The sequence below is a fragment of the Musca domestica genome, unplaced genomic scaffold (genome assembly GCF_030504385.1).
Source record: "Musca domestica strain aabys unplaced genomic scaffold, Musca_domestica.polishedcontigs.V.1.1 9, whole genome shotgun sequence".
In the NCBI taxonomy this organism is placed as follows: Eukaryota; Metazoa; Arthropoda; class Insecta; order Diptera; family Muscidae; genus Musca; species Musca domestica.
In genome coordinates, this window is record NW_026712435.1 from 16,515,831 (window position 1) to 16,587,919 (window position 72,089).

At 35.6% G+C, this 72,089-nt stretch overlaps 4 protein-coding genes across 4 annotated transcripts; 2 read left to right on the forward strand and 2 right to left on the reverse strand.

Annotated features, from left to right (window-relative positions):
- The first annotated feature begins 15,531 nt into the window (after nucleotides 1-15,531).
- Nucleotides 15,532-20,943, forward strand: LOC101888647 (glycoprotein-N-acetylgalactosamine 3-beta-galactosyltransferase 1). The gene is made up of 4 exons (XM_005182332.4): nucleotides 15,532-16,169; nucleotides 20,045-20,141; nucleotides 20,215-20,487; nucleotides 20,573-20,943. Exons 1-4 carry the CDS (start codon nucleotides 15,625-15,627, stop codon nucleotides 20,735-20,737), a joined length of 1,080 nt encoding a protein of 359 aa, XP_005182389.1. The 5' UTR covers nucleotides 15,532-15,624; the 3' UTR covers nucleotides 20,738-20,943.
- Nucleotides 20,944-29,622: 8,679 nt separating this feature from the next.
- On the reverse strand, nucleotides 29,623-33,730 carry LOC101887737 (glycoprotein-N-acetylgalactosamine 3-beta-galactosyltransferase 1). The gene is made up of 4 exons (XM_005182327.3): nucleotides 33,133-33,730; nucleotides 30,243-30,339; nucleotides 29,910-30,182; nucleotides 29,623-29,843 (listed from the first exon to the last, which is right to left on the reverse strand). The coding sequence occupies exons 1-4, from the start codon at nucleotides 33,576-33,578 to the stop codon at nucleotides 29,703-29,705; spliced, it is 957 nt and encodes a 318-aa protein (XP_005182384.1). The 5' UTR covers nucleotides 33,579-33,730; the 3' UTR covers nucleotides 29,623-29,702.
- Nucleotides 33,731-37,218: 3,488 nt separating this feature from the next.
- Nucleotides 37,219-43,709, reverse strand: LOC131806846 (uncharacterized). The gene is made up of 3 exons (XM_059131637.1): nucleotides 38,273-43,709; nucleotides 37,309-38,044; nucleotides 37,219-37,246 (listed from the first exon to the last, which is right to left on the reverse strand). The coding sequence occupies exons 1-3, from the start codon at nucleotides 43,707-43,709 to the stop codon at nucleotides 37,219-37,221; spliced, it is 6,201 nt and encodes a 2,066-aa protein (XP_058987620.1).
- Nucleotides 43,710-49,555: 5,846 nt separating this feature from the next.
- Nucleotides 49,556-57,127, forward strand: LOC101888477 (glycoprotein-N-acetylgalactosamine 3-beta-galactosyltransferase 1-like). The gene is made up of 4 exons (XM_005182331.4): nucleotides 49,556-50,252; nucleotides 56,348-56,444; nucleotides 56,504-56,776; nucleotides 56,840-57,127. Exons 1-4 carry the CDS (start codon nucleotides 49,735-49,737, stop codon nucleotides 57,059-57,061), a joined length of 1,110 nt encoding a protein of 369 aa, XP_005182388.1. The 5' UTR covers nucleotides 49,556-49,734; the 3' UTR covers nucleotides 57,062-57,127.
- The last annotated feature ends 14,962 nt before the right edge of the window (nucleotides 57,128-72,089 follow it).

The following is a 72,089-nucleotide window of genomic DNA, read 5'->3' on the forward strand; positions in this document are numbered from 1 at the left end:
CTTAAATCGTCAAAATACCGAATATATGAAGGTACTGATATATGGGGCCTATACGAAGACCTGAACCTCCATAGACAATTTTCTGTCACAGGCTGTAGTTCCCATTATGAACTCTAAATGCGTAATTTGAATCTACTCCGGTGAATAATGACGATAAAAGCGTCAAAATACCGAATATAGGGAGGTACCGTTATATGGGGGCTATACGAAGACCAGGACCTGCATAGACAATTTTCTGTCTTAGACTGTAGTATCCATTACGAACTTCAAATACCAAAGTTGAAACAATTCCAGAGAATAATGTCGCTAAAATCATCAAAATACCGAATATCGAGAGGTACCGTCGTATGGAGGCTATATGAAAACGTAGACCTACATGGCTCATTTACGAACTTAACTTGCCTACTGGAAAAATAAACATGTGTGTAAAATATTAGCCTTCTATCTCAAATTGTTTGAAAGATTGCGTGATTACAACAGACAGACAGACAGACAGACAGACAGACAGACGGACATCGCTGAATCGACTTAGAATTTTACGCTGATCAAGAATAAATATACATGAGTATTTCGAGGAGTCACAAACGGAATGACAAAGTTAATATATCCTCCATACTATGGAGTCGATGTCTTATCAACGACAGATTCTTATTCTCATTGCGAGTTCGTGTTGGTTTTTTTATACTTTTTTGTTCGAGGCTGCCCATAGCTGCTCCATAGTACGGCTGAGGGTATAAAAACTAGAAATTTGGTATAAGAATCAAGGTTGGAAATTAAGTTTGATATATGTACTAAATAGTACTGAATTTGGAACAGTGTTGTTTAGGTTGACGGATAAAGCTGAATTTTAGTATTGGAGTCTGAGATAAAGAAGTGGTTTTGGAAATGTGTGCTAAAAGTGAACGAAAATTGCTAAATAATACCACATTTGGTACAATTTGATATTGACTGTACATATAATGCTAGAAATCTGAAATTTGGTATTGGGTGAAAGAAGAGAGCTTAAATTTGATATAGATGTCACTGTTGGTGTCTGGCAATATTATATGGAGGTGGTTTTGGAAATGTGTACTATAATTATACTAAATGTATTAAATAGTACCATAATTGGTATTGGTTGAAGGGATGGAGTGTAATTCTGAAATTTGATATTGAAGTTATAGATATGTGGTTTTGAAAATGTATACTATAATTGTTCGAAAAGTACTAAATGCTACTAAATTTGGTATTGGGTAAAGGAATAAAGCTGGAATTCGATATAGATGTCACTGTTGGTGTCTGTGGTTTTTAGAAATATGTTCCAAGGGGTGAATTTTGTATTGAGTGAAGGGATAAAGATGAAATCCCGAAACTTGATATTGGGGCCTCTGTCGGTATCTGGGATTAAGATATGGAGGTGGTTTTGGAAATGTATACTGTAATTGTTCGAAAAGTACTAAACTTGGTATTGGGTGAAGGGATAGTTCCAAAACCGAGTAAAATGTATATTATATGTTATAACTAATGGTGTCTAGGATTGAGATTTGCAAATGAGTACTTTATTTATACGAAAATTACTAAATGTTACTAAGTATGGCATTGAGTGAATGTATAGAGGTGAAATTCCGAACTTTGATATTGGGGTCTCTGTTGGTATTTGGTGTTAAGATCTGTTGGTGGTTTTGCAACTGCGTGCTATAATTGTCCGAAAAGTACTAAGTGACACTAATTTGGGATCTATGCGTACTAAATATTACTAAAATTGCTATTGGCTGAAGGGATGCAGCTGAAATTCTGAGGTATGAAATTGACGTAACTTTTGGATTCTAGGGTTTACATATGGAGACGTTGAAATAGTTCTATACACAAATATTGGATGTGGGTCCTTTGTGCAATGATTTTACTAACGTCCGCCTCGGTAAACTTCAAAATGAAAGATTTTGAAGACTTGTTGATGTAAAAGGTTTATTGTGTCCAAATGGATTGAATTGTCGCACTTCCAACCGGATTCAGCTTAGAAGCAAGTACGTCAAATTTGGTGAAAATCGGTTCAGATATAGCTATGGCTCTCATATATATGTTTCATCCGATTTGATGTCAAATCCTTCACCTTCGTAATATGCAATCTACAACAATAATATTTGGTACCAGATATCTCACAGAGCTCGGAAATACCTCTTTTATCGAGATCGGTTTAAGTTTGGATATAGCTTCCATATATATCTCAATCCGATTTCACGGTTATTGTTCACTATGTGTGGAATATCAGCCCACATTGGATAGATTTTCTCACATCCAATCGAATTTTTCCACTTGATGAGACTCGACTCCGATATATATTTTCATACCCTCTACCATACATAGTATGGAGGGTATATTAAGTTCGTCATTCTGTTTGTAACTTATCGAAATAATAATTTTATACCCTACGCCACATTCTTGTTCGGCGTAAAATTCTATTCGTCTGTCCTTTTTTTGTAAACGAATAAAGATAGGAAGCCAAAATTTTGCATCGATCTGGCAGGTCAAGTTCGAAGATGGGCTATATCGGTCCACGATAACGTTTTAGCCACATCTAATTCTACACAAGGAATTCTTCGAGACTACTTTATCCCCTGAAAAAGAAGTGTTGTTATGGGTCCACGATATCGTTTATCTCCCATATAACGGTACCTTCCCATATTCGATATTTTAATGATTTTAGCCACATTTTTCAATGGGGTTGTCAAAAAATCCACACAAGGAGTTCTTTCTGAGAACTTTACCCCCTGAAAGAGAATTGTCTAAATAGTTCCTACCGTATATCCCCCCCTCCTTATATTCGGTATTTTGATGATTTTAGCGACAATTGCGGAATTTCGTATTTAAAGTTTAAAGCTTGTATGTCGTAAAATTGTCTATTCAGGTCCACGTCTTCGTATAACCCACGTATAACGGTACCTTCCCTTAATCCGCATTTTGGAGATATTAGCAACATTATTCAACAAAACTCTTTCAAATTTCTTATTTGAAGTTCGAAATTGGTACTACAGGCTATGATCAACGTAATAGTGTAAGCCTCCATTTAACGGTTTTCATTTAAGTAATATTTTTCGACGGATTTTTTGAAATTTTCCAAGATCCTTCAAAATAGTGGAGGGTATTAAAAGTTCTGCCGACCGAACTTAGCTGCTTTTTTACTTTATTACTTTATAATTTTAGGCCTAATTTTAAGTCGTATCGGTTGTAATTTAATGTTGTTCATATAAATCGGCATCCTTAATACATATCAACGTCTCATAAAATACCAAATGTACCCCACCACATTCAATAAATCCTACGGAAATAAAAAGTAACAAAACAAAAACAAAACTAGAGCAAATACAAAAAAAAACTCCATTTGAATGAAAGACCATAAAAATTGGGATAAAACAATTTACAACCACAAAAACAAACAAGAAGGGAGTGTAAAAACTAAATCCAGCTGACATTACAGCTTTGGCAATGTGCCCAGATGTAGTTTTCCCGTTTCTGTTCATAAAAAGGTGGAATGTAGGAAATGCCATAGCCATAAAGACTCGGCACGGCACTGATAATCCCTTTAGTAACCATGGCGCATGATCCTGCAGATAAAGCAGCCAGCCCCCTTAGTAGGTAATTAAACAAGGAACGAAGCGATAACAAACAATGACACCAAAGGAAATGGGGAGGAAGTTGTCACGAGCCGTGGAACGTGTCAAACGGGTCTTGTTTTTTTGTTTTCCGAAAATTTTCCTTTTATCGCAATCCGCATTCTTATCACTGAGCATGCGTAGCCTGACACTTGGTATGCCGGGTACAATAACCTACCCAAGAGCAAGCTGTTCTAGGGGTAGTTAAAACGTGGCTTAATAAAGTGTCTACTAATGTCGTGAACCTGATTTACATAATTTTCATTTGGAAAACGGTGCTGTTTTGAATAAAAATAAATGAATTGAAAATGCATGACAATGTGAAAAAGAAATTCTAATTTGAATTTGAAATTTTGTATGAAAATATTTTAAAGTTTTTGTTTCCTTTAGAAAGGGGTGTTTTGGAACTTGAACAACCAAAAGATATTTCACGCACGTGTGCCAACGCTGTAGTGACACGAAAGGCACGCTTAAAACATTTTAGGTAGCTTTTCATTCCGGCATACGACCAAAGAGAGTCTATTTAACATAATGCTAAGCCGTAAAAATATCTCTACATCAATCAGTAGTGGGGTTTAATTAGTCACCCCATTATTAATTACAGTTTTTTTTTTCTTTTGCATACTTTTTGGTAAAAAAAATTACGTATTCGAAATATTCCAGATTTTCTAGATTTTTTTTTTATAAGAAATTTTCTATACCTTTTTTCAAATAAGTCACGGAAAGAATAACTTCAAACTGGACTGTAGGCTTAATACTAAAAAAATGGCAATTTTACCAGAGCCTAAGACAGTGAAGACTACAGTTTCAAGTTTTAAGATAAGTTATTCTAAAATAACTCAATTTCACAAAAGGTGATACACAAGGTGAGATGAAAAAACTGCAATCAACTGCAACAGACTGCTGTCATTTCTAAGCCACTCGTCCGACAGCTGCTAAAATTATTCCAGTGACAGCTCATTATGTTGTTTACAAGCGTACAAAAGCATTTTTTCCAGAAAAAAAAGTTATTAGCGATGAAATTCAAGCGTGATAGTGTGATTTCTTTATATTTGGCTGGAAAATCACAAGTGGCTATCGTTAGAGCACTCCAGCAATTAAATGTGAATAAATCTTTTGTGTCTCGTACCATCGTTTGTTACCGTGATACCGGTAGCGTAGCCCGACGTCAAGGAAGTGGACGGAAGAAAACAGCAACATCAGCAGAAATGGCTCGAAAAGTAAAGAAGCGACTTGATCGAAACCCGCGTCGCAGTGGCCGAAAAATGGCTCGTGAGCTGAACGTATCGCAATACTCCATTCGGCAAATATTGAAAAATGAGAAATTCCAAAAAGTGTAAGAACTTACACCGCAACGGAAAGAAAATAAACTCTAAAGAGTTGCTTCGCTTGGCCAAAAGTAGTGAACTCCGATGAGAAAACATTCGTTGTTCAGCACTTTGTAAAAAAGAGGTCAGCTGAAAATGTACACCTTCAGTTGGCGACCAAAACTCAAGCGCCGGCCATGGTCATGGTGTGGGCCGCCATAACAGTCGATGGCCGCTCTCCGCTCGTATTAATCGACCGTGGCATCAGAATAAATGCCGAACATTTTGGATATAGTTCCCACATATATTTTCGGTCGATTTCATGTATTTGATGCATCAAACACGCTGTGTATATGAAATATCAATGAAACTCAGAATGTGTGATTGAATTTGTTCTAACGATTTATTTATCAAATTATATTTAAATCGGTTCAGATTTGGATCCCATATATATTTTTTGACCGATTTCGTTTATTTAATGCCTCAAACACAATGGTTATGTTCGATTCCAATGAAATTTGGAATGTGTGACGGGATTTGATCCGAAAATAAATTTGTCAAATTATATTGAAATCGGTTCAGATTGGAATATTTTCGGTGTGATGGAATTTGGTGTAAAAGAATTTTTTTGTTTTCAAATTATATTGAAATCGGAGCAGATTGGGAAATTTTATTCCGAAGCATTGAACCACAACGGCTTTGCAATGGTATTAGGCTAACAAAAAAAAAAATACACAACAATTTAATTTAGGATACGTTTATTAAGGGGGGGGGGGGAATATGTTGCTACCACGAATTCTTTAATTGCAACAGAAGTGCCACGCAGTTTCAAAAGATTGCAGTTTTCTGCACGATTGGCATTTGCTATAAAATTATTAAATCCGAAGGACAAACCCTGCTTTTCTCATGGTCAGCTGTTCCTGGCATGATCACGCGTTTGTAGACCGAGATATTTGTTTTTTTAAGCATTAAAGTATTACAATAATAACGTTTTTTATACCCTCCACAATAGTATGGAGGGTATATTAAGTTTGTCATTCCGTTTGTAACACCTCGAAATATACATTTTAGACCCCACAAACCGGAATTGTTTCACCGGAATTGTTTCAACTTTTACTATTTGAAGTTCGTAATGGATACCACAGCCTATGACAGAAAATTCTCTGTGCAGGTCCACGTCTTCGTATAGCCCCCATATAACGGTACCCCCCGATATTCGGTATTTTGATGATTTTAGCGACATTATTCACCGGAATTGTTTCAAATTTGGAATTTAATGTTCGTAATGGATACTACAGCCTACGACAGAAAATTGTCTGTGCAGGTCCAACTCTTCGTAAAGCCCCCATATAACGGTACCTCCCGATATTCGGTATTTTAATGATTTCATGGACATTTTTCACCAGAATTGTTTCAAATTTGCTATTTGAAGTTCATAATGGATACAACAGCCTACGACAGAAAATTGTCTGTGCAGGTCCACGTCTTCGTAAAGCCCCCATGTAACGGTACCTCCCGATATTCGGTATTTTGATTTTATCGACATTATAACCGATTTTTTTACGTTTCGCATTTGAATATTTTAATGGCTTATGACAAATGTTACCTACACAGGTTCATGTCGTCGTATAGACCCTAATATAATAGCTACATACGGTATTTTTAAGATTTTAATAGAATTTTTAACGGATTTTATTTTTGTTGAGATTTGCCAAATTCGTTCCAAATGGCATTCAAAGTTCGGCCCGGCCGAACTTACAGCTTTTTTACTTGTTAAATTTTTGAATAGGTTTTGTTTTTATTCCTTAAACAAACAAATATTCATACATAAAATTATGAATGAATATAAAAGCGAAAGGAGTAGCGAAGCGCGCCGGGTTCAGCAAATTAAATATATTTATAATATCCGTTTGTCTAATGTTCAAACTAATTAAAACGCATGCTAAATATATTTTCACATGTCTGTACAAGTTTACGTCTTTATGGCACTTAAAGTATTTACTCCATCAACTTTTTGTTGTTGGAATACATGTTAGGAAAACACTTCTCCAATTAACTTATTAAACCTGAACTTAAATGAACATTCCACACAATTATATAACTCTAATAAGACGTTACGGTTCATTTTCTTTGGAGGATTTAAGAAAAAAAAAAACAAAAACAACAACAGCGAAAAGACATATCAATAGCAACCGAATAATATTCTTTTATTCAGGTAATAAAAATCCTTGGAGTTTTTACAGAGTGTGACTCATTACAAGTTTGTGTCGTTGTTGTTGTGTTTTCTTGTTCGCATATTTTTGGGGGAAGGGGATAACAAAACTAACACGAACCCATAAAATCGGCAAGGGATGTTTTTCGTGACTCAGCCAAGGCATTTGGAATGCAATAACAATAAAGTCAAGAAGACGTGGCAGGAGGCAATCTACTCCGATTGCAATTAACCAACCAACAGGCCAAATATCCAACCTGTAGCGTTATTTTTACAGTCTTGGTGGCAGCAATTTAATGCCAATATATAATTATAAGGAGACATTGTGCGTGTGTGTGAATGTAATATCTACACTGGTGTATAATTTCCCTTGCATGTATTCGAAATTGAGAAATTTTGCGGTTAAGACAATTGTCACATTCGATACTGTTTCTTTGCAGGGTGTTAAGAAAGGAAAACAAGAATAAGAGACATGCAGATAATAAACAAATGCTATTATTATAAAGAAAACAGGAGAGAAATTTTATAGAAACAATAAATTTCGGTGAAAAGAAAGCAGCAGAACATGTTTAGAAAGGAAACCATTTTAGTCACGTGAGAAGATTTTCCGTCAATGAAATGTATCTCCTCAGTGGATTATTTACACTAGTTAATAAAGAATAATGACATGATAATTTCGCAAGTAAATGCTGGTGGGTAGGGGTGAGATAATCCTGGGTTATTGGAAATTCGGACTAGAAATGTACTATAAGTACTAAAAAGCACTCAATTTCGTACTTTTAGGTATTTTTTGAACGGATAACGCTGATATCTCGACATTTGGTATAAAAATGTCAATGGTAGTAAATTCGGTTCAATTTGGCTTTGCTTAAACGGATTGATCTGGAACGTTTGGCAAAACGCACTGAATGGTACTAAATTTGATATTTAGGTAAGGTATAGAGTTGGAAGTCTAAAAATTGGCATTAACACCACCTTTTGTACGGGTTGTTTGATACATGGCGGCGAATTTGAAAATACGTACTAAATAGTACTACTATTTCGTACTATTTAGTACGTATTTTCAACTTTCATATTTATGGAAGGAAAGGAGTTGGAAATCTGAAATTTGAGGTGAAAGTCTTTGATGTTGTGTAGGATAGACATACTGCAGAGTTAAACCAGTAAAGAAAGTCATAAAGTCGGGCGGGGCCGACTATAATTATAATTTAAAGTTCAAAGGACTAAATATACCGAAGCATTTGTATCTTTTAAATTCGGACTTGTATTGCCCATTTGGTGCGAAATTAATTTGAAATCGGATAAATATATATATATGAGAGCTATATCCAAATCGGAACTGATCCCGATAAAATTTGGCAAATATATTTCTGAGTTGTATTTGATATATTTCCCCAAATATTGTTGTTACGGAGTGCATATTACGGCTGTGGGTAACAAATATAACAAATCGGGTGAACAATATATATGGGAGCTATAGCTATATCTGAACCGATCTTCACCAAATTTGACATACTAGCTTCTAGACTCAATTCGGTCGTAAGTGCCAAATTCCATCCCATTTGGACAAATATTAGATGTTTGGTGCACAATAAATGGTAAATCGGACGAAGTTATATATGGGAGCTATATCTAAATCTGAACCGATCTCGATAAAAATTAGCAAATGTATTTCTGAGCTGTATTTGATATATTTCCCCAAATATTGTTGTTACAGAGTGCATACTACGGCTGCGAAGGACAAAAATAACAAATCGGATGAACAATATATATGGGAGCTATAGCTATATCTAAACCGATTTCGATCAAATTTGACATACTTCGGACTGATATTACACGTTTGGTGCATAATAAAAAGGCAAATCGGACGAAGATATATATGGGAGCTATATCTAAATTTTGACCGATTATCTCCAATTTCAATAGGGTTCGTCCTTGGGCCAAACAAATGATTTGTGCAAAATTTCATCTGGATAGGACAATAAATGCGAACTTTACTTTGTTTACAAAAATACATGGAAAGAAAGACGGACGGAAAGACGACTCAGAATGTGATTCTATGCAGACCATCAAAAGGAACTATGGGTCTATCTCGTTTCCTTTTGCCTGTTACAAACAAATGCACAAAGACATAATAGCCTGACCACCTTGTGGTGTAGGGTATAACAACAAAACAGACACAGAGAATCTAGCAGATTGATTATAAAAATAAACAAAATACAATAAGAAGAGAATGCTGCAGTGACAAAACAGATGACACAAGGTCGGCGTCGGAGCTTGGCGAGATTTTGTAAATTTTGTTATATGTTTAAACAGTATTGTTCCTGATGATGTCTTCCGTTGGAGGACGAAATATAGAAAATAATAAATGATTAAACAACAACAAAGACCTCGAGCTCGTTTTTTATTAAATTTACATTTATAACAGTATTTTCCATATGTATTGAAATTAGTCGTTCAATTTATAATTTATAAGAATTAAAATCAATAAATTTGGGTTAAAAAAATTACTCATACATTCACTTACTATATATTCTTTTTTCCGCATACGAAGCAGCGGCCATTTGCTAGTTATCAATACAGGCCCACGTTTTGGCCCTGATTGGCCACATTTTTCAATTGATTGGTCATCTTGACCCAGCATCTTAGAAAGCCTCCAAACTTTGTCTAATAAAGAAAAACCCAATAGTGATGATATTGCCACTTTGTTTGTAAGAAGTATTCAAATAATTTTATTTGGAAAAATTGAAAGTTGAAGCGGTTGTCAATCTATTTCTTTAAGATTTTGGACATTTTTAATCTATGATCAAGTATTTATGACAATACTCATATTATGAAGCGCTTAACAATCAAGTAAACTAAAATTGGAACAACTTAACCTATTTTTCTCCCTTGGATATGTTCATGAGTCTAACCTTGGTATTTCCGCTTTTTTTGAGAATACCCTAGTCGGTACTCACCGTTGATAGTTTTATATTTACCGAAGTTATTGTCTGTATTATTATTTATTTATTTTTATACCCTCAGTCATATGACTAGAGATCATTTGATTTTAGGCTCTAGTCCATTTGATTTTAGGCCAGTCGATTTACCTCCCTTACAAAGAGTCAAAATTTTGTATAATTAAAATGCACATGAAATGCGAAATAAGCATCCGATTATTTTCAAACTTCACAGATCCCCATATTTCTAACAAAACAAGATCTGATGTGAAGATAGGATATATCGAACCACTCCTTGGAATATCTTCCCCAGAAAGGTTCAAAATTTGGAGTATCTAAAATGGTCTCAAAATGCGAAATATCCATCAGATTTTCTTTAAATTTCGCATATACCAATATTTTAACCATTACAAGATAGGGTGTGAAAATGGGATATACCGGCTCACGCCTTCCGGTAGCTCCTCCACAAAGGTCAAAATTTTAAATAACATTAACTATTATAAATTGTGAAATAAAAGACCTATTGTCTTCAAATTCCGCACATCCCAATATTTCTACCAACACAAGAACAGGTATGAAGAACGGATAGAATGAACTTTTCCTTCTGATACCTCCCCCACAACGGATCAATATTTTGAACAAATGTAAATAAATTGGATAATCCGATTTGATCCAAACTTGGTACATCGTAATATTATTGTCAAACGTAGAACGAGTTCGGAGGTGGGCAATATCGATGCACTCCTTCTGGTACCTCCACCACAAAATATCGAAATTTTCAAAAAATATATTTTCTGCACAGAAAGAGAAAGGATTATCCGATTTTGAATTTCCTATTATTTGCGTCAGTGCTAGGTCAGGTGCGAAAATGGACAATATCGGCCCACTCCATCAAGTACCTTACCCAAAAACGATCAAAATTTTGAATAATTACAACTCTTATAAAATGGAGCAAACATGGATAATATCGGTCCACTCCATCAAGTACCTTCCCCACAAAGGGTCAACGTTTTGAATAATTATAATTTTAACGAAATGTGATATAAGAGTCCGATTGTCGTCAAATTACACACATCCTAATATTTTTATGAACCCAAGATCTTGTATTAAGACGGAATATATCGGTCCTCTCCTTCTGGTACCTCCCCCACAAAGGCTCAAAATTTTGAATATCCATGAAGCTCATAAAAAGCTAAATTAACATCCGATTCCATTCAGAATTGGTGCATCTCAATATTTCCATCAACACAACACATAGGGTTCAAGATTTTTCAACGCGAAATATCCAATTCTCTTCAAATGTTACACATCCAAATATTTTTGCTAACACAGAATCTGCTGTGAAGATGATATATATCTGCAACTTCTTCTGGAACTACACCCACAAAGGATCACAATTTTCAATATTTTTATTTGTCATAACTAGCGATTTTTTACAACTTGCTATATTTAAATACTTCTCTCAACAAGAAACATGAGGTGAATATGGATTTCGCATAAAATTGGATATAAATTTTCGATTTTTTTGTTATTTTTTCCCATATCAATATTTTTAGCTGTATTAGATGAAGTATGAAAATTTAATATGTCGGTCGTCTATATCTGGGGTGCACGAACGTTTTAACATTTTCTAAAAATTATCACATATTTCATACAAAGTGAAGGAAGTAACCAAAATAGTTTAACCTAGGCACGTCTCAATATTTATTTAGGTCTGACACGTAATGGACAATATTGTCCCATTCTTTCGGAACCTACTTCATCAATAATCGAACATTGGCAGAAGGTATATATCTGTCGGCAAAGTCAACTGATACTTTTTAACTGTTCTGAAAAAATATCAGTGGCACAATATTTAGCTCTTTTTATAACCTAAACCACATAGTGTTAAGGGTATTTTGTCTTTGTACATTTGTTTGTAACATGGAGAAGGAAGAGCGATGGGTCTAAATAGTTACTTTTGAGGATTTTCATAGAATCACTTTCTGAGTAGATTTATGCACGTCAGTCCGTCTACGCATTGTATTGTTGTGAAAGAAATTATTATCCGATTGAGATAAAAGTTTTCAAACAATTTTTGGCACATCCGATTAAATTCAGTCTGGAAGCAAGAACATAAAATTTGGAGAAAATCGGTTCAGATATTGCTATAGCTCCCATATATATGTTTTGCCCGATTTGGTGCTTAAGTCCTTCACATTCGTAATATGCATTCGACAACAATGATATTTGGTACCAGATATCTTATAGAGCTCGAAAATTCATTTGCTTTTTTGGACATAGCTCCCATATATCCTTAATCCGATTTTAGGTTTATTGTGCAAATAATGGCTAATATCAGCCCAAATGAATGAATTTCGGGACGTACGCTTCCATCTTGTGGAACTCGGCTCCGATACATGTTTTTATACCCTCCACCATACATATTTGTTTTTATTTTAGACCCAATAAAGTATATATATTCTTGATCAGCGTAAAATTCTAAGACTAGCCCTGTCTGTCCATCTGTCCGCCTGTTGTAATCACGCTAGAGTCAAAACGAATTAAGAAAGAAAGCTACAATTTTGAAAAGATCAGTCTTTTGTGTGCAGGCAGATTAAGTTCGAAGATTGGTTATATCGCTCCACGATATCGGTACCACCCGATATTAGGTATTTTGATGATTTCAAGCACAATTTTCAGTGGAATTGTCTGAAATTCTACACGAGGAGTTCTCTGTGACTACATCCCCCATATAAGTGTACCTTCCGACATTTGGTATTTTTATGATTTAAGTCACATTTTCAGTGGCATTATCTGAAATTCTACGCAAGGAGTTCTCTGTGGGTACTGTACCCCCTGAAGAGAAGAACAGAGGAGAGGTCTACTTTTTAGTATAGCACCCATATAACGCTACCCCGAGATATCTACACAGGTCCACGTCTTTTTATAGCCCCCGTACGATACCCCCCCCCCCCCCCCCCCTTCATTCGGTATTTTGATAATATTAGCGACATTATTCACCGAAATCGTTTTGAATTTCGTATTTGAAGTTCGGAATCATTGCTTTGTTCTATAACAGAAAATTACTTATCCAGCTAAATTTTTCAAGTTCCTTCTGAATGGTGGAAGGGCCGAACTTGAGTGAAAATCGTTTCAAAATTGGATATGCCTTCCATTTATTAGTTTCCTCGAACCGAACCGAACTTTAACTACTCTGGCGCCAAATTTTGATAGGTGGTATGATCTTCTTCAAATAAATTCTTTTGTTACGGGAGTTCTGCTAAATATGCATAGTGATTTTGACTTTTCCTTACTGGTTATTTACTGAAATTGAAAAATTGTCGCTATACCATTTTTCGTGCTTACAACTCTAGTACCAATTTCCAAAACGTCATTAAAAAACATTAATTAACACTAATGAACGCCTAAATAAGAAATTTCAAAAATATAAATTCATCTGAACAATGATCAACTCCACTTGCAATTTTTATACCCTCCACCATAGTATGGAGGGTATATTAAGTTTGTCGTTCCGTTTGTAACACCTCGAAATATATATTTTAGACCTTACAAAGTATATATATTCTTGATCAGCATCAAACTCTATGTCGATTTGGCGGTGTCGATCCGTCTATCCGTCTGTGGAAATAACTCTACCTTCCGAACGAATTGAAGTAGATTGATAAAATTTTACTCAAATATATATTATGTCTACAGTACTTTTAGTATTGAAAGTGGGCCCCCATATGGCGGTACCTCCCGATATTCGGTATTTTGATGATTTTATCGAGATTATTCATCGGAATTGTTTCAAATTTAGTATTTGAAGTTCATAATGGATACTACAGCCTATCACAGAAAATTATCTGTACAGGTCCACGTTTTGGTATAGCCCTCATGATACCTCCATATATTCGGTATTTTGATGATTTTAGATACATATAGACCCTAATATAATGGCTGCATTCGGTATTTTTAAAATTTTAACAGAATTTTGTTGTTGCAAAATGGTCTGGCTTTATCCCTTTATTGTTGTTTTTATAAAAACAACGTTTGTTTATTAGTGGAGAACGATGGTAATGTTTACCAGGGGGTAAGGCAGGGAATACCTAGGTTTCGGAAAGAGCCACCAATCCTCATCAGTTCCCTTGTTTTTGTCTGGGATATTCTCCCCAGAAGTTATTTTAAAAATAACTTCTATGACAAAAACATTAAATAAAACTAAAATTCTCTTGGAAAGTCTTCTAAATCTTACAACCGCACTTATAAACATTTACATCTTTCTCCACTTGTTATGCTTTCGTTCAGCCTGAACGAAGTAGCATAACCATGTAAGTTGGTTTTGTCTGATACAACAAAAACCCCTTCGTCGACCGTGCCTTGTCTATTAATAGAACAGTGTGGCTTGTTTGTTCGGGATACCGTAGTATTTTGTTGTTGCAAAATGGTCTGGCTTTATCCCTTTATTGTTGTTTTTATAAACCTAGGTATTCCCTGCCTTACCCCCTGGTAAACATTACCATCGTTCTCCACTAATAAACAAACGTTGTTTTTATAAAAACAACAATAAAGGGATAAAGCCAGACCATTTTGCAACAACAAAATACTACGGTATCCCGAACAAACAAGCCACACTGTTCTATTTTAACAGAATCTTTAACGGAATATTATTTTTTTGCCAAATTCGTTCCAAATGGTGGAGGGTATTCAAAGTTTGGCCCGGGCCAGCTTTTTTACTTGTTGGCTTTACCCTGACCTCATTTTTCAATATATTCCGAATGGAATATTGCGATATGTTCCGCTCACGAACCATTTTTCGGCCACTGCGACGCGGGTTTCGATCAAGTCGCTTCTTTACTTTTCGAACCATTTCTGATGATGTTGTTGTTTTCTTCCGTCCACTTTCTTGACGTCGGGCTACGCTACCAGTATCACGGTAACGACCGACGGTACGAGACACAAAAGATTTATTCACATTCGAATGCTGGAGTTCTCTCACGATAGCCTATTGTGGTTTTCCAGCAAAAATATAAAGAAATCACACTATCACGCTTGAATTCCATCACGAATAACTTTTTTTTCTAGAAAGTTCTCACCAGAAATGACAGCAGTCTGAATTTGGTTGCAGTTTTTTCATCTCACCCCGGTGAGTACGCATTTAAACAAATTTAGTACTCTTACACTTACTCTAATACATTTTTTCAGACTTGGTTCTCATATCGAATAAAGATTTTCTAGTACCATCCGTTCACCTGATACCAATGGTATTAAATGTAATACCATTTGGTATATATACTTCTTTTCCAGGAACATACATAGAAATGGATTTTGAATTCGACAAGTTTTGATATGTATAATATTAAGCATTTATAATTAGCATCAAGAATTCATCTAGCAGTGTTTCTCTTATACCCCTTTTTGCAGTCTCTCCAATTTAGCCATAACAAATTCTTTTTATTTTGCACTGGTCAGTTCACGCGAATAATGCAAAGCTATCAGATGTATCTCATTTAAAAAACAAACGTCCAAACGGTAAATTCACAACGGAAAAGATGATACAATCAGCATCCACATCAACGAACCTAACGTCAGTGCGTTCAATTTTCAAAAGCCTTTTATATTTGGCAATTGGTTTAATTATTGGCATAGAATTTACACTGGTCGTATTTAATCAAACGGATCAATGTCATAGAATTATAACGATACAGGAAACACCCCCAAAAGTAAACAACGAAGGGAGTCCCATATCAGATCCTGCAGTTTTCCAACAAAATATTTGGAAGAATGATGCTAATGAACAAAACTCCGACGACAATATTATTGAGTATTTGTTCAATACCACCCGAGTCCTCTGTTGGATAATGACTCAACCAGATTATCACCAGAGTCGAGCCATACACATTCGTAACACATGGGGACGCCGCTGCAATACTCTGCTCTTCATGAGCTCACAATCTGATGAAACATTGCCCAGCATTGCATTGCCCGTTGAGGAGGGACCCGATCACTTGTGGAACAAAACAAGATTGGCTCTAAAATACATTTATGATTATCATTTAAATGATGCCGACTGGTTTTTAAAAGCTGACGATGATACGTAAGTAGCGAGAAATTTTATAATATATTTAAATTAAAACAAATATAAACAAAACAAGCGAAAATGAAAACGTTAAGTTCGGCTGGGCCAAAACGTTTAATATCATCCACAATGAGATAAAAAAACTGTATTTATAATTATATAGTTATATATACTCAATATTCAAACGAATTCCATTGAAGTCTTCAAATAACAAATTTGAAGCAATTCCGTGAAGGAATGTGGCTAAAATTATTAATATACCTACCATCGGAGGTACCTTTATGTGGTACCTATGGGAAAACATTGTCCTATAGACTACTAGCTTTTTGTTTAAAAAAAATATGAGGTAAATTCAAAAAATTAAAAAACGTAATTATTGTTAAACTTTTATGCGCAAACAAACAAATAGTCTACCAATGCGTGAACATGCCAACAACAGCTGACCATGAGAAAAGCAGGAACATGCCAAATTTAGTCCGCATGTCCTTCGGATTTATTAATTTCATAGCAATTGCAAAGCGTGCAGAAAACTGCAATCTTTTTAAGTTGAATGGCATTTCTGTTGCAATTAGAGAATTTGAGGTAGCAACATACTTCCTCGTAATAATCGTATCCTCAATTAAATTGTTGTGTAGTTTTTTACTGTTAGATTAATACCATTGCAAAGGCGTTGTGGTTCTATGCTTCTTAATAAAATCCTTTCCCAAAAATTTACTTTTACACCAAATTCCGTCACACCTTCCATATTTCATTGAAATTGGTATGCATCAAATATGTGAAATCGACCGAGAGTATATATGGGAGCTATATCCAAATTTTAACCAATTTCTAATTAATTTGTCAAATTTATTATTGGAACCAAATTCCGCCACACATTCTGAATTTCATTGGAATCGGAAATACATATCGTGTTTGGTGCATAACATACATGAAATCGGCCGAAATATATGTATATGAGCTATACCCAAACCTCAACCGATATCAACATAATTTGGAAAAAAATTTTTGGTACTAAAATTTTGTCTCACAAATCACAATCATACAAATCACATTGGGTGCATCAAATATCTAGAATAGGTGGAAAATATATATGGGAGCTATATTCCAATCTGAACCGATTTCAATATAATTTTACAAACTTATTTTTGTACCAAATTTAGTCACTCATGCCAAATTTCATTGGAATCGGATATACGTATCGTGTTTGGTTCATGAAATACATGAAAGCGGTTGAATATGTCAAAATCTGAACCGATTTCAATATAATTTGGCAAATTTGTTTTTGTTTCAAATTCCATTACCCGTTCCAAATTTGGAGACTGTATCGGTAATCTGTCAATAGATATGTGCATATAATATCTAAATTTTTGGGAGGTACCTCCTATTCTGATGTCATATCTCCAGTTCCAATGGGAATTTCAAAAAAATTCAAAATACGCATTGAAAACTAGAATATTAGATTTGGTTTGGCTGATTTGGTTGGTTATTGGAACTCACTCTTTTGATGTATTGAAAATATGGATTTTTTTATGGGGCGTCCAACGAATATTTGAAGATCGTCTATAGTGGAGTGTATGAAAGCACTAGATGGTAAACATTTTTTCAATAACGGCCCATTTGATAGGGCCAATATGTGTCTCATCGAAATAACGGGTTTCGACCCTAGGTCTCTTCGGAGTATCAGATTAGGTCCAAACTTGGTACATCATAATATTGTTATCAAACTTAGATCGAGTTCGGAGATAGGCAATATCCACTCCTTCTGATACCTCCCTCACAAAAGGTCGAAATTATCAAAAAAAAAATATTTTGCTGCCCAGAAAGATAAAGCATGGTCCGATTTTGCGCCAACTTTGCAATCCTAATAGACAATATCGGTCCACGCCATCAAGTACCTTCCTCACAAAGAATCAAAATTTTGAATGATTATGACACTTATAAAATGTGAAATAAGAGCGTGATTATCTTCGAATTTCGCATATCCAAATATTTTCTTCAACAAAAGGACTGGTGTGAAGCCGGGATTTATCGAAATACTATTTCAGGTTCCTCCCCACAAAGGGTTAGCATTTTGATTAATTATATTTCTTATAAAATTCGTAATAAGCCGCCGATTCATTCATTACACATCTTCTAACACAAGTTCTGATGTGAAAATGGTAGATATCAGCCCACTCCTTCTGGTACCTCCCCCACAACGGGTCAACATTTTGAATAGCCATGAAGCTAATAAAACGTGAAATGATCATCCAATGTTGTTGTGTATACGGTAGATATCGGACCACTCCCAGTGGTATCTCCCAAAAAAAAAAAAAAAAAAAAAAAAACATTAAGCTCATAAAACCTGAAATGGGCATCCGAGTATTTTCAAATTTAGCATATCTTAACATTTCTACCAACACGAGATCTGGTGTGAAAAAAAAAATATATCGGCCCACACCTTCTGGTACCTCGCCACAAATTGAAACATTTGAAGAAATTCAGACATCTATTACCTATTTTTGGGTATAACCTCCTGAAGAGGATGTGTGAGAAGCAGTAAGCCGATAAATTCCATACTCACATCAGATCTCTGGTTGAGCAAAATATGTAAATATACCAAGGTCGAAAAGAATCACCAACTTGTTTCGCAAGTTATGCGAGATATATGTATTGAAAATTTTGAATTTTTAAAGCAAAAATGTCGGAAATAGCAACAAATTTTAGAATAAGTACACGAATTATGGCCTTCAAACGGCCAATGAAACCGTCACACGCTGCCCGAATGTTGCTCTGCGGTAGGCGATCGACACTTTGGTATTTTTTAGTGCCAACCTTGCTTTTCAAAATACTCCAGACACAATAGTCGAACGGATTGGTAACCGGAGATTTTGGTGGCTATTGTGCGCTGGAAATGAAGCGAGGAACCTCATTTTGTAATCATTCTTGGGTGGCGCGTGCTGAGTGCGATGGTGCTGAGTCCTGTTGGAATGTCCAAGGTCTGCGGTGAAAATATTTGCGTACCCAAGGCTTTAATACACCCTCAAGAATATTTTCGCGATAATATTCCACGATGCCACGGTCGGCTGTTATGGCGGCCCACGCCATCACCATCGCCGGCGCTTAAGTTCTGGTGGCCAACCGAAGGTGCACATTTTCAGCTGAGCTCTTTGGCAAGTAAACTCGATCATTTTGTTTTTTTTTTACAAACTGCTGGACAGCGAATATTTTCTCATCGGAGAAAACCAAATTCGGCAATTTACCACTTTCGGCCAAGCGAAGCAAGTCTTTAGCTCTTTTGAATCTATTTTCTTTCTGTTGCGTTGTAAGTTCTTGAACTTTTTGGAATTTCGATGGCTTTACCCCGAGCTCATTTTTCAATATTTGCCGAATGGAATATTGCGATATATTCAGCTCACGAGCCATTTTTCGGCATTGCCACTGCGACGAGGGTTTCGATCAAGTCGCTTCTTTACTTTTTGAACCATTTCTGCTGATGTTGCTGTTTTCTTCCGTCCACTTCCTCGACGTCGGGCTACCCTACCAGTATCACGGTAACGAGCGATGGTGCGGAACACAAAAGATTTATTCACATTTAAATGCCGGAGTATTCTAACGATAGCCACTTGTGGTTTTCCAGCCAAATATAAAGAAATCACGCTATCACGCTTGAATTCCATCACGAATAACTTCTGGAAAATTCTCACCAAATTGCTTTGGTATGCTTGTAAACAATATAATGAGCTTTCACTGGAATAATTTTAATAGCTGTCGGACGAGTAGCTTAGAAATGACAGCGGTCTGAATTTAGTTGTAGTTGTTTCATGTCACCCTGTAGTTCCTTAGCCCAAATCTTTACCTCAAAATTTGTTCAACAACCGAATTAATATGGAGGAGTTTACTTTTTCTTTTAGTTATGTGGTTATGGAAAACCTTCGTATGTTTCTGCATGGATATTCTGCAGACGATCCTCTATATTTCGGATGCAAGGTGAAAAGGCCAGAAGAACCTGTAAGTAACTATATCCCTTAGACTACTATATATTAACAAGATTTATTAAACAATTCGTTTTTGTTATTTCCAGGAATTTATGTCCGGTGGTGCTGGTTATGTTCTGAGTAAACATGCATTGGTGAAATTCGCAAATGAAGCTTATAACAACAGTGAACTTTGTGATCAATTGGAAACTGATGAAAATATGGGTCTGAGTAAATGTTTAAGAAATATCGATGTTATTGCCGGAGATTCTAGAGACGACGAGCTTAAGGAACGTTTTATACCCTTAGCTCCGATACATGTTATTCCCGACTTCAAAATGGAATGGTATGACAGCGATATTTACCATTCGGCAAATGAAGTGAGTAAGGAGCCAGACAGAGATAGCAGGGTTTTATCTTCTCTATAATATAACTCTAAATCGATTCTTCCATTTTTCATTTCAGACTGTCAGTTGCTGCTCACCCTATGCTGTATCTTTTCATTACACAGATTGGCGAGAATTTTATACACTAGACTATTTGTTATACTCTCTAAGGCCATTTGGTGTATATTCGAATGTATCGTGGAAATTGCCAGATTCATGGGAGATTAACAATGAAGTTATTTAGAAAACTTTACTCAGTTCAATCTACAGCGAAGATTTAATTATGTACCCAATATATGTGTGGGCCACCCGCACTAATACACATACAATCAACATTCTTTTAGGAAAATATATTTTGTGTGGGAATCACAATGTTGAAACGTTGTTATAAACAAAACAATTATTTAATATTATATAATTTATATAAAAAACAAGTAAAAAAGCAGTAAGTTCGACCGAGCCGAGCTTTGAATACCCTCCACCATTTAGAAAAAATTTGAAAATTTTCGAAAAAATAACATTCGCCAAAAATTCTGTTAACATTTTAAAAATTCTTTTGAATAATAATAATTTATTCTTGTAAATAATGTCGCTAAAATCCTCAAAATACTGAATATCGGGATGTACCGTTATATGGGGGCTATTCGAAGACGTGGACCTGCATAGACAATTTCCTGCCTTAGGCTGTAGTATCCATTTCGAACTTCAAACTCCAAGTTTAAAACAATTCCGGCGAATATTGGGAGGTACATTTATATGGGGATTATACGAAGACGTGGAACTGCAAAAATAAACATATGTGCCAAATTTTAGCCTTATATCTCAATTCGTTCGAAAGATAGTGTGATTACAACAGACGAACAGACAGACACAAGGACATGGCTAACCCGTCTTAGAATTTTACGCTGATCAAGAATATATATACTTTGTTGGGTCTAAGATCATTATTTCGATAAGTTACAAACGGAATGACAAAATGAATATACCCTCCATAGTATGGTGCAGGGTATAAAAAAAATTAATAAAATAGTATCAGTAGGTTTTGCCGACAGATGTATACCCCCAGCCTTGAGTTATGATTTTTCAAACTGTTGATTTTGGTTAAGTGAAATATTTAGATAAAGCATGCTGACTTGTTTCGCAAGTTATGACAGATAAAATACTGAAAATTGTGACCCTTTGTGGGTGAGGTACCAGAAGGGGTTGGCAGATGTATATCATCTTCATGACAGATCTCGCGTTAGAAAAATATGTGTATGTGTGAAATTTAAAGGGGTTTGGATGCTTATTTAGCTTTCTTAGAGCGTTTTGTTTTTCAAAATCTTGAACCCTATGTGGGGGAGGTACCAAAAAAAGAAAAAAAAAATGGCGCGATCTCCACCATCTTTATAACAGATCTTGTGTTGATGTGAAATATTGAGATGTGCCAAGTCTGGAATGGAATCGGATGTTAATTTCGCTTTTCATGAGCTTCATGGATACTCAAAATTTTGACCCTTTGTGGGTGAGGTACCAGAAAGAGTGGACCGATATATCCCATTTTCACACCAGACCTTAACTTAAGAAAAAAAATATTGTGATGTTTATAATTTGAAGAGAACCAGATGCTTATTTATGGATTTTATGATCGTTTTGGCTATTCAAAATTTTGCCCCTTTGTGGGGGAGGTACCAGAAGAAATGGTCCGATCTCTACCATCTTTATAGCAGATTTTGTGTTAATGGAAATATTGAGATGTGCCAAGTCTTAATGGAATCGGCTTTTAATTTCGTGTTTTATGAGCTTCATGGATATTCAAAAATTTGACCCTTTGTGGGGGAGGTACCAGAAAGAGTGGACCGATATATTCTATCTTAACACCAGACCTTGGGTTAATACAAATATTGTGATATGTCTAATTTGAAGACAATCGGACTATTATTTCTTATTTTAAAAGACTCATAATTATTCAAATTTTTGACACTTTGTGGGGGAGGTACTTGATGGAGGGGACTGATATTGTCCATTTTTGCAACTGACCTAGCGCTGATGCAAATATTTTCCAAACGCTCAATATATTTGAGAGATCAAATAATATTGATTTGCGCCTAAAAGTATGCTCACATATATGCACATCAAACAAACTAACCATTGCCGTGGAAAAGAGTTGCCAGGTTTAATCAATATTTCAACGTAGTTTTTTTAAAGACATTTTGGAGTACGTCTATTTAATTTTCGGAACGAAATGAACAAACAATAAATATTTAACAAAATATAGTGCAATCCCTTCCATTGCGTGAAAAATTTTAACATATCAAAAAAAAAAATTGGTAGGTCTATCCTACAGCCCATCAACAAATTAGCAATAACATACACAATTGGCATCTTATCCGATATTTTTTCCGCAAAGAGTTTCCAATTTTTCGATTTGAAAAGCCACTATAGTAGAATTCCACAAAAAAATGTATTCTCTATTCTTTCCGAAAACCTGCCTTACCCCATGGTAAACATTACCATCCTTCTTCGCTAATAAATAAAAGTTGTTTTTATAAAAACAACAATAATGGGATTAAGCCTGACTGCTTTGCAAAAACAAAATACGACGCTATCACGAACAAACTTGCCAAATTCTTTATCGAAAAACACTTTCAAATTAATATCCCGACTTTTCTTTAGACTTTTCTCTTTTTCTTTCATAAAAACCTTCTCACAGCAATAAATAAATTTCTATGTCGATTTAACGATGTTCGTCTGTCTCTCTGTCCGTCTGTCTGTCAGTCTGTTGAAATCACGATACAGCCCACAATATTTGACGTAGAGCTTTAAAATTTAGCACAATACTTTGTATTCTGTCTAAGATGGTTGATTATATATCGGTTCTCGTTTTGGTTTAGCCCCTATATAACAGAACCTTCCGATACCAACCGGTTTCAAAACATTGTCCATATTGTTTAGCTGTTTCCATATAACCGAACCCACCGATATACGGTATTTTGATAATCCTAGTCACATTTACCGACGGAATTGTTCAAATTCGGAATTTTGGACTCGCAATAATGAAACTCTTTGTAGTATAAAATAGGTTCCCGTTTTGGTATGGCTGCCATATAACAGCTCCACCCACTTTATTGTTTTTTGAAAACTGAAACGATTCCGGTAAATAATGTCGCTAAAATCATCAAAATGCCGAATATCGGGGGGTACCGTTATATGGGGGCTATACGAAGACGTAGACCTGCACAGATAATTTTCTGTCTTAGGCTTTAGTATCCATTACGAACTTCAAATGCCAAGTCTCAAACAATTCCGTTAAATAATGTCGCTAAAACCATCAAAATACCGAATATCGGGAGGTACCGTTATATGGGGGCTATATTATAACTTGGACCTACATGGTCCATTTACGAACTTAACCTGCGTACTGGTAAAATATACACGTCTGCCAAAATTTAGCCTTCTATCTCAATTTGTTCGAAAGATAGCGTGATTACAACAGACAGACACACAGAGAGACAGACGGACATAGCTAAATCGTCTTAGAATTTTACGCTGATCAAGAATATATATACTTTGTCGGGTCTGACATGAGTATTTCGAGGAGTTACAAACGGAATGACAAAATTAATATACCCTCCATAGCATGGTGGAGGGTATGAAAAGGCTAGTTTCCACTTCGTGTTAGGGACATATGTAAAGAAATTTTTTACGCTTATATGAATTTAAATCCAAAAATAATAACAAGTAAAAAAAGCAGTAAGTTCGGCCGGGCCATATGGAACGAATTTGGAAATTTTCAAAAAAATAATAATAATAAAATCCGTTAAAAAGTCTGTTAATATGTTGAAATTACTGAACATAGCCGTTATATTGGGTCCGCACGAAGACGTGGACCTGCATAGGCAACTTTTATCATAAGCCATTACAATATTCGAATACGAAACTTAAAAAAAATCCGGTGTATAATGTGGCTAAAATCATCAAAATACCGAATATAGGGATGTACCGTTATATTGGGACCTGGACCTCCGTAGACAAATTTTTGTCACAGGCTATAGCATCTGTTAGGAACTTCAAATATGAAATTTCAAACAAATTCGGTGAATATCGTAACTTAAATCGTCAAAATACCGAATATAGGAAGGTACTGATATATGGGGCCTATACGACGACAATTTTCTGTTATAGACTGTAGTTCCTATTACAAACTTTAAATACGAAATTTTAAACAACTCCGGCCAATAATGTCCCTAAAATCGTAAAAATATCGAATATCGGGGCTACCGTTGTATGTGGGCTGTACGATATCGTGGACTTATATAAACATATCTTCTCCAGGGGGTAAAGTGCTTACAAAGAACTTCTAGTATGGATTTTTAGATAATTCTATTGAAAAATGTACCTACAATCATCGAAATACCGAATATCGGGGGGTACCGAATATCGGTGGGGGCTATACAATATCGTGGACCGATACAGTCAATCTTCGAACTTGACCTGCCTGCATACAAAAGACTGATCTTTGCAAAATTTTAGCTTCCTATGTTTATTCGCTTTGACTGTAGCGTGATTACAACAAACGGGCGGGGGCAAATCGTCTTAGAATTTTACGCTGATCATGAATATATTTACTTTGTTACTTACAGAACAGTGTGGCTTGTTTGTTCGGGATACCGTAGTATTTTGTTTTTGCAAAATGGTCTGGCTTTATCCCTTTATTGTTGTTTTTATAAAAACAACGTTTGTTTATTAGTGGAGAACGATGGTAATGTTTACCAGGGGGTAAGGCAGGGAATACCTAGGTTTCGGAAAGAGCCACCAATCCTCATCAGTTCCCTTGTTTTTGCCTGGGATATTCTCCCCAGAAGTTATTTTAAAAAATAACTTCTATGACAAAAAACATTTTTTACCCAAGTGACGAGATCGTAAGCTCAATAGAAGAGGAACCAAAGAATTAAATAAAACTAAAATTCTCTTGGAAAGTCTTCTAAATCTTACAACCGCACTTATAAACATTTACATCTTTCTCCACTTGTTATGCTTTCGTTCAGCCTGAACGAAGTAGCATAACCATGTAAGTTGGTTTTGTCTGTTACAACAAAAACCCCTTCGTCGACCGTGCCTTGTCTATTAATAGAACAGTGTGGCTTGTTTGTTCGGGATACCGTAGTATTTTGTTTTTGCAAAATGGTCTGGCTTTATCCCTTTATTGTTGTTTTTATAAAAACAACGTTTGTTTATTAGTGGAGAACGATGGTAATGTTTACCAGGGGGTAAGGCAGGGAATACCTAGGTTTCGGAAAGAGCCACCAATCCTCATCAGTTCCCTTGTTTTTGCCTGGGATATTCTCCCCAGAAGTTATTTTAAAAAATAACTTCTATGACAAAAAACATTTTTTACCCAAGTGACGAGATCGTAAGCTCAATAGAAGAGGAACCAAAGAATTAAATAAAACTAAAATTCTCTTGGAAAGTCTTCTAAATCTTACAACCGCACTTATAAACATTTACATCTTTCTCCACTTGTTATGCTTTCGTTCAGCCTGAACGAAGTAGCATAACCATGTAAGTTGGTTTTGTCTGTTACAACAAAAACCCCTTCGTCGACCGTGCCTTGTCTATTAATAGAACAGTGTGGCTTGTTTGTTCGGGATACCGTAGTATTTTGTTTTTGCAAAATGGTCTGGCTTTATCCCTTTATTGTTGTTTTTATAAAAACAACGTTTGTTTATTAGTGGAGAACGATGGTAATGTTTACCAGGGGGTAAGGCAGGGAATACCTAGGTTTCGGAAAGAGCCACCAATCCTCATCAGTTCCCTTGTTTTTGCCTGGGATATTCTCCCCAGAAGTTATTTTAAAAAATAACTTCTATGACAAAAAACATTTTTTACCCAAGTGACGAGATCGTAAGCTCAATAGAAGAGGAACCAAAGAATTAAATAAAACTAAAATTCTCTTGGAAAGTCTTCTAAATCTTACAACCGCACTTATAAACATTTACATCTTTCTCCACTTGTTAGTTTTAGTTTTATTTAATTCTTTGGTTCCTCTTCTATTGAGCTTACGATCTCGTCACTTGGGTAAAAAATGTTTTTTGTCATAGAAGTTATTTTTTAAAATAACTTCTGGGGAGAATATCCCAGGCAAAAACAAGGGAACTGATGAGGATTGGTGGCTCTTTCCGAAACCTAGGTATTCCCTGCCTTACCCCCTGGTAAACATTACCATCGTTCTCCACTAATAAACAAACTTTGTTACTTACTTTACTTTGGAAACGATCAATTACACCTACCTTAGAGAAATGCAGTGTTTCTAAGTGCATTACGGGTGAGAAGTTCTAGTTGCTTATTAACAACTGAGAAAGAAGTCTGCTATAGCCATAAACGGCAAGTTAAAATCGTTGCAAGGGTATTTGTTGATGGCAGAAAGTTTTGCCTGGGAATGTGCATCCGTGGTGGTCAACCTTAGTAAAGTTGAGGAATAGCCCCAACAGGGTAATAAATATTAAGTTATACCAATGAGGGAATACTCCAGAATTATGCCATCAAAATATATGGATGTTAAAAGTATTATAAACTAGCTGGCCCGGTCCGCGTTGCCGGCCCGTAGTTTTTGTCTATTATGCATATTTTCCCAAGCATAATTATTCACATATATGACTGATATAAGTGTTCACGTACATGTCGATTTTAAGTGTTTTAAAATACCTGTACCCATTTTTAACCAATGGGCTTCAATATTTAAACCGTGGGCTTCAACTGTGTGGATGTGCTATACAAATCTATTAAAAAGTATATATCAATCTTATCTTATCGCTATATAAGGGATCAAATTAATTTTTAATATGGTAAAAATAGTAGCAAAATCTTCCAGTCAAATGAGCAGTAATTTGGAATTTGCTGTATTTTGTATACTACATAATTGAGGGCTGAATGTCCGCCAAAAGGTGGACTTGAGAGGGTATTATAACATGGATAAAAATTCTAAAATTTGTAGATATGTTGAAATTTTAGTGTAAGATTTTCACCCCCCTAATACGCATTATTAGCCAAATTCTTTGAAATGTTGTTAAATTAGGAGGTACCTTCTTTATATAGGCACTACTCCGAAACATCAACCTACATTAAAAACTTTCTTCTACCCCTTATAATCCAAGATGACAAATAGAGGCCAAATCAAAAATATAGCAGAACAATATAGCATGTCATAGCATTTCGCGTGATTTAAATAAGTAAAAATAGTTTTATCCACCTCATAATTGAGGGCAGAATGATAAGATGGGAATTAATTTTATTTGCCATTTAAATTGTAAGTTGGAGACCCCTTAAAGTCCATATTTTCATCATAGGATAATTCAATGATGATTAAACAAATATTCGGTCCCGTGCTACTTTCTTATATTTGTAATTTGTTCATGTTTCCACAATTTATTTCATATGGATGCACATCCCAAATCTACGTTCCCAACCAATATTCTCTTGGGGGTTAAAAATTCAATAGAATACAAAATTTTCTTTTCTGACCACACATTAGATGTGAAAGTGGACTTGGGGATACTCCAATGTGGGGACTTTACTTAAATAAATTGCTATGTGGCAATTATCTGTATGATGGTTCCCTACCCCAGGGTGGCATAAATAAAATTTTTTAGCCAAATCAATTGATGAATGTGATCAATACCAATATGGGCCCTACTCTGAAAATTTCAAATTTTATGCGAAGAGGTTATCTACCCCCTTAGAAACAAAAATGTCAAATAAGGGCCAAAAAATGAAAAAAGTGGCAGGCCAAGACCCCAAAAATAACTTAAATCATAGATGGTTATATAAATATGAAATCGGGTTGTTCCCTTATCCGTGAGTTATGATCGATATAAAGACCTGCAAAAGTGATTTTAGGTATTTTGAATGTTTGGGAAGAATTTCTGGAAGGATATAAAACCTTTTCTTACTAAAAGTCCCATTCGCTCTACTATTTTGCACCTTTTATTTCAATATTGGTATATTACTTATTATTCTCCCAAAGAATTTTGCATTTTGAGCTCTCATTGGACGGATCATTGCCACGCTTTGAAATGGGCCCCATTAAGCTTTTTCGGTCATTTTTGTTTGTTTAAATGTGTTCGCATCTTCCAGCTAACCCACGATGTAGGCCCTGGAGTTGAAAGGTAGATGTCAGTTAACATCCTATTTCGCACTTATTTAATTTTTTTAGTGAAAAATTATTCTTTATTTTGTTCACAAAAAATCCACTGAATTCAATATGATAATACAAATTGAAAAAAAAAAATTGACAAAAAAAAAGAATAACAAATTGAAAAAGTCTTCAACTTTTTCGCTGATTTTTTACAGCAAATGTTTTAAGATCCTTCCTTACAAAGTTTGTCAATAGAATGTACTATTATTTTAAAATTCGATTCCATTGAAAATGTTTTTTTAATTTTTGCAATGAGATCTCTTTTTCATGATTTTTCAGCGATTTAGAAAAAGTAATTATCTTTTAACTTTGGTGTGACCGCGTTAAATTATTTCCATATCATCTATTCCGTTTCGCCACCACATAATTCGCTACTACACTTCCATGTAACCCGCCATCAATTTCAGTTCTCAAGAAATCAAGTCAATTAAATAAATTGGTATAAATATTCGAATTCAAAAATAAAATATAAAAAAACACTACAAATGTACATTAGAAAAAAGTAAGTCAAAATGGAAAAAAATCATGCAAAATAAAACATTACTATTATACATTTGAAAAGTCAAAATGAAAATGTTAATATATCACATTTGTACGCGATTTTTTTGGATATTATCCTTTTCGGAGAGTAGACAACTCCGAATTTGTGTGAATCGTTAAAATTAATCCAGCGGTTCTTAAGTTATAAGCGTAGTAACTAACACAACTTACATTTATATATAAAGATTTAAATTAGCCCTTTAAAGATTTTCGAATAAAAATGGGTTTGAAAATACTGTTTGACAATATAATTTTGGACTTTTCCAGGGCTCACATTTTGTTCCTACGTTGACTTTTGGCCATTACTAAACATCTTCAATATTGGTTTACTTTATGGCATATCTTCCTCTTGGTTCTAATGGTAGAGTATGAGTTGTTATTTCCTTATCAAATAGAGATTTGACTACAATAAACAATACTGTTATAAAATATATTCTAATCTTCTTTGATTCGATTTTCAATTTTTCTCGATTTTCTTATGTTTCTCAAAATTATCTTAGCTTTGCGATGCATTCAGTCTTCCATTGTCAGCTTTGTTAAGTGGTTTCAATTTGTAGAGAAAATATTCCATGACATAAAACTCTTCGGGAATAAGGTAGTGGAATGAAATGACTTCCGACGAACAACAGCTGACATTCTGAAATTTGGAAAAAAAAATTAAATAATGAAAAGAAAATGCCATTTCAGATTTTTCGTAACTCACTTTCTTATTTTCATGATATACTAATTGTGAATACCATTCCGATCTTATATTGCGTATTACATCGTGGGGTGCCAATGGTATAAAACGTTCCATGCCCTCCGGATCTCTTGAATCTCCAGCGACTACACCAATATTTTCCAAACACATGCCCAACTGAAGATCTTCGGCTTGAAATTCGCGACTACACACACTGTCGTTCTCATATGCTTCTGTGGTAAATGTCTCTAAAGCTTTTCGACTTAAAACATAACCGGCACCACCGGACATGTATCCCTGGAATTTGATCGTGGAGTTATAACGAGTATCAAAAAAGATTTCATAAAATGCACACACCTGTCGTAAATGCTGCTGAAGCTTGCAACCAAAGTATACGGGTTCATTAGACGAGTGTGAGCTAAGAAATGAGCGAAGGTTCTCCATAATTATATATCTGAAATAATATTAAAATTTCAAAATTGTTCCTATCAACATTTCCGAAACCACCTCCATATCTCAATCCCAGACAACAACAGTTATCTAAATATAAAATGTCAGAATTTTATCCCTATCCCTTCATATAAGACCAAATTAAGTGCAATTTAGTACTTTTCGTACAATTATAGTAAATATTTCCAAAACCACATGCATATCTTAAATCCAGATACCAACAGACACCTCAATATTAAATTTGAGAATTCCATCTCCATATGTCCAGGTAATACATGAACAGCAACCATTATGTCAAATTTCAGATTTCAAGCACTATCTGTTCACCCAATATCAAATAGTACAAAATATAATACTGATCCGTACTTTTCGTGCGCTTGTAGTATACTTTTCCAAAACCACTTCTTAATGGCAAACTTACCAGCAACAGAGACCCCCATTACAAAATTTCGAAATTCCAGTTTCATCCGTTCATCCAAAACCGAACTGTTCCAAACTTCGTACTATTTAGTACAGTTCGCACACTTAGTACACATTTCCAAAACAACCTTCACATATCAAATTTACTATCTAATCTTGATTCTCATAATTCCCATATTTCAAGATTTTAGCTGTTCACATAATACCTATGATACCATTTTAGAACTTTTCGTAACCTTCTAGCTCGAATTTCCATATTTTCCTTTGATACATCTAACCTGCACTCCATCGTTGACTCTGATTCCAAATTTCAGAATTCTTCCTCATACCGAATATCCAATACAAAGTTTTCAATTTTTAGTACATTTTAGTATATTTCGTACCCTTTAGAAACCCTGAAAACCCAGCCTTAGATTGAACACAATTTAAGTCGGCTTCGAATAACTAATTATATCCTTAGCCAAATGGCTACAGAGGGAATATATCATTTCATACGGCAAAAACAAGTCTTATCGAAATAGCGGTTCTAGACTCAAAATCTATTTGGACCATATCCGTTTCGGGTCATTTGGAGTCCATCTAATGGGGGTCCGTCCGTATGTCTGGCTGATGCACACGATAACTCTCGAAGGGAGCATCGGATTTGGTCCAAACTTGATACATCGCAACATTATTGTCAAACTTAGATCGAGTTCGGAGATAGGCAACATCGGTCAACTTCTCCTGGTACCTCCCCCGCAAAAGTTTAATATTTTCAAAGAAAATAATTTACCTTATAGAAAGATTTCGATTTTGCTCCAACTTTGCAAATTGTAATATTTTCGTCAGTGCTAGCCCCGGTGCGAAAATTGACAAATCGGCTTAGTACCTCCCTCACAAAGGGTCAAAATTTTGAGTAAAACAATCATAACATTTTACGGTGATGAGTATTTCGAGAAGTTACAAATGGAATGGCAGTATGGTGGAAGATATAAAAATAAATAATTTCAACAGATAAAAAATACCCTCCACCACTCGGAACGAATTTGGCAATTTTCAAAAAAAAAATAAAATCCGTTAAAAATTCTGTAAAAATCTTAAGTATACCAAATGTAGCCGTCATATTAGGGTCGAAACAACGACGTGGACCTGCGTAGGCAACATTTGTCATAAGCCATTACAATATTCAAATGCGAAATTTCAAAAAAAAATCTCTGAATAATGTAGCTAAAATCAACAACATAGGGAGATACTATTATATGGGAGCTATACCAGAATGTGGACCTGTACAGACAATTTTCTGCCTTAGGATGCAGTATCCATTACAAACTTCAAATACAAAATTTGAAACAATTCCGATGAATAATGTAGCTACAATCATCAAAATACCGAATATAGGGAGGTATCGTTATGTGGGGGCTATACAAAGACGTGGAAAGACAATTTTCTGTAGTATCCATTTCGGCTGTAGTATCCATTTAAAACTTCAAATACCAAATTTGAAACAATTCCGGCGAATAATGTCGCTAAAATCATCAAAATACCGAATATCGGGAGGTACCGTTATATGGGGGCTATAAGAAGACATGGACCTGCACAGACAATTTTCTGTCATAGGATGTAGTATCCATTACAAACTTTAAATAACAAATTTGAAACAATTCCGGAGAATTATATCGCTAAAATCATCAAAATACTGAATATCGGGAGGTACCGTTATATGGGGGCTATACCAAAACGTGGACCTATATGGCCCATTTTCAAAACCAAAAGTCATGTAGACATAATACACGTTTGAGTTAACTTTTATCAATCTACTTCATTGCGTTAGGAAGCTAGAGTGATTTCCACAGACTGACAGACGGATAAACGGACGGACATCGCCAAATCGACATAGAATTTTATGCTGATCAAGAATATATTTACTTGGCGGGGTCTAAAATGTATATTTCGAGGTGTTACAAACGGAATGACAAACTTAATACACCCTCCATACTATGGTGGAGGGTATAAAAAGGTTATAATATGCATGATTTCGATCCAACCAGGACCAGACGTATTTGGGTAATACGGACGTACAAAGTATTTTACCTTGGTTCATTGTCAACTAAAAGATTGTATAACGGAAATATTTTTGTATCATATTTTCATGGAACTAGAATTCAGTCCATGTTTAGGGAACCCCAAATTTACGTCGACTTCGAGTAACTACTTTTGTTTCATTCATTTTTCAATCAAAGAGAACTCCGTGTTTGCTTGTGTTTTCCTTAATTTTCCGAAAAGTTTAACAGGCCCCAATTTGTCTCACTAGCTTATTACTCCTCTTACATATATACTTACAAATTTATAGAATATCCTTTAGAATCATAGCGAATTTTGACTTCATTACACAACTTACGTATCATCGTCGGCTTTCAGGAACCAATCCGCATCATTTAAATGATGATCGTAAACATATTTCAGGGCCAACTTGGTTTTCTCCCACAGATGTTGACGACCTTCCTCAACGGGCAGGGCGATCGTTTGCAAAACATTATCCTCCTTGGAGCTGATGAAGAGCAATTTATTGCATCGGCGGCCCCATGTGTGGCGTATGTGTATTGCTTTGATGAGATGATTTTCTGGTTGTGTCATAATCCAGCAAAGGACTCGTGTGTTGTTATGAAAACTCTCTCCGAAACTAGTTTTAAGACCATGTTTGGATGTTACAATACCATCTAGCAATTGAGCATTATTTGACCAAATAAATGTCGAATACAGTCCTATTGTAAATCCAGTTATTAGACAAAGCAAATTTTTCCAAATCGAAGCAATTTTCATTGGTGGTGGTTTTATCTTCAGCATTTCCTTTTTTACAAGAATGCCATCTTTTCGCCTATCCCTTTTATTTGCAAAGCAACTTCAATTAAATTTTGATTCGAATTTTTTTTTTTGTTATTACCAAATAAACTGGTTTTTTTAAATGCCTTTGGAGAGTCTCGTTTTAATGTGTCTCTTTGTAATGCCTTCAAATGAATGACTAACTACAGTTCGGTGATGGCGATGGCGATGAGCAAGTGTTACCTGGCGCTTGTGAATGCGTACGTTAACATTTTAACGTTTCTGTTTTTGGCCAACATCTCCGCATCTGTTGTTAATGTTTTTTGTGATGCTTAAATCTTTCTTTTTTTTTTGGATTTTATTGCATTTTCAATTTCTCAAAGTTAATTGTACTCCTCAATCAAAATAATCTTCCAAAAATATTTCGGTACGAGGTCGGCTTAAAAATGCGGGTGTATACTGTTACGTTTGACAGTTTATATAACTTAAGTTTCATATCAGATATCGAGATGTTTTTACTATATTTTCAGTCATATGGCTGCAGAGGGTATATATCATTTGGTAGGGCCAAAACGTATCTCATCGAAATAACGGTTTTAGATCATTTTGTCTAAGTCTTTACCATTTTCGGTCTTTGCCTATGGCAGAATTTTATGATGTTCGAAAAAAAACAATAATTTTGTAGAATATTTTGATTCATCTACGATCGCCTTTAAAGGGAGATTTTAACCATATTTTGAAATGACTCGTTTGAGTTTTAACAAGAAAAAAAGCAGGTAATTTCGGCCGGGCCGAACCTTTAATATCCTCCACCATTTAGAAAAAAAATAAAAATGTTCAAAAAAATTCGTCCAAAATTACCGCTGATTTTACGCTGATCCAGAATATGTGTACTTTCTAAGGTCTGACATGAGTATTTCAAGGAGTTACAAACGGAATGACAAAGTTAATATACCCCATATATATGGCGAAGTGCATAAAAATATATGCCTTAAATGCAAGGATTTTAAGGTATCTTACTTCGAAAAGGGGGAAGAAAAGGTAACTTTCCAACCTGTTTAGGTTACTTTGCAATGTAAACTTTCGAATTGGCGATACACGTGTCTTCTTTATTATACCCTCCACCATAGTATGGAGGGTATATTAAGTTTGTCATTCCGTTTGTAATACCACGAAATATACATTTTAGACCCCACAATGTATATATTCTTGATCAGCATAAAATTCTATGTCGATTTAGCAATGTCCGTCCGTGGAAATAACTCTAGCTTCCGAACGAAATGAAGTAGGTTGATAAAATTTTACTCAAATGTGTATTATGTCTGCAGAATTGAAAATGGGCCATGTAGGTCCACATGTTCGTATAGCCCCCATATAACGGTACCTCCCGATATTCAGTATTTTGATGATTTTGGCGACATTATTTACCGGAAGTGTTTTAAATTTGGCATTTAAAGTTCGTAACAGATACTACAGCATTAAACAGAAAATGAACCATGTAGGTCCACGTCATCGTATAGCCCCCATATAACGGTACCTCCCGATATTCGGTATTTTGATGATTTTAGAGACATTATTTACCGGAACTATTTCACATTTTGTATTTGAAGTTCGTAATGGATACTACAGCCTATGCCAGAAAATTTTCTGTGCAGGTCTACGTTTTATAACCCCCATGGTACCACCCTATATTCGGTATTTTGATGATTTTAGCTACATTATAAACAGATTTTTTTTCAAGTTACGCATTTGAATATTGTAATAGCTTGTGACAAAAGTTGCATATGTAGGTTCACGTCGTCGTATAGATCCTAATATATGGCTACATTCGGTATTTTTAAGATTTTAACAGAATTTTTAACGGATTTATTTTTTTTGAAAATTGCTACATTTGTACCAAGTGGTGGAGGGTATTCACGAACTTACAACTTTTTTACTTGTTTCAGATCTATTTCATAATCTGATGGATTTTTCCGGTAATTATTATTTGTGTTGAAATGAAATTCTAATTATTTGCTGTGAGGTAATGAACCACAACAGACTGCAAATGTTTAACACCCACATTTTTAACATTTTTTTATTTTATTAATTATCAAATAATCTCAGACGACAACAAAAACGCAATTAGAAGTTTAATAATCACCCAATTCGTTTGAAAACAAAACAAGTTAATTGTAATTTATGTCCAGTTATTTGCTTCCCCAAGATTTTATATAAAAATGGTAATGTCTGCAATGTGGATTTGTTGTCGTTCGCAATATTTGTGTGGCTACTCTCGTTCGGTTTTCATTAATGTTTCTTAGCGTAGTTCTGCAGTAGCGTGGTTCTGTAGAAACGAATATCTACTATTTCAAGCGTAGGTGGTTAAAATGTGGTAATTTTGAATATTATGTTCTTCATGCGAATTTATTAAGGGGACATACAGCAGTTGCCAGAAGCTATCAGCTATAAGGTATTTTATTAAAATGTCCATAACTCCTTAAATATTGACTTTTCGGCGTTTTCAGCTACAATTTGTGATCACTTTGTAAGCTTGAGTTAATAATTATTTTAAAATGGTTGTTTATTAATATTAATTAAAGCAGATATACACAACACTTGAATTGTGTAACCTTGGTATGTTTACAATTTCTTGTAATCTACCAAGAAAATTTATTTTTGCTTTCTATTTATACATTTTTGAATTCATTAAAACTAGCATTTAAAGTTAACTAAGCAATAAATTACTTCAGCCAATAACCCATGCAATGTGAAACCAATCGAGGTGTTTCTTTATTTAGGCTATTGGCCTGCATAAGGCAAACAATAATTATATAGGTCAGTTATATGCTGACATAGAATAAAATAATAATAAAAACAAAATTAAAAATGTGTTAGTAAAATATGTTCTTTTGAACATTCTCCCCCACGTTGAACGAGGAACGTTCAAGAAACTGTCTGGTCAATGACGTATGATGATGAGACTGACTGCCGAGGGGTAGGTGTTGGGTTCATGTTATTGTTGGAAGTTCTGTGGTGGCGAAACTTGACAATGACGTATATGGCTACTCCAATTCCAATGCAAAGAGCTAGATAGCTGATGGTATGATGGTGAATGGCCGTCGATTTCATTAATTGTGGAAGGCGTCCGATTTCAATAGTTTTTAGCTGTTGGTGTAAGGTGACGAGTTCAGCAGCATGTGTTTCATAGGTGCTGTTTAATGTTTTGTTGAGCAAGACAAGCTTACTGCTTGAGATTATTGAATCCAGTGGCTTAAGTCTCAGATATGATGTGTGCACTGTTGTTTTGTTTTCGTAGTGACCGTATATTGTAAATGTGTTGTCTTTTAAAATGCAGCCTGGCCCAATTTCTAAAGTTCCAGCTCCTTGCACCTCCAGGTGTGTCATTTTTGTACCACAAACAAAGGACAATTCTGTTAAATTGGCTAGAGTAAACATCCATTTATTCTTTTGTTCCATTTGTCTCCAAGTTTGGTGGTGCATGGTCGATTGCAAGTCGCACGCTTCTGACGATTTGTTCAATAAGAAAATCACCTCGCATAAATGTGATCGATCGCCTTTGCTAAATTTCGCTTGGTTGTCGCAAATAAAAACGTCATTTGTGGTATGTATGCAGCTGTTCATTTCTTCTGCGGTTAGCGATATGAACTCATCCCGATGGACGTTAGCTGCCAATAATGTTGATTTCAAAGCTATTGAAATAAATCGACCGGATCGTAGCATAGGTACGGGGATCATTTTGAATAAATCATACTGCTGGAGATCCACTAATGGAAGGCGAATCTCGAATATGATATGGTTCTTAATAACCCTTCCCTTACTCTTCATTAATTTGAAGAAATCCGAAACATTATCTTCGCGAACGGGTAGAGCACGAGATGGAGGAATGTGAGCCTTGATGGTTTGGAGCTCTTGTAGCAATTGATGTGGCGTAAGTAGCAACGGACTTATCCGACCATGATGAGCATCCGTTAAAACGTCGATTAAGTTATCTTCTATATGTTTCAACCTTGATGAAAGTAGCATGAGCTGTGAAGTGAGAAACATAATTGATTGTGTTGTCTTTACAACATCTTCTTCTTTCTTCACCTTATTTGCCAAAAGGTTCATCTCCACTTGCATGTTGCCGAAGTTCCTTTGGCTCGTATCTTCGTCCTTTCTAATTATGTTGATTGTTGAATCAATAATAGATGTCTGATTTTTTAGAAGATCCAACAAATGTTGCTTGTCTTCATTTGCCTTCTCAATTGTCACAGTCATTTGCTCCGCATATTCCGAATCCAAGACACCAAATAACGAGTGTGCGAGGTTCCCGACTATGTTTAGAGCTCCTCTCCTGATGCGCCTGGGGAATATGTTCAGTGTATTTGATTCCAACTGCTTTTGTACTTGAATAAGATTTTCTGAAAGTATCTCACAGCTTCTGTTCTCAACTGCTATCTTACACAACTTCTGAAGGGTTCCTATCCCGGTAGAAAAGCCATCCATATCTGCCCAAAATGGGGAAAGATCATAATAAGTGATCAGTTTCCACTCTGCTGTTACTACTTTTGTGATTCCAATTCCTTCAAAATAGATGCCGGGCTTATTCTCAAACTTGTGTATGTTGAACGAATGACACAAGCATAGAGGTAAAAATAGTAAAGCCACAAGCATCATCGATACTAGCATGCTGCTTGACGTCTTCAATCGCTTTGGAGATGGCTCTTCACTCCTACTCTTGGTCTCTATAGGCGGAAGAGGTTCCTTTTCCTTTTTCCATAAAGGAGCTAATCTGGTTATAGCTCTTTTAATTTCGCCGTTTTGTGTCTTTACGTCGACTACACGAACGGCTCCATCGTTGCCCTTATATGTTCGGGTTATTCTGCCTAGCGGCCACTGCATTACAGGCATGTTATCTTCCTTAATAATGACCAATTGACCAGGTTCCACGTTTGGAGATGGTGTACTCCATTTCCTTCTTTCTTGCAGAGTATTTAAGTACTCCGTGGACCAACGTTTCCAAAACTCATGCCTAATTTGAGATACGACCTTCCATCTGCTTGTCAATGATGTTGACGATTGGTTCGCTGATGGGTCAACCTGTGCCGTTAATGGTTCTCCCACAAGAAAATGACCAGGTGTTAATGCAGCTAGATCATTTGGATCGTCAGAAATAGGAGTCAACGGTCGGGAATTCAGGATTGCTTCTATTTCAATAACAACTGTTTCCAACTCTTCGTGGGTTAATGATGCACTATTAGTGGTGCGAAGCAACAGTTGCTTGGCTGACTTCACCGCGGCTTCCCATAAGCCACCAAAATGTGGTGCTCTTGGGGGAATAAACTGGAAATCGATCCCTTCTCTTGAGCACGTCTCCGCTATTATTTCTTTGCCTTTCTCCCCAAAGACAGCCTTATTGAATACATCGAGCTGATTTTTAGCACCTACAAAGTTAGTCGCGTTGTCTGAATATAGGGTTTGACATTTTCCTCGCCGAGAGATAAATCTCTTCAATGCTCCAATGAATGCTTCCGTTGTTAGGTCTGTAACTACTTCCAAATGTACAGCCTTTGTTGCGAAGCAGACAAAGACAGCGATGTAAACCTTGTGTGGTCTCTTGCCTCGTATTTTGTAGTGGACCCATAACGGTCCGCAATAGTCAACGCCGGAGACAATAAACGGCCTTGCTGGTGTGACTCTGCTCGGTGGGAGATTTCCCATGATTTGGTTGTATAACTTTGGCTTCGCCCGGGTGCACCTTACGCAATTTTGCACAATGTTGCGAGCCATAGCCTTCCCCTTGATTATCCAATATTTTTGTCTTGATGTTGCCAGTAATAGTTGTGAGCCACAGTGGCTATTCTCTAAATGGATCATGCTAAGAATGAGTTTCACAATTGGATCGTTGTATGGTAACAACATCGGGTGTTTTGTGTCGTATGCTAAGGTTGCCTCTTCCAACCTGCCACCGACTCTAAGTATTCCTCTGTCATCAAGAAACGGAGTTAAACTATGTATGGAGCTTGATTTGTCCAACGCTCCATGTTTCCTCAATTGCTGAATTTCTTTCGCAAAATCTGCCACCTGTACGGTCTTGACTATTAGTTGCATCGCCTGATTCAACTCCATAGGTGTCAATACATCTGTCGAACTTCCATGCTTGCGTCCCTTTATCCTTTCTGAAAATCGCAGGACATAACCGACAATACGTTGTAATCGTCTAAATGAACCCTTGTGGTTGATTCCATAGATCATATCCTGTAACCCACTCTGTGAGGCAATTGCTGATACTGTAGATTTTTTCTTGAATTCAAGATCGGATTGATTTTCTCTATTCTTTGAGAAGGGCCCCGGCCAGAGAGATTCATTTCCATGTAGATACGTGGGTCCATAAAACCACATCAGACATCCCGACAGACGATCTGGTTTCATACCTCTGGATATATAATCGGCAGGATTATCCTTCGTCCCCACATGTCGCCATTGAGTGTTTATCGATCTGCCTTGTATATTTTTTACTTTGTTGGCAACGAACGTCTTTAGAGCTGATGGTTCTGAATTGATCCAGTACAATGTAATCTCTGAGTCTGACCAATAAATAGTCCTTAGATCTTCGTAACCCAATTCGGCTTTGACCTTAGCAGTAAGTTTTGTTCCCAATTCAGCGGCACAAAGCTCTAACCGTGGCAGCGTGATCTCCTTTATTGGTGCTATTTTTGATTTTGAACAAAGAAGTCTGACTATATGCCTGCCGTCTGGCAGCATAGCTCGAAGATACACCACAGCACCATATGCCTTTTCTGACGCGTCCACGAAAGTATGTATCTCAATTTTTGTTGGTTTCTCTCCATCAAACATGTGTCTGGGTAACCTGAAATCATTTAACATCTTCAGACCTTCTCGGAACGATAGCCAATATGCTGCCCTTTCTGCTGGCAGTTCCTCGTCCCAGCCAAGTTTATTCTTCCACAGTTGCTGAATAAAGATCTTAGCTGCTGACACCACAGGACCCGCAATTCCTAAGGGGTCAAACAATCTTGCCAAATCAGATGTGACCTTCCGCTTGGTGACCTTGGTGCATTCGTTCACATCACTCTTCAAACAAAATCGGTCTGCTTGAGGAATCCATGTTAATCCCAAAACCTTGGTTGATGATTTGTCAAAATTGAGATCTACTTCTCTATCTTCTGGAGGAATTCCATGCAGCAGTTTTAAGTGGTTAGCACACCATTTTCGTAGTCTAAATCCAGCTTCCAGTAGTAACATATTAACTTGTTTCTGCATCTCAATTGCCGTTGTTAAACTGTCAGACCCGCACATGCAATCGTCAACGTAAAAATTCTTTTGCAATACCATCGCCCCCAATGGATATCTTTGTATGTTCGTATCTGCTAGCCTTTTCAGACATCTTGTAGCAAGATATGGGGCACACGTCGTACCATATGTTAACGTATTCAACATGTAATGTTCGAGTTCCTTGTCTGGAGTGTTTCTCCATACGATTAGTTGATATTTGCGATCTCTTTTGTCGACTAGCACTTGTCTGTACATCTTTTCAATGTCTGTTGTAAACACAAATCTCGGCAGTCTAAACCGCAACAGCATTCCAAACAGATCTCCTTGAACCCTGGGACCTGAATGCAAAATATCATTGAGTGACCATCCAGATGATGACTTGCAAGACGCATCGAACACAACCCTCAGTTTTGTTGTGCTGCTATTTGGGCGTAGGACACAATGATGCGGGATATAGTAATGATTACCACGCACCTCTCTTGATTGTATTTTCGTCATATGTCCCAGATCCTCATACTCCTTCATAAATTTAGCATACTGCTCGTGAAGACTTGCATCCTTAGATAAGCGACGTTCCAACGCAAAGAATCTTGATGCTGCAATATTCAAGGATTCAGAAATTTTCTCAGGGCCGTCTGCAAACGGTAATCGCACCACAAACCGACCATTCTCATTCACTGTTGTATTTTGGTTGAAGTGATTTTCACACTGTTCCTCTGCTATTGTCAACTTCTGGTCTTCACAAACATCGTCTTGTTCCCAGAACATCTTTAATAAATCTTCTAAAGCATGTTCATCTTCTCCGAAAACGGCGCATGTCACAGTTTCTGATTCAGCCTGAACTCTTCCACTAGCAATCCATCCTAGTTTTGAGTTCTTCAATATAGGAAGCTCTTTGGACATTCGAAGTTCTTGTGAGAGAATCAGGTTGAAGTAGAACTCTGCTCCAAGTAGTACGTCAATCCTGGTCGTTTGATAAAAATAGGGATCTGCTAGTTTTATGTTTTCTGGAATAGGCCATGATGTGATGTCGATCTCAGTGCTTGGTTGGGGTGGCACTATATTTGGTAACACAAAGGCTTCTAGGCGTGTTCTGAATTTGCTGGTGAGTGACTTAAGCTCCACGTTGACCCTGTGGTTTGCGGTTCTTGATCTACCTCCAACACCTTCGATACAGAGAGATGTTTGAATGGGTTCGATACCCAACCTCTGCACTAGTCGCTCTGACACCAGATTAATTTGTGAACCGGAATCCAGAATCGCCTTAAACTCATAGCTTCTTCCATTATTTGCCTTGATCGCAACACGTGCGGTTGCAAGAAGTACGTATGATTGGGATCTATTCGCCGATGCTACTGTTGGCGGCTGTTGAACCGACAAATCTGCTGACTTGTTCTCTACTTGTGGCCTCGTTGAAAAATGCAAAAGTGTATTGTGTTTTTGTTGACACTTCCTGCACTTCCCACTTGTACACGTTTTTGCCTGATGGTCATCCTTGAAGCAATTTAGACACATCTTGTGTCTAGCAACCCATTTCTGTCTTTCGGGCACTGTCATTGCCAAGAACTGTTTGCAGTAATATAGGGGGTGGTCACCTTTGCACATGTGACATCTACGGATCGTGGTGGAAGCAGTCGTTGCTGACGGTTTGCTCTTCTGAATCCCATTGACAGCTTCTAATGATTCGAAACGACTCCTCAAACATTTCGTGAAATGATCCATCGTTTGGAGTTCTTTCGAATCTACAATCGACTGCTCATACAACACATGAGTAGTCTTGTCCATCCTCTTTGTTAGGATGTGGATTAAGAGTGGATCCCATTCCTTTGGCCTTACTCCAAGACCCTCCAATGCCAATAACGATTCATGAAGACTATCATGAAAGTCCTTCACTGATCTGCTATCGCCAGACATGTTGGGCAGGTTTAGCATTCTCTCAAGTATAGTTGACACTTGAGCTCTCTTGTTATTGTACCTGTCTTGGAGTGTCTTCCAGGCAATGTCGTAATTTGCCTCGGTCAACTCGAGGTGCCTTATGAGTTTCTCGGCTTCCCCAGTCACGTTGGCCTTGAGATACCACATTTTTTGCACTTGTGGCAAGGCTTGCTCGTTGATCATTTTCCCAAAAATGTCAGCAAACGTCTGCCACTTCGAATAATCCCCATTAAATTGAGGGATTGTAATTTTTGGCAGATTAACTTGATTTGCCAAGTTTCCGCCTGATCTCTGCTGAGACGACGAATGATCGACCTGTGTTAGCGTCGATATTTTTTCTTTGAACTTTAACGTCTCTTCCTCTAAGAGAACGTAGGCTGATGCATCGTACCCTACCAACGTTGGGTCATCAAAGTCCTCGAACATTTTGAAGTGGATATCTTCCACGTGTGTCCACAGTTTTTCAATTGCAGCCACTGTCTGACAGGGAGCAGCTTGGCCTGAATTGCCCCTTATTAACGTTTGTATGGACTGCATTAGAGCCCTCTGACGTCTCACTAATGCAGTCACGCTGCTGGTTGCAGTAAACTGGCCTGATTGTTTTTGCACCCCCTCCCTTGTTGCGGGAAGCGGTTTCTGAGGCATTTGTTCTTTGCCCCTTTTGATGTCTGCCTCGATGTTGTCGATTGCAGCTCTGTACTCTTCACCAATGACTTGGTATTCGTTATTGGTGATATGGAGATGTGACTCTGCCGCAGGATCTGCACGAATTTTGTTTTCATTGCGATCGATCTCTGCCCAGAGTGCTTCCATTTCCTTGAGCTTTTTGCTGTAGAACTCCACCGTTCTTCTTTCCAATGGAGCCTTTTTTACGTTCGCAATTGCCTTCCTCAACTCGGCAATTGCTGCTTGCTGTTGCTCGATTACTGTAGCTAGATCCATACTGTATCCGCCTTACGGTGATTAGCTATCAGTTGATTCAGATTCTTGATGTAGGTACTGGCTTCTTCTCCAGATGTTTCTGGCTCTTAGATGGTGCTACTAGTTGTACGTAACTAGCTCCTTTCACAAATAAATATTTCAAATTCCTTACCACTGGTGGGGGGAAATTCGAAATTTATGAGTGAATCAAGTAATCCTTGTCAGGATCACGTCGGGGTCACCAAAAATGTTTATTAATATTAATTAAAGCAGATATACACAACACTTGAATTGTGTAACCTTGGTATGTTTACAATTTCTTGTAATCTACCAAGAAAATTTATTTTTGCTTTCTATTTATACATTTTTGAATTCATTAAAACTAGCATTTAAAGTTAACTAAGCAATAAATTACTTCAGCCAATAACCCATGCAATGTGAAACCAATCGAGGTGTTTCTTTATTTAGGCTATTGGCCTGCATAAGGCAAACAATAATTATATAGGTCAGTTATATGCTGACATAGAATAAAATAATAATAAAAACAAAAAAATATTAATTAAAGCAGATATACACAACACTTGAATTGTGTAACCTTGGTATGTTTACAATTTCTTGTAATCTACCAAGAAAATTTATTTTTGCTTTCTATTTATACATTTTTGAATTCATTAAAACTAGCATTTAAAGTTAACTAAGCAATAAATTACTTCAGCCAATAACCCATGCAATGTGAAACCAATCGAGGTGTTTCTTTATTTAGGCTATTGGCCTGCATAAGGCAAACAATAATTATATAGGTCAGTTATATGCTGACATAGAATAAAATAATAATAAAAACAAAATTAAAAATGTGTTAGTAAAATATGTTCTTTTGAACAATGGTCATAACTCCTTAAATCACTTTTTTATGACTGAATCTATATTAATAAAACAGTAAAACAAGTTAAATGATATCAGTCGGTATTGCCGACAGCTGCATACCCGCATAGGAGAGGTTCCGAAGGGGTGGGTCAATATTTTCCATCTCGTATCTGACATAAGTCTGACAAAAATATTGAAATGTATCAGATTTGGATTTTATATTTATATGAGACATTTGATATTTCGAAAATTTCGTAATAATTATTTTTTATGGTATTTTATTGATATTTTGTACTATCTTGACCCGTTGTGGGGGAGGTACCAGAAGAAGTAGTCCGATATTTTCCATCTTCACAACACATCTTATCTTGATGGAAGTATTGGGATGTGCCGAGTTTGAAAGTAATCAGATGCACATTTTTGATTATTCCAAAGTTTGAACCATTGTGGGGGAGGTACTAGAAGGAGTGGTCCGTTCAATCCGTCCTTCATACCAAACCTTTTTTTTAGTAAAAATATTGAATATGCGAAATTTGAAGATAACCGGACTCTTATTTCAAGTTTTATAAACTCTGTAATTATTAAAATTTTTACCCTTTGTAGGGGAGGTACCAGTAGGAGTGGACCGATATATTCCATCTTAACTCCAGACCTTGAGCTAATAAATTTATTGGCATGTGTGAAATTTAAAAACAATCGAACTCTAACATCACATTTTATTAGAGTTGTAATCAGTTAAAATGTTGACCCTTTGGGGGGGAAGTACTTGATGGAGTGGACCGATATTTTCCATTTTCGCACCTGAGCTAGCACTGATGCAAATATTAGGATTTGTAAAGTTGGGTGAGTGAGAAGAGAAAACCAACCGAACGGTGTGGCTGTTGATTCAATTCTGTTTTTATTTAAAATATTTGTTCCTTACGTACTACTGAAACTAATCTAACTTAACCTAGTCGCAGCCACACAATTGTTATTATCTATTCTAATATTGAATGGAGAACATTGCAGGGCTGCTTTCCATTTCATTCAAGTGATCTTGTGCATCTACTGAGCGCATCGATATCTGTGCGTGTGGGTCATAACCTTTATTATCTGACACATTATCGTATGTGTCAGCGCACAAGATCACCGAATTGTTCACATGTGGTATTTTATGACGGCTGGGAAATATGTAATTTTTGAATATTTATTGTTTATTGCTAGTTTTTTCCCAGCGCCTCAACCGCACTCAAAAGTATGTACAAAGTATTTTGTACATTGGGGCAACATCTGATTATCGTTTCTTACTGTGCAGAAAATATATTTTTTTAAAAATTTCGACCATTTGTGGGGAGGTACCAGAATGATTGGACCGATATTGCCCATTTCCGAACTCGATCTAAGTTTTACAAAAATATTACGATGTACCAAGTTTGGACCAAATCGGATACCCCCTTTGAGAGTTATCGTGCGCACCAGCCAGGCAGACGGACGGTCATCGCTAGATCGACTCCAAATGTTCTGAAACGGATTTGGTCCAAAGAGACCTAGGATCTAAAACCGTTATTTCGACTAGGCACGTTTTCAGCGTATCAAGTGATATATACCCTCTCTAGCCATGAGGCTGGCGGAGTGTAGGATTTGGATATGCAGGAAAAGTGCAAAATGGTACTACATTTGGTACAATTTCGATTTGGGGGAAACGAGAGAGCTGTAATTCTGAAATTTAAAAGAAAATAATACTGCATTGTAGGAATGATGTTTTGGAAATTCACACTGTTGTGTACTAAATTTGGTACAATTTCGATTTGGGGGAACCGAGTGTGTTGGAATCCTGAAATTGTGTGTACTAAATGGTACAATTTATATTTTACGAAAAATTTGGTTAAATTGTATGAAGAAGGTAGTTATGAAAATTTGTACTTATTTGTACTAAATGGAACTAGCTTTGGTACAATTTGTATTTAAGCGAACCAATAGGGGTGAAATCCTGACTGTGGTACGTAGGAAGTTTTGGAATTTTATACTTATGTGTACTAAATTGTACTAAGTTTGGTACAATTTGGATTTTGGTGAACCGATAGAGCTTTAGTCCTGAAATTTGGTATAAGGATTACTGTTGGAGATTAGGATTGAGTTATGTAGGAACTTTGTGAAACACGTACTGAAGTGTACTAAATGGTACTAGATTAGGTACAAATCATATTATGTTGAACCGATAGATCTAGAAAAGTTTGGAAATAAAATTACTGTTTGAGTGCAGGAAGTTTCGGAAAATCGTACTTATGTGTACTAAACGGTACTAAATTTGGTAAAATTGTATTTGGACGAAACGAAAGGGGTGGAATCCTGAAACTTGGAATTGGGATTACTGTGGGAGTCTAGACTTGTGATATTGGAACCTAAAGAGCTGGAGTCCTGAAATTTAGAATTATGTTTAGAAATAAGTACTACAAGGATACAAAAGTTAATATATGATACAAAATTTAGTATTAATTGTACGCGAAGAGTTAGATTTCTGAACCTTGGTGTAGGAGTTGGTATTGGTGTGTAGTGTTGAGATATTTAATAAATATTAAATACTTTTTATTGGACAAACGGAATGAGCTAGAATTCTGAAATTTGGAATGAGAGTCACTGATGGAGTGCATGATAGATGTACTAAAGGGTTTTTGGGTACGAAAAGTTCTAAACTGGTACTACACTTCTAAAATGCTACCACATGGTGTTATGTGAACAGATTAAGGTTGGAAAGTAAGTTTGAGATATAAAGGTGTTTTTGAAAATGCGTAACTAGTGTGCGAACTGTACTAAATGGCACTAAATTTGGAACGGGTTGGTTTAGGGTGAACGGATAAAGCATAATATATAATTGCACCAAAAATATTGTACTATATTTGGTAATGAGTGAAGGGGTAGAGATCAAATTCTGAAATTTGTTATTAAGACTACTGTTGGTATATGTGTTTGAGATTCGGCGATGGTTTGGAAATGCGTCCTATAATTGTACGAAAAGTACTAAATGGCATGAAATTTGATATTGGTTGAAGGGGTTGGGCTGGACTCCTAAAATATGATATTAGAGACCTCAATATCATGTTGATATCTGGAATTGAAATATACAGGGTGAGAAGAAAAAACTGCAACCAACTTCAGACTGCCGTCACTTCTAAGCCACTCGTCAGCTGTTAAAATTATTGCAGTGACAGCTCATTATATTGTTTACAAGCGCACAAAAGAATTTTGGTCAGAATTTTCCAGAAAAAAAGTTATTCGTGATGGAATTCAAGCGTGATAGTGCGATTTCTTTATATTTGGCTGGAAAACCACAAGTGGCTATCGTTAGAGCACTCCAGCATTTAAATGTGAATAAATCTTTTGTGTCTCGTACCATCGCTCGTTACCGTGATACTGGTAGCGTAGGAAGTGGATGGAAGAAAACAGCAACATCGGCAGAAATGGTTCGAAAAGCAAAGAAAGGGTGAAACCCGCGTTGCAGTGGCCGAAAAATGGCTCGTGAGCTGAATATATCGCAATATTCCATTCGGCAAATATTGAAAAATGAGTTTGGGGGAAAACCATTGAAATTCCAAAAAGTGGAAGAACTTACACCGCAACAGAAAGAAAATAGACTCAAAAGAGCTAATGAGTTGCTTCGCTTGGCCGAAAGTGGTTAACTACCGAATTTGGTTTTTTCGGATGAGAAATCATTCGTTGTCCTGCAGTTTGTAAACAAACAAAATGATCGTGTTTACTTGCCAAAGAGGTCAGCTGAAAATGTGCACCTTCGGTTGGCCACCAGAACTCAAGCGCCGGTCATGGTGATGGTGTGGGCTGCCATAACAGCCGATGGTCGCTCTCCGCTCGTATTAATCGACCGCGGAGGATGTATTAAAGCCTTGGGCACGCAAACATTTTGGCCGCAGACCTTGGAAATTCCAACAGGACCATCGCACACAATACGCGCCACCCAAATATGGTTACAAAATGAGGTTCCTCGCTTCATTTCCAGCGCACAATGGCCACCAAAATCTCCGGATACTAATCCGTTGGACTATTGTGTCTGGAATATTTTGGCACTTAAAAATACCAAAGTATCGATCACCTCGCCAAGAATGGGCCAAAATACCGCAGAGCAACATTCGGGCAGCGTGTGACGGTTTCATTGGCCGTTTGAGGGCCATAATTCGTGCCAAAGGTGACCAATCCGAACAAATCTAAACTGATTCTAAAATTTGACGCAATTTTCGACATTTTTTCCTTTCATTCAATAAATTAAAAAAAAATGTAAGAATTATGGCGTTTTACTTTGTTGCAGTTTTTTTTTATCTCACCCCGTAGAAGTGGTTTTGGAAATGTGTGCCATAATTTGTACGAAAAGTATTAAAATCTCGAGATTTGATATTGAGGTCTCTGTTGGTAACTGGTGTTGAGATCAGGATGTGGTTTTCGTATAGGGACGTTCAATAGATTTGGACAGACAAATTGAATGTGGGTCCAATGGTCTTACTAATACCTTCTTCGGTAATCTAGAAAATGAAAGATTTTGAAGAATTTTCGGTGTGAAGTGTAAATATGTTCCTATTATTCTCTACAGATAAAGAAAAATTTGAATTAATTTGAAAACCTTTAAAAGTCTGAAATGTTAGTACGATGTATGAAGTTTTGATTAAAAACTTGTCAAACTGAACAGATTGTGTATTTTGAGTGCTAAGAAGACCTTACTCGAACTATTGGGACGAATCTAAAAATTTCAGAACATATTTGCTCTGTTCCAGAACCAGCAAGGATCTACTAGTTTTGCAATTTTTTTTCGATGAAAATGAGTAACTTTTAAATTCTTGCAGTTCTCATTAAAAAAATCCTAATTCAACATATTTAATTAACTTAACCAAAAAAATCAAATTTTTAAGATTTTAAATCTTTTAATAAACGTTATTCTAACTGTTCCATTTTTTTTCCGTAATATTTCCAGTTTTTTTTTTTTCAAGCAAAGTCATTAAATTAAATGCAATACACAAAAGCATTGCAGCCATCTGCATTCGACTTGCCATTTTATTTTTGACAGCCATTGTGAACGGAAATATTTATAGACCGCATTGAGAAATCCAAAAAATCCAGAGAAAGTAAAAGTGACACCAAAAAAAAAACAACAACACAAATATGAAGACAAAATAATATTTCCGATCCTTGATATAAGACAATGAACAAACAAAAAACTACGGGAAAAACTTCGGTTTATCGAAATGTAACAATAATTGTAATCGGTTTCACAATGGGTGTCTATTACACCCTTATGTGGTTGAATACTCGTGCGACCCAGTGTCAGCCGTTGGCCATAGGGCAATACGGAAACAAGGACTATGTGCCAGAAATCGGGTCACTCACACAAGAAAATAATAACATCAACGTATCCGAAGAAATAGATACCACCACAAATATGGGGGAGTATTTGTTCAACACAACACGAGTACTCTGTTGGATTGTCACCAATCCCGCCAACCATTTGACCAAAGCCATACACATTCGTCGGACATGGGGACGTCGATGCAATAAATTACTCTTCATCAGTTCCGAGGCAGACAGTGTTTTGCAAACAGTTCCCCTGCCGGTTGACGAAGGTCGTGAATATTTGTGGTTCAAAACCAAAATGGGTCTGAAATACATCTACGATAATCACCTGGATGATGCCGACTGGTTTCTGAAAGCCGATGATGATACGTAAGTTGTTCAAATTGAAAAAAAAAAAAACTTTACTTTTCGGTTATTTGTTTAGAGAAACGTCTAAATCTCGTTGATTCTAATTTAACCAGAACGCCGGGGAACCGGTTATGGCGAAATAAAAGTTCTTACCGAAAGCATTAATAACGACAATAACAACAAACAAAAGCTAAACATGAATGAGCAGCAGCAATAAAACATTGATATTTATGGTCAACGACAACAAAATGCGATATAAAGTAGTTTCCGTTCCTAATTTTTTCTAACAACAACAGCAACACTTACCTGCATCGAACGAATTTAACTGCCGCTCCATTTCACGAACTGTGCTAAAATAAAAAGGAAAACAAGTAAAACAACTCACAGTAGACAAATTCTAATGAATTAAAGATAAGGAATATATATTTGGATTGATATTTTGAAACACCTTTTTTGTAACTCCCCATCATGGAATGAAATTGCGATATGAAAAGTTTGAACAAAATCGAAAACTAAGTTTCAATATTACCAGAGTTTTTATACCCTACACCACATAGTCGTAAGGATATTATTTGTTTATGGATTTGTTTGTAACATGGAGAAGGAAGCAAGATAGATAGAGCCATAGTTACTTTGAGCATCTTCATAGAATCAATCCATCCGTCCGTCCATCTTTTTTTTTTTTTTGTGAACAAAATGTAAATCTCATTTATTATCCGACTGAGATGAAAATTGCCAAACAATAGTTGTTTGGCCCAATGACGAACCCTATTGGAATTGGTGAAAATCGGTTCAAAATTAGATATAGCTCCCATACATATCCTCAATCGATATCAATATCAGTCCAAATGCCCTGAATATTAGCACATCCGACAAAAATCAGTCTGGAAGCAAGTACATCAAATTTGAGAAAATCGGATCAGATGTAGCTATAGCTCCCATATATATATATATATATATATATATATATATATATATATATATATTATATATATATATATATATATATATATATATATATATATATATATATATATATATATATATATATATATATATATATATATATATATATATATATATATATATATATATATATAAGAGATGAAGATGGAAGATGGTTTTGGAAATGAGTACTAAATGTGTTAACTGTACTAAATAGTACTACATTTGGAACAGTTTGGTTTAGGGTCAACAGATGAAGCTATAATCCCTGTTGGTTTGTGATTAAAAAGTGGTTTTGGAAGTACACACTACACACAAGTGTACGAAAAGTAGTAAATATTACACTATTTGGTACAATTTGTTACTGGGTGAACAAATAGTGCTTGAAATATGAAATGTGGTATTACGGCCGCTGTTCATGTGTAGCCTGGACATATGGATGTGGTTTCGGAAATGTGACCAATATTTGTACCAAAAACACATTCGGTATTGAGTGAAGGGATAGAGACACAATTTTGAAATATGATACTTAGATTAGTAATGGTATCTGTGTTTGAGATATGGATATTGTTTTGAAAATGCGATGAGTACTAAATGCTATTGATTTTAGTATTGGGTGAAGGAATAGGAATATCCTGAAATTTCATATGGATGTCACTGTTAGTGTCTATGGATGAAAGAAGGAGCTACTTTTCGAAATTATACGAAAAGTAAGATAATATATTTGGGATTGGATCTTGGGGTAGAGCTAGAATTCTGAAATTTGATATGTAGGCCACTTTTGGAATATAGTTTTGAGAAAAGGACATTGATTGATTTGGGAATACGTTCGGAAAATACTAAATTAATAATACTTAATTTGCCGTTGAGTGAATGGATAGAGCTTTAACCCTAAATTTTGGTATTGAGGTCACTGTTGGTTTCTATGATTTAGATACGGTGGTGGCCTATTTTTTTATGAATCATAGAAGACACATGTATCGGCGTTTTGAAAATGTTCATCGCAAAGTAACCTAAAAAGAGTGCACAAGTTCTGCCCTCTGTCACCTGTTTTCCGATTAGGCTACCTTGGAAACCGTGCATTTTAGGTATTCTTCTTGACAATTATTATTGGAAACGTTAACCCCTTTGATTTACCAAAGAAGCAGTGAACCAATGTCGCCTATTTTCTCATCTGACCTACCGCTAATTAAAATATCAACATGTGCAAAGTTTGAGCGAAATCGGATATGTCCTTTGCGGTTAATAAAGTAAATTAACGACTTTAAAAATGTTAGACCTTTTCCCCAGGCCAAGCGTCCCTTTTTTGAAACTTGCAAGTTTCGACCTGCGTTGTTTAATTTTGAATTGCTTCACTTAGTGGTAAGGGTACTATTGCATTTGTCTGTTTGGATTCATCCGATTTGGTGTCACATTCGTAATATGCACCCCACAAAAACGATGTTTCATCAGATCCAGCCCAGAAATGCCTCTGCCGAATTGTATCAAGATCGGTTCAGATTTGGATATAGCTCCCATGTATATCTTCAACCGATTTCGGGTTAATTCTGCACCAAATGGCCAATATCAGTCCAAGTAACCTGAAAATTGGCACATTCGACCGAATTCAGTCAAGAAGCAAGTACATTAAATTTGGTAAGAATCGGTTCAGATATAGCTATAGCTTTATCTTTTTTTGAAAATTCTACACACAGCTACTGAATATTTTCTCAAAATTATTATTTATTTGAAAGTACAATCCCTCTGGTTTATAATTTAAAATAATTTCATTCTAATAGCTACTTGGGCTGGCCACACATTTAATACTAATATCCAGGGTGAGATGAAAAAACTGCAACCAACTTCAGACTGCTGTCATATCAAAACCACTCGTCCGACAGCTGTTAAAATTATTCCAGTGGCAGCTCATTATAATGTTCACAAGCGTACAAAAGCATTTTGATGAGAATTTTCTAGAAAAATAGTTATTCGTGATGGAATTCAAGCGTGATAGTGTGTTGTCTTTATATTTGGCTGCAAAAATACAAGTGGCTATCGTTAAAGCACTCCAGCATTTAAATGTGAATAAATCTTTTGTGTCTCGTACCATTGCTCATTAACGTGATACTGGTAGGGTAGCCCGACGTCAAAGAAGTGGACGGAAGAAAACAGCAACATCAGCAGAAATGGTTCGAAAAGTAAAGAAGCAACTTGATCGAAACCCGCGTCGCAGTGGCCGATAAATGGCTCGTGAGGTGAACAAATCTCAACATTCCATTCGGCAAATATTGAAAAATGAGATCGGGGTAAAGCCATTGAAATTCCAAAAAGTACAAGAACTTACACCGCAACTGAAAGAAAATAGACACAAAAGAGCTAAAGAGTTGCTTCGCTTGGCCGAAAGTGGTGAACTGCCGAATTTGGTTTGCTCCGATGAGAAAACATTCGTTGTCCAGCAGTTTGTAAACAAACAGAATGATCGGGTTTACTTGCCAAAGAGGTCAGCTGAAAATGTGCACCAAAACTCAAGCCAGCCAGCCATGGTGATGGTATGGGCCGCCATAACAGCCGATGGTCGCTCTTCGCTCGTATTAATCGAACGTGGTATCAGAATAAATGCCGAATATTATCGCAAAAATATTCTGGAGGGTGTATTAAAGCCTTGGGATCGAAAACCTTTTTGCCCGCAGGCCTTGGACATTCCAACAGTACTCAGCACCAAAGGATTGTGGTTAACCACAAATGGTCTATGCCGAGTTTATTTGTTTCACTCTTCCTGCAACCACACTCTTTAGTTATAATTATGCAATATCATATTTGAAGTTTAATAAAACGATAAGCATCATTATGACTTTAAATCTATAATTCTGCTAATTAAACAGAGAATCTCATAATGTTTAAGATGTTGAGCAAGAGAAAACATATGAATGTATGTGGTTTGTAGTTAATGTGAGGAGAAAATTGAAACACAGAACAATAGCCTATTTGGTATATGGGGAGATTTCAATGTAGTGCGAAATAAATAAAAAATGCTATGGTCGGGGTGTTATACCATACAACCATACATCTTCGCATAAAAAGTTACGTAAAAGAATGTCTGTTATTACCAGGGCTGTGGAGTTGAATTATAGTCGTGGAAAAACTCGACTTCGAAAATTTAATTTTTCAAATAATCGTTGATAATTTTTTATGTGAATTCATCTGAAGTATTTTATCTTTACACTGGAAGTAATTTTCTTTCTTTTATAATTCTCAAAAACAAAAAAAAAATTACAAAAAAAAAAAGTAAAAAAGCAGTAAAGTTCGACAAGGCCGAACTTTTAGTGCCCTCCACCATTGTGAAGGATCTTGAAAAATTTTAAAAAAATCCGTCTGAAAATATCATTTAAATGAAACCGTTATATGGGGGCTATACGAACGACATGTATAAGTAATTTATTGGCATTGGCTGTAGTACCGATTCCGAACTTTAAATACGACATTTGAAACAATTCCGTTGAATAATGTCGCTGATATCATCAAATTTGAAACAATTCCGGTTAATAATGTGTATAACATAATCAAAATTCCGAAAATGGGGTTGGGTACCGTTATATGGGGGATATACGATATCGTGGACCTAGAGGGTAACGTCTGGGTACTCCTTGTGCGGATTTTCAGACAATTCCATTGAACATTTTGGCTTCAAACATCCAAATATAAAATATCGGGAGGTACCGTAATATGGGGGCTATACGATATCGTGGACATATATGGAAAATTCTTTTCCAGGGCGCAAAGTACTCAGAAGGGGATAAAGTACTCAGAAGGACTTCCTTGTGTGGAATTTCAGACAATTCCATTGAAGAATGTGGCTACAATCGCCAAAATAACGAATATCGGGAGGTACCGTTCTATGAGGATATACGATACCGTGGACCTATACAGGCCATTCTCTTTCAGGGGGTAAAGCACTTAGAAGGAACTCCCTGTGTGGATTTTCAAACAACTACATCGAAAAATTTGACTTAAAACACCAAAAAATTGAAAATCGGAAGGTACCGTTATATGGGAGATTTACAATATCGTGGACCTATACAGATAATTCTCTTACAGACTGTAAAGTACCGGCAAAGAATTTCAGACAATTCCATTGAAAAATGTGGCTAAAATCATCAAAATACCGAATATCGAGTGGTACCGTTATATGGGGGCTATACGATACCGTGGAACTATATAGATGATTCTCTTCCAGGGGACAAAGTACTCACAAGGAACTCCTTGTGTGGATTTTCAGACAATTCCATGAAAATTGTGGCTAAATTCATAAAAATACCAAATATCGGAAGGTGCCGTTATATGGGGGATATACTACCGACCGAATTCAGTGAAATACATGAAATTTGCTGTAAATCGGTTCAGATATAACTGTAGCTCCCATAAATATGTTTCATCCGATTTGTCCCTCACATCCATAATAAGCACTCGACAAGAATGATATATGGTACCAAGTATTAGATACAGCACAGTCATAACTTTCCAATTTTATCAAGATCGGTTCAGATTTGCATATAGCTCCATTATATAACTTCAACCGATTTCACGTTTACTGTGCAGCAGATTAATATCAGTCCAATTGGAGTTAATCAGGATCAGGGTTAATATCAGTGCAATTGGAGTGAATTTTGGCACTTCCGACTAGAAGTCAGTCTAGAAGGAAGTACTTCAAATTTTGGTGAAAATCGGTTCAGATATAGCTGTAGCTTCCATATATATGTTTCATCCGATTTGGTATTTAAATCCCCCAAGTATATCCAATTTGGTGAAAATCGGTTCAGTCACAAATGCCTCCGTCTAATTTAGCGGAAACCGATTTACAGTAGGATATACGTTCCACTCTAAACTGTTCTAAAGTCAAAATCCTCATAAATTCCCTATATAAACATTTATGTTCTCTCTCTCTCTCTCTCTCTGCTTTATAATTATGGTGTTGTAGGGTATCATAAAGTCGGCCTCGCCCGACTTTTGATCTTTTTTTACTGGTTTATGTTTTGTTTATGTTTTCCATTTAATTTTGTCATATTTTCCAATCGATTTGGCTGACATGGTTTCTCTGGTCGTATGACATATTCGGTTTTTTGTATGTTTCCGCTACAATTTAAAAATATTTCTCTATATATTATTGCATATTATTAATATTAATTTATTTTCAGATATGTTATAATGGAGAATCTGCGCTATTTCTTATATCAATATTCTCCAGACATACCCATATATTTTGGTTGTAAATTTGACAGATATATTAAACAAGTAAGTTATATACAAGAGGTAGTATTTGTAATTGATAACAATAATTTTCTCCTTTCCAGGGATATATGTCCGGTGGAGCGGGTTATGTTCTGAGTAAAAGTGCACTGACAAAATTCATTACTGAGGCCTATAACAATCAACGTCTCTGCAATTACAAGACCATAGCCGAGGACGAACAGTTGGGCTTTTGCATGGAAAATATTGGTGTCATTGCTGGCGATTCAAGGGATGAGAAGGGTTTGGAGCGTTTTATACCATTGCCACCGGTTGATCTCTATCCCCAGCCAACTACTGATTGGTATATAAAATGGGTTAAACACGAACCAGAAAAAGTAAATCCGTTAAAAATTTCCAAAGTTATATCACTTCTCAGAGTTCTTTTTTTGTTTTTGCAGAATGTGTCCTGTTGTTCGCCGCATGCTATATCTTTTCATTATATAGTTCCAGATTATTTTTATGTCCTGGAATATTTCCTATACACACTTCGACCTTTTGGTATTTCCTATAGCCATGATACGTTGCCACAAAAATTAAATGTTTCACATATTTATGCGTCTGGTATACCCGATGCGGAGACTTTGATAGCCCCGCCAACAACTGTAGATAGTATTAGCTAATCATAAACATTTATATTTATGTCAACAAAAAATATATAGAATTTCTGTGTTCCATTAGAATTATTTGAAGGTTGAAGCAAAGACTATATAAGGTCAGCCATGAAGACTGCCCAACATACCAAAATAGCTTGAGAACAATATTACAATAATCTGAAGAAACCAAGCATTACGCTTGAGAAAACATTGAAAAAAGTTTGTGTAAAAAATATAGAATAATCGAAATTGAACCCTTATTTAAAGCTCATACATGTAATTGTAGAATAAGCTTTATTAAGCTTTTTCTTTATAATAATATACAATATTTTTAAAACCCTCAGCCATATGGCTAGAGAGGGTATAATATGTCCATCCGTCTGTCTGACTGGTGAGCACGATAACTCTTGAAGGGAGTATCCGATTTGGTCCAAACTTGTTACATAGTAATATTATTATCAAACTTAGATCGAGTTCGAAGGTGGGTAATATTCCTCCTTCTGGTACCTCCCCCACAAAAAGTCGAAATTTTCAAAGAAAATAATTTACTGCACACAACGAGAAAGGATAATCCGATTTTAGTCCAACTTTGCAAATCCTAATATGTGCATCAGTGCAAGGTCAGGTGCTAAAATGGACAATATCGGTTCACTCCATCAAGTACCTCCCCCACAAAGAGTAAATATTTTGAATAATTATAACTCTCATAAAATGTGTTGTAACAGTCCGATTATTTTCATATTACACACATCATAATTTTTTTATTTACCCAAGGTCTGGTGTGAAGATGGAATATATCGGTCCACTCCCTGTGGTACCTCCCTCACAGAGGGTCAAAAATTTGAATATCCATGAAGCTCATAAAACACAAAGTTAACATCCGATCCCATTCAGACTTGACAAATCTCAATATTTCTATCAACACATGATCTGATGGTAGAGACCGGACCATTCCCACAAAAGGGTCAAAATTTTGAATAACCAAAACCAATATAAAATCCGAAATAAGCATCCGGTTCTCTTCATATTTCAGACATCCCATTATTTTTACTGACACAAGATCTGTTGTTAAGATGAGATATATTGGTCCACTCCTTCGGATACCTCCCCCACAAAGTGTCAAGATTTTAAATATCCATGAAGTTCATCAAATGAGAAATTAATATCCGATTAAATTAACACTTGCTGCATCTCAATATTTCCTCTAATACAAGATCTCTTATAAAGAAGGCAGAGATCAAACCATTTCTTCTGGTACCTCCACCACATATGACTCAAGATTTTGAAAAACAAAACCCTCAAAAGCTGTCATAACTTGCGAAACATGGCAGCGGTTCTGTATAGCTTGCTATTTCTAAATATTATTCTTAACCAAAAACCTGAGATGAATATGGAATTTATCGCAATTTATGATTTCGCATAAAATTGGATACAAATGATCGATTTTCTTCTAATTTTGCAATAGCAATTTTTTTATCTCTGCTAAATGAAGTATGGAAACGAAATACTTCGGTCGACAATATCTGGTACCTCGCGTACATTTCAACATTTTCTAAAAAATATTACATATCTCATATAAAGTGACGGACTATACGAAATGGACAATATTGGCCCTTTCCTTTGGAACCTACTCTATAGAGGGTCAACAATACGAATAATCATAACAGAAGTCAACATAAATTTAAATAATCCAACATCGGCGGAGGGTATACATCAGTCGGCAATAACCGCTGATACTTCTTAACTTGTTATACCCTCCACCATTCATAGTATGGAGGTCATTCCGTTTGTAACTCATCGAAATAATAAATTTAGACCCAACAAAGTATATACATTCTTGATCAGCGTTGAATTCTAAGACGATTTAGCCCTGTCCAACCGTCCGTCTGTTGTTATCACGCTAGAGTCTATATGGGTCCACGATATCCTATAGCCCCAATATAACGGTATCCCCGATATTCGGTATTTTGATGATTTTAGCCACATTTTTCATTGGAATTGTCTGAAAATCTACAAAAGGAGTTCCTTGTGAGAACTTTACCCCCTGGGAGAGAATTCTCTATATAGGTCCACGATATCGTGTATCCCCCATAAAACGGTACCTCCCAATATTCGGTCTTTTGATGATTTTAGCCAAATTTTTCAATGGAATTGTCTGAAAATGAACACCAGGAGTTCCTTCTGAGTACTTTGCCCCCTGGAAGAGAATTGTCTATATAGGTCCATGATATCGTATATCCCCCATATATTGGTACCTTCTAATATTCAGTATTTTGATGATTTTAGCGAGATTTTTAATCGGAATGCTATTTCAGGACCACGTCATCGTATAGCCCCCATATAACGATTTTCCTTTGAGCGGTATTTTTCGACGGCATTTTTTGCAATTGGTGGAGGATATTAAAAGTTCGGCCCGGCCGCTGCATTTTTTATACCCTACAACACTATGTGTTGGGGGTATTATAAGTTTGATTGGGCCAGAATTTATGTAACACCTCGAAATATTGGTTTCCCATATAGGAAAGTATATATGGATCTTCCTAGCTCGCCGAGCTGAGTCGATCTAGCTATGTATGTCCGTCCGTCCGTCTGTCCGTCTGTCCATGTTAATTTGTAATCACTCTACAGGTCGCAATTATGGCCCGATCTTCACGAAATTTAGAATGGAGGTGGGGATTGAGTCAGAATAGAACCCTATTTCTTTTGGAGATGATCGCCAAATGTTTAGGGGTTGAAATGGACCAAAAAACTGCAAAACTGTCTGCAGGTCTTAATTATCACCCGATCCTCACGCACATTTGAATGGGGGTTACCGAACATTACAAAAGCCAAGCAGTTTTGGATGGCCATCCAAAAATATTCAATGTGTGAAATAGTTTGCCAACTTTTGTAGACAAAATACGAAAATGTCCATTCCAATGACTTTTTGGAGAATTCACAAATACAGGAAAGAGGCACTTCTGACTATTTCGTTAACGTTGATTTCGTTGAAGAATATAGTCAAATGTCTGTATCTCATATAGATGCGTTTCAGTCAAAAACCAATAAAAAATGTTAATCTTTTGCCACTTCTGAGAGATTATAGGTCTTTGAGAAATATTAGTTCCAGATCTAGGAAGACCATTTACGTGCAAAATCTACTAATAAATTGGAAATGAGCAAATTAGTTTAAGTTGCTATTATTTGAAAATTAGAGAACGAAACCTGATGGTTTTCTTTTATTATTTGTCACAATATCTTGTGGAATTCTTTCGAATATCTCGCCTATATAAACTGTATCGTTTATTATAGTGTTGTAGGGTATTCAACGGTCGGCCCCGCTCGACTGTAGCCTTTGCTTACTTGTTTATTTGTTTTCTTTAAGTTATATGTAAAAATCTGTAGAAATACAGAGCATTGAAAATACACGAAATCAAATTAGAAGTATCAATAGACGGCGAGAAGGCAATAAGGCAATTCGAATTTGCAACCACTCTTTTTAAATTCGTGAATAATAATCTTACTTGGTAATATCAGACTAAGCAATACAGGGCGAGATAAAAAAACTGCAACAAAGTCAAACGCCACAATTTTTTTTTAATTTTTTCAATGAAAGCAAAAAATGTCGGAAATAGGCACGAATTATGGCCTTTAAACCGTCACTCGTGTGCGCACGTGTGTGCGCTGGAAATGAAGCGAGGAACCTCATTTTGTAACCATTCTTGGTTGCGATGGTGCTGAGTCCTTTTGGAATGTTCAAGATCTGTGGCCAAAATGTTTGCGTGCCCAAGGCTTTTAAACACCCTCCAAAATATTTGCGCCATAATATTCGGCATTTATTCTGATGCCGCGGTCGATTAATACGAGCGGAGAGCGACCTTCGGCTGTTATGGCGGCCCCCACCATCTGGGGGCCAACCGAGGGTGCACATTTTCAGCTGAGCTCTTTGGCAAGTAAACACGATCTTTTTGTTTGTTTACAAACTGCTGGACAACGAATATTTTCTCATCGGAGAAAACCAAATTCGTCAGTTCACCACTTTCGGCCAAGCGAAGCAACTCTTTAGCTCTTTTGTGTCTATTTTCTTTCTGTTGCGGTGTAAGTTCTTGCACTTTTTGGAATTTCAATGGCTTTACCCCGAACTCATTTTTCAACATTTGCCAAATGGAATATTGCGATATGTTCAGCTCACGAGTCATTTTTCGGCCACTGCAACGCGGGTTTTGGTCAATTCGCTTCTTTACTTTTCGAACCATTTCTGCTGATGTTGCTCTTTTCTTCCGTCCACTTCCTTGACGTCGTGCTACACTACCAGTATCACGGTAACGAGCGATTGTAAGAGACACAAAAGATTCATTCACATTTAAATGCTGGCGTGCTCTAACGATACCCACTTGTGGTTTTCCAGCCCAATATAAAGAAATCACACTATCACGCTTGAATTCCATCACGAACACCTTTTTATACCCTCCACCTTGGAAAGGAGGGTATATTGACTTTGTCATGCCGTTTGTAACACCCCTAAATATTCGTCGTAGACCCCATAATGTATATATATTCATAATCAGCATAGAATTCTAAGTCGATTTAACGATGTCCGTCTATCTGTCTGTCTGTTGAAATCACGATACAGGCCACATTATTTGACGTAGAGCGTCAAAATTTAGCAGAATAATTTGTATTGTGTCTAGGATGGTTGGTATTGAAATATCGGTTCACGTTTTGGTATAGTCCCCATATAACGGTACTTCCCGATATTCGGTATTTGTAGGTCATAATGTTTTTTAATTGTTTTCTGGAAAGTTCTCATCAAAATGCATTTGTACGCTTGTAAACAATATAATGGGCTGTCACTGGACAAATTTTAACCGCTGTCGGACGAGTGGCTTAGAAATGACAGCAGTCTGAAGTTGGTTCCATTTTTTTATCTCATCCTGTAGTTAAATCAACACACGATATTCTTATTTTGTTATTTTATTATTATTTTATGACAGACAACAGTTCAAAACAGTCGGTTTTGTAGCCAAACATGCATACTGTGTGGCATTGTAACTCATTACTTGGTAATGAGTGTAATAACATATTTTGTCTATTTATTTTTAAAACCCATTATTCTTTCAAGAAATTTTACCAAAACCTACATTTTTCAGTAAAACAAATTTCTTTTTAAATTATTTTTATTTATTTTTGATGCATTTTTCGTCATATTATGGGATTAATTTCTTTTTTCTGGTGATTATTGGTCAACAAATAATTTGCAGGGTTTTAATTGGAGTTTACAATCACTAACTAAAATATGTGTTTAACAATTTTAAATTAAGAAGCTTTAATGTTTTGTTTTTTTTTTTTTCATTCTTTCTTTTTATGTCTGATTTACTAAAGTTTTTTTAAGATGGAGGAAGAGGAAAAAGCTCAATAAGTTTTCTTGTGTATTGGAAATTATGAAGAAAATTGTACATTGTTACGTAATAATATGGATAGAATAAAGTTTATTTATTTCATAAAGTATCTGTTAATTAATCTTATTACAAAAAATTGAAATTATTATTTATTTAGTGGCTTAATAGTTACATGGGTACAGTTTGTAGTTTGTTTATTTTTAATATTTTTTTATTAAAAATATTTTGTTTTTTTTTGAAAATTTATCGAGGTTTAGTTAGTTGGTGTATTGATTTTTATATATTAATATTTTTAATATAATATAATATTTTTGTTGTATTTAAGATTTAGGTTTAGGTTTGACGAACAAGAAAAGTAAATAATTATTAAGAAGGAAATAGTTGGCCCTAATTCTATTTGTCGGCGGCGACAAAAGTCGACGACGTTTGTTACAAATCGGTATTGTAAGTGTCAATATTAACATTTACCGAAATTTGTGAGGTTTTCTTTAAAGTACATCCCCTTCAATTAATGTGAAATTGGGTCTGTCTGCTTACCCAAAATATTGTAACAATTTGCAAAAATAGTCTATTAACCAGACCTTCGAAAAACTTACTCGAATTCGAGTAAAGAGTGAAACTCGCTCGAAGTTGAGCGAGCGGAAGCACTCGTGGGAGTAGAAACTCTATCAATAATTAACCATACCTCCGAAAAACTCACTTTAATTGGAGTAAAGACTTTGTGATAAAAAGTGTGGTTTTGGAAATGCGTACAAGTGCACGAAAAGTACTAAATAGTACTATATTTGGTATTGGGTGAACAGATAGAGCCTGAAATCTGAAATTTGGTATTAGAGTCGATATTTATATGTTGTCCAAGCTACATATGAACATCGACCCTATGAAGGTGGTTTCGGAAATGTGTACTATAATTGTACGAAAAGTAATAAATGGTACTATATATGGTATTGAAGTGAAGGGATAGAGATCAAATTCAATAATTGTACGAAAAGTACTAACTTTGATATACAGGGTGAGATGAAAAAACTGCAAACCACTTCAGACTTCTTTCATTTCTAAGCCACTCGTCCGACAGCTGTTAAAATTATTGCAGTAACAGCTCATTACATTGTTTACAAGCGTACAAAAGCGTTTTGGTGAGAATTTTCTATGAACAAAGGTTATTCGTGATGGAATTCAAGCGTGATAGTGTGATTTCTTTATATTTGGCTGGAAAACCAAAAGTGGCTATCGTTAGAGCACTACAGCATTTAAATGTGAATAAATCTTTTGTATCTCGTACCATCGCTCGTTCGAAACCCGCGTCGCAGTGGCCGAAGAATGGCTCATGAGCTGAACATAACGCAATATTCCATTCGGCAAATATTGAAAAATGAGATCGGGTAAAGTCATTGAAATTCCAAAAGGTGCAAGAACTTAAACCGCAACAGAAAGAAAATAGACTCAAAAGAGCTAACGAATTGCTTCGCTTGGCCGAAAATGGTGAACTGCCGAATTTGGTTTTCTCCGATGAGAAAACATTCGTTGTCCAGCAGTTTGTAAGCAAACCAAATGATCGTGTTTACTTGCCAAAAAATGACTACTAAAATGACTATTTGACATAATATGACTCTACTACAGAGTTGGATTTTTCCAATTCCCTTTGAAATTACACGATCTTTCCATGCTTCCATCTATAAAGTTATTTAGTTTTCTCATAAGTGCAGTCTTAATAGAATAATTAAGTTTATATATAAAAGAAAAATAAATGTGTTTAATTATAATAAATGGATCGTACAATAATAAATAAGAAACATTGCAAAACAAATGATTGTATTTATTTCTAGCAGAGTGTGTGTTTGTGTTGAAGTGCCTTTTGATTTGTTCTCATTCCATATAAAAATATTTTATTTCATTTGATTTTTGTTCTATTTTGTATTTTATTTTAAATCTTTATTTCATATTTTTGTTCTACATATTTTTTTATTATTTTATTGCTTAGTGTAGTGTATGTTACAGTTAACATTTTGTTGATTATTTTTTAAGTTTCATAATTTTTTATTTCAATTTTGGCACGTTCTATTTTATTGAACTTTATTGCATTATAGTTTAGTTTCATTAATTTGTTAAGTTATAAAATTGACATTTTTGTTATAAATGTACTAAGCTGTTTTATTTTTTATTTTATTTATTTATTTTTTATTTTTTTTATAAATTTGTTATTTTTTTCTTTCTTATTGCGATAGTTAAGTTTTTAGTCTAATATTTTATAAAGATTTTTAATGTGTATTTTTATTTTCGGTAACTAGTTTTATTTACTACAACATTTTATTTTTCATCTGATTTATTACCAATTCCTAAGCAATTTCTATACTTTCTTTTCATTTATATTTATTATTTTATTATATTTTAATAATTCTTATTATTTTCAAGTTCTTATTAGCATCTTATTATATAACTTAAAACTATGTTTGTTGTTTGTAATCATTTTATTTTATTTATTTATTTATTTATTTTTTGTTAATAACAACTGAATTTGGCATTAATATTTTATATTAAGGAATATTCCATTTCATTGCATTAAACAACAACCCATTATTAGCCATTTTAATCCACTTTTCATGGTTCATCCCTTTTGAAATAAATATTAACAAGTTAAAAAGCTATAAGTTCGGCCGGGCCGAACTTTGAATACCCTGCATTTGGAACGAGTTTGGAAATTTTCAAAAAATGAAATTCGTTAAAAATTCTGTTAAGATCTTAAAAATACCGAATATAGCCGTTATATCGGGGTCTCTACGACGTGAACCTATATAGGCTTTGTTTGTCATAAGCCATTACCACCATATACAAATCTGAAATTTGAAATAAACGGTGAATAATGTAGTTAAAATCATCAAAATACCACATATAGGGAGGTACCGTTATATCGGAGCTATACGAAGACCTGGACCTGCATAGACAATTTTCTGTCACAGGCTGCAGCATCCATTACGAACTTCAAATACGACATCTCAAATAATTTCGGTGAGTAGTGTACCCAAAATCATCAACAAACCGAATATCCGGAGGTACCCTTATATGGGGGCTATATGAAAACGTAGACCTACATGGCCCAAAAGTCCTGCAGACATAATATATATTTGAGTAAAATTTTATCAATCTACTTCAATTCGTTCGGAAGCTAGAGTGATTTCCACAGACGGACAGATGGATAGACGAACAGACGGACGGACATCGCTAAATCGACATTGAATTTTATGCTGATCAAGAATATATATATACTTTTTGGGGTCTAAAATGTATATTTCGAGGTGTTACAAAAATGACAAACTAAATATACCTCCCATACTTTGGTGGAGGGTATAAAAAAGACAACGACAAGTTAATAATACTTCAGTAGAAAAACTTGAAACTAATAATTTAAAAAAAATATTATTTTATTTACTTTTTTTTGGTAAATTTGTCCTGGTGGAATTTTAGCTTCCGGTGACTAATATTTGGGTAAGCAATTTTGAAACATGTTTATTTTGTAAATTGTTATGTTTTTCGGCTCATTTTCAATAATAGTTCTTTTGTTTTGACAAATCAGCTGATTGCTTGCAAGTTTTTCTGTGATTCCGAGTCTATACTTTTCACAAATTTCTTGCAAAGGGAAATAAAAATAACCTACTCTCTCAGAAAGAAGCTGCTGGACAATTCCTGCAGGAGATAAACAGAGTGAGATGAAAAAACTGCAAACAACTTCAGACTGTTGTCATTTTAACCACTCGTCCGACAGCTTTTAAAATTATTCCAGTAGCAGGACATCATATTGCAAAAGCATTTTGGTGAGAATTTTCCAAAAAAAAGTTATTTGTGATGGAATTCAAGCGTGATAGTGTGATTTCTTTATATTTGGCTGGAAAACCAAAAGTGGCTATCGTTAGAGCACTCCAGCATTTAAATGTGAATATATCGCAATATTCCATTCAGCAAATGAGCGCGAGGTAAAGCCATTGAAATTCCAAAAAGTGCAAAAACTTACACCGCAACTGAAAGAAAATAGACGCAAAAGAGCTAAAGAGTTGCTTCGCTTGGCCGAAAGTGGTGAACCTCCGAATTCGGTTTTCTCCGATGAGAAAATATTCGCTGTCCAGCCGTTTGTAAAAAAAAAAAAAATGATCGTGTTTACTTGCCAAAGAGGTCAGCTGAAAATGTGAACCTTCGGTTGGCCACCAGAACTCAAGCGCCGGCCATGGTGATGGTGTGGGCCGCCATAACACTCTCCGCTCGTATTAATCGATCGTGGCATCAGAATAAATGCCGAATATTTTCACGAAAATATTCTGGAGGGTGTATTAAAACCTTGGGCACGCAAACATTTTCGCCGCAGACCTTGGACATTCCAACAGAACTCAGCACCATCGCACTCAGCACGCGCCACCCAAGAATGGTTACAAAACTATAATCTTGACCAGTCTTAGAGTGCAAGCATGTGATAAGTCTGGGCTTTTGGAAATTCATACTAAATAGGTTACAAAAGGTACTAAAAATTGAATAATTTGTATTGAACAAAAGGAATGAGCTAGAATTCTGAAATTCGGAATGAGAGTCACTGAAGGGGTGCAGGACAGATGTACCGCAGGGTTTTTGGAAATTCGAACATGAAGTTTACTTAAAATGGTACTTCTTCTTCTAAATATTTGATACAATTTGGTATTGAGTGAACAGATAGTGCTTGAAATCTATAATTTGACATTAGGGTCGCTGTTCATGTGTAGCCTGGATATATGGAGGTGGTTTCGGAAACGTGTAATTGTACGAAAAGTACTAAATGGTACTATATTTGGTATTGTGTGAAGGGATAGAGATACAATTCTGAAATTTCATATTAAGATTACTGATGGTATCTGCGCTTGAGATTTGGAGGTGGTTTTTGAAATTCGTCCTATATTTGTACGAAAATACTAAATGAGTGAAGGGATAATGGTGAAATGCTGAAAATTTAATGTAGATGTCACTGTTGGTATCTGAGGTTGAGAGAAGAAGCTGGCTTTGGATATGCGAACTATAATTGTACTAAATGGTACAAAATTTGGTAATGTGGGAAATTAGAGATCTGAAATTTCATATTGAGGTCACTGTTGGTTTCTAGGGTTTGCCTATGGAGACTTAAAATAATTTTGGACCAAAAAATGGATGTTGGTCCATTGTGCTCTTATTAATATCCTCCTAGGTAAACTTCAAAAATGAAAGATTCTGAAAAATTGTTGGTGCAAAATGTAAGCACTTTCTTATTATTCTTTCCGGAAAAGGAAAAACTTAGTAATATATAAAACTTTGAAAGGCTGAAAATTTAGAATGATGTATGAATTTTTTATTAACTACATTTTTTAAACTGAAAAAATTGTGAATTTTGAGCTCTAAAAATGCCTAACACTAACTGTTGAAACGAATATAAAATTGTAAGGTGAACTTTTCGCTAACGAAGTAGCGGGGACTTGCTAGTATAGATATAATTCCATTGAAAATGTGAAAATATACTAAATCGCGAATCTGAATTAACCGTTTTTTACAAAGGCATAATTTTTTAATTTTTTTCTAGAGGTTGACATTCTTTATTCTGATTTCGGGAAAATAATATATTCCCTGCGGGGACGAATCCAGATATCCAAATATATTTATAGCCTCAAACACCCAAGCCTCTCCAAAATGTGTCAATATCTTTTCTGAATCCAGTGTTGTAAGTCTCTGAACCCGTTCAACCCGATTCTGCAATTTTCATTCTTCAAATAACAAAATAACCGAGTCCGTGCTCAAGAAAAAAATACTTTCCAACTCTGTACGAAATTAATCAAAATCGAAGAGTTTTTACTATACTAAAGTTATTCCAAAGTCATGTTTATGGATATGTTTGACAATTGTTTGATCTATGCTAGCTTACATGGAATGTAAGGTGATATGCAATGGAAAAATCGACGTGCCAAACATATTATAAATAGTATCCTGCGGCGATTGTATGAAATACTTCACTCACTGACCACCCTAAATAATATTCTGAATGTAGGACCTTATATTAATTAGTCGAGGTACAGACACCCAAAAAATTATCTTTAGACTCAAAGGATAGAAAATCTTTCACTGGACATGCAGAAATACTCTAGATGGAATAAAAATAATACACTGATGTAGTGTTGAGGGTATGCCAAGGACTACTATGAAGAGGGGAATTATTACAAAATTATTCTAATTCGACTTTTAATGAAACATTTTAAGCTCAAAATGGAATTTCGGTTCTACTAAAATATTTTAATATATATTTCATGATTATTTTTATTATACAGAAAAAAGATCTTCATAAACTATTTTATTTTAATTGTTAAATACATTCCACAAAATTTAATTATTAAATCATTTACACAGTTAGAAGTTGTGAAATCAAAAACCAAAAAAAAAAGTAATGCACAGTATATAAAATATATAAAAACTAATTTAGACAGTGTAATCAATAAAATTCTACATCCAAAATCATAAAACTTAAATATATGTATAGATTTTAAATTTAAAATCTGTAGTAGGGTTCTCTAAGTAATTTTTTGAGTTACCGACAAAAATTGTCAAAATTAAAATGCTTTTAATTTCGGATTAATTAAAATTTAATTAACGACATTTTTCTGCAACTTAACGACCAAAATAAAGTAGTCCTACCGATAGTAACAGCGCTGTCGACCTTAATTTAGACTTTTCATTCATAATTTTGCGTTTAAATTTTACTGATTTTTTTTTGGAGAATCCCAGTACTGCTCTCTTCTTTTGCTGCCAAAACATATTCGCTTAATTTAAGATTTATAATAAAACATTTTGTTAACAAGTTAAAAAGCTGTAAGTTCGGTCTGGCCGAACTTTGAATATCCTCCACCATTTGGAACGAATTTATCAATTTTCAAAAAAAAAATCCGCTAAAAATCCTGTTAAAACCTTAAAAATACCAAGTGTAGCCATCATATTAGGGTCTAAACGACGACGTGGATCTGCATAGACAAAATTTGTCATAAACCATTACAACTTGAAAAAAAATCGGTGAATAATGTATCTATAATCTCAATATAGTGATGTACTAAAATAGGGGGGCTATACCAAAATGTGGACCTGCACAGACAATTTTCTGCCTTAGGCATTATCCGTTACGAACTTCAAATACCAAATTTCAAACAATTCCAATGAATAATGTCCCTAAAATCATCAAAATACCGAATATCGGAAGGTACCGTTATATGGGGGCTACACGAAGACGTGGAACTGCACAGACAATTTTCTGTAATAGGCTGTAGTATTCATTACGAACTTCAAATACCAAATTTGAAATAATTCCGGAGAATAATGTCGCTAAAATCATCCAAATACCGAATATCGGGAGGTATCGTTATTTGGAGGCTATACCAAAACGTGGACCTACATGGCCCATTTTCAATACCAAAAGTCCTGCAGACATAATATACATTTGAGTAAAATGTTATCAATCTACTTCATTTCGTTCGGAAGCTAGAGTGATTTCCACAGACGGATAGATGGACGGACATCGCTAAATCGACATAGAGTTTTATGCTGTGTTAATATACCCTCCATGCTATGGTGGAGGGTATAAAAACATACGTTTACAAAGTTGAATGTTAAATATATGAAACTTTTTTAGTGTTTTCTTCTTTTTTGATGGGTTAAAAAAGTACTTTTGATATCAAGAGAAGATTAACGTCTGAATACACCTCTGGTATGACCTTATTAAATTAGACCTGGTTTTTATGAAATTTAGAAAACTTCCAAATATAACATCTCAAACGATTCTGATGATATATTGACAATTATATTATTTTGGGGTTATTTTACATGAGGTCAGAGCTTTACATTTGGTCTTTGGAAAAAGTAAGGAACATAAACTGAATCATATAAAAATAAAACTGAACAAGAATATCCACGGAGTCAAAGTATTTTTTGTGTTTGATACTATTAGAGAGGTATTTTATAATAGGAGCTGTTGAAATCGGATCCAAGAGGTTACATCGGACTCTACAGGACCCAATTGATTGTTTTGAAGAGCACAAAACGAAACCTCGCTCGATTGTATTGGTAAACCGTTCAAAATCTTTTTGAAGAACAAAGAATGGAGAGTTTTGATTCTGTCCTTTTCGAAACCCCCTTTAAGAGAGAGGGTATCCAATATTGAGTTGATTTATTATTTGTATCAAACTAGACCATGTTTTGATTAACAATTTATGTTGTTATAACAATATTTTAATTTTCAATTTTAAACAAAACATTATATTTATATATTTATGTATTTTCCTATCGTCCGAATATATTTGAAATTCCTGAAATATGCTTATTTCAGAGCTATTTTACATTTATACTAAAGATTTATTACAAACTTTAATATATGTTGTATTAAGAAATCACTTTTGTAGTTTTGTCGCAACTCCTATGATCTGGAATAATTTGATAGTGTACTGTTGGCAGTTTACAAACGTTCGTTCATTTAAGATGGGGCTGTTAACGACCAGAACCTTTTTTCTTACGAATTGTACAAAGCAAATATGTGACATTTTTCATATAATAAAGTGCAAAATTTGAAGGAAATCGAACATTCATATCCCATTTTATGCGAAATCATAAATTTCAATAAATTACATATTCATATCAGATTTCTGGTCTCTGGTTTTTTTCGATCGAGTGATCCCTACATGGACAGTCTATAATTTATTTGCTGTGCCAAGGAAAATAATTAAAATTCAAAATTTGATGTTTGTGCTGTAGTAATTGGCTATTAGTATTTTGGAAACTATTTTTGGAGTTCCTTGCCATTCGCCGTTGTTGGAGTTACGTATTAATTGCTGCTTTTCTGGAGTGTCACAACCTAATATTTTTGCTGCTTTGTTTTGCCGGCTAGTGCGCATAGTTACACATATTACAAAATGCCGTCTCAATTAATCTGCAATGTTTGCAATGAGCACATTGCAAAATCGAAATACAAAATTGGATGCACTGGTTGTGTGAATTTTTTTCATTTGGATTGTGCGGGTGTGTCTGAAGCTGAGGCGAGAGCTAATAAGGCTCTTAGATACACTTGTAGTGCCTGTGTGCGTTCTGCTGGTGGTGACGGTGCGTCGGGTGTTGTTGATCGTGGCATTCTTATTAATTCGGTGCCTAATTTGTCCCCTGCTGCTTGTGCCTCTGTGGTTGATGATGTTGCTGCTGGCAGTTCTGATGCTGTGCGCCGTTGGCAAGATGACTTGCTTTTGACCATGAAGAAACAGATGGACATCTATATGGACCAGTGTGTGCGTGAATTTAAAGCCAAAGCTGATGCACTTTTTGAGTTGTATAGTGTTCAAATTTCTGAGGTGAAAAGCAATTTGAATGTGCTCAGCAGATCAGTGGATGAATTGAAGTCAGCTGTTAGTGAGGTGAGAAGCACTGCTGCAAGTATGGAGGAGAGATTGTTGGGTAGAATTCGTGAGCTGGAATTGTTTAATTCTACCCTCCAGCGCAGACTGAACCGTTCTGACGTAATTATCAGAGGCCTGCCTAATAATGTTAAGGACCTTAGAGCGCAGGTTGTCAAAATTGCTAAGGTTTGTGGTTTGCAACTGGGACCCCGTGATTTGCATCATTGCTGTTACATCTCTGATCGTAGAGCGGTTCTTGTAAAGTTTAACTCTATT

Coding starts and splice junctions, on each gene's coding strand:
- LOC101887737 (XM_005182327.3), bottom strand. CDS start 33,578: ATGCTGAAGATAAAACCACCACCAATGAAAATTGCTTCGATTTGGAAA. Junction 30,340..33,132: donor CTGAAAGCCGACGATGATAC/GTAAGTTGTGTA, acceptor ATATTATTTCAG/ATATATAATTATGGAGAACC. Junction 30,183..30,242: donor TTCAGCAGCATTTACGACAG/GTGTGTGCATTT, acceptor ATCAAATTCCAG/GGATACATGTCCGGTGGTGC.
- LOC101888647 (XM_005182332.4), top strand. CDS start 15,625: ATGATACAATCAGCATCCACATCAACGAACCTAACGTCAGTGCGTTCA. Junction 16,170..20,044: donor TTAAAAGCTGACGATGATAC/GTAAGTAGCGAG, acceptor TTTTTCTTTTAG/TTATGTGGTTATGGAAAACC. Junction 20,142..20,214: donor TGAAAAGGCCAGAAGAACCT/GTAAGTAACTAT, acceptor TGTTATTTCCAG/GAATTTATGTCCGGTGGTGC.
- LOC101888477 (XM_005182331.4), top strand. CDS start 49,735: ATGAACAAACAAAAAACTACGGGAAAAACTTCGGTTTATCGAAATGTA. Junction 50,253..56,347: donor CTGAAAGCCGATGATGATAC/GTAAGTTGTTCA, acceptor ATTTATTTTCAG/ATATGTTATAATGGAGAATC. Junction 56,777..56,839: donor TTAAACACGAACCAGAAAAA/GTAAATCCGTTA, acceptor TTGTTTTTGCAG/AATGTGTCCTGTTGTTCGCC.
- LOC131806846 (XM_059131637.1), bottom strand. CDS start 43,709: ATGGATCTAGCTACAGTAATCGAGCAACAGCAAGCAGCAATTGCCGAG. Junction 38,045..38,272: donor TCCGCCTATAGAGACCAAGA/GTAGGAGTGAAG, acceptor CATTTTGGGCAG/ATATGGATGGCTTTTCTACC. Junction 37,247..37,308: donor CCATTAGTGGATCTCCAGCA/GTATGATTTATT, acceptor TTATTTCAATAG/CTTTGAAATCAACATTATTG.